This window comes from Taudactylus pleione, unplaced genomic scaffold, assembly GCF_031769625.1.
Source record: "Taudactylus pleione unplaced genomic scaffold, aTauple2 ptg000959l, whole genome shotgun sequence".
NCBI classification, from domain to species: domain Eukaryota; kingdom Metazoa; phylum Chordata; class Amphibia; order Anura; family Myobatrachidae; genus Taudactylus; species Taudactylus pleione.
This window is the reverse complement of record NW_028285360.1, coordinates 259,458-331,546: the sequence shown is the minus strand read 5'-3', so window position 1 is coordinate 331,546 and position 72,089 is coordinate 259,458. Positions and strand designations below refer to the sequence as shown.

At 44.0% G+C, this 72,089-nt stretch overlaps 1 protein-coding gene across 2 annotated transcripts; it reads left to right on the top strand.

The window, feature by feature from the left end:
* Window positions 1–13,937: 13,937 nt before the first annotated feature.
* LOC148473159 (membrane-bound glycerophospholipid O-acyltransferase 2-like) lies at window positions 13,938–67,714 on the top strand. Of its 2 annotated transcripts, XM_088459962.1 has the most exons (13): window positions 13,938–14,041; window positions 28,814–28,959; window positions 31,696–31,773; window positions 38,958–39,047; window positions 39,693–39,748; window positions 40,744–40,798; window positions 41,730–41,859; window positions 47,219–47,393; window positions 52,302–52,405; window positions 55,817–55,881; window positions 63,561–63,693; window positions 64,924–65,075; window positions 66,286–67,714. In XM_088459962.1, the coding sequence occupies exons 1-13, from the start codon at window positions 13,964–13,966 to the stop codon at window positions 66,413–66,415; spliced, it is 1,392 nt and encodes a 463-aa protein (XP_088316088.1). In that variant the 5' UTR covers window positions 13,938–13,963; the 3' UTR covers window positions 66,416–67,714. The 2 variants fall into 2 exon arrangements, with proteins under 2 accessions (XP_088316088.1, XP_088316089.1); XM_088459963.1 differs by lacking the exon at window positions 28,814–28,959 and having other exon boundaries at window positions 14,012–14,041.
* The last annotated feature ends 4,375 nt before the right edge of the window (window positions 67,715–72,089 follow it).

Sequence of the window (72,089 nt, the reverse complement as noted above, 5' to 3'; positions counted from 1 at the left end):
ATGTCCTGCCTATACCTTCTAAGGATGACGCTAATTTGCGTACGCAGTCATACCATAACTAAAGACTTAGACGTGGAATCTGTGGTTCCAAAGCACAAGTGTTATTCAGGTAAAAGTTCAGACAGTTACACGCAATTGATCTAGATACAATTTAGGCGCAAAAGGAAAATTATTCAGACCCAAGTACAGTATACATACGCAGGCGCTTCCGGACCCGGAGATAGGCATCAGCAAGAGACCCCTAGTCATACAGCGTTCAGCACGAAGACTGAGAATCAGCGTTCGTGCACACATATTTATATCCCCCCAGAATAAACAGGACAATAGGGAAGTTTGTTGCTGATGTCATTGGTTCCCAGGGGAGAAGCATCTGTTACAGCACAGTTAACAGGCTGGTTCAAATAGACTCTCCCTGCTTCTAACAGCTGGGGATCTTCCTCTTCACGCCCCCTGCAACATTCTAACAGTTATTCATGAAATATACATTTTGTTGCTTGTAGGCTCTGCGATCCATAACTTGAGTTTGCATGATGCGATCTCCCCACCGATGACACCGGAATACTGTAAAAAGAGTACACATCAGAACAAGACCAAACACGACTTGTTTAGCATGTATAATACCTTAGTTATCAAATACCTTTATTTCTCAGCATTTAAACTAACTGAACCAACTTAAATCATACACTTTAAAGCTTATTGAACCTTATGTGTGAATATGTAACGTGTGGGTATTGAGGGTTTGATATAAGGACGCTAGTTAACTTGGGGCAGATGCATGCGCATAAAGCTAATAAAACAGCGGTTTCATACAAAGTCCTATGCATTCGCTAATATGCGACTAGTTAACAGCGCAATTGTGTGTATTAATGTGTGTATGAGAAATGGTGAAAAATGCAATCGTATGGTGCTAATAGTATCATCGCCACATGTACTAAAATGTGAGTTTATCTAAAATGGCGCTTAGGCGGCCATTCGCAAAATGGCGTCTTGCGATCTCATTTTCAAGATGGCGTCTTGCAGCCATTCGCAAGATGGCATCGTCGCGATTAAATTTTAAACTGAACTTGTCACAGCCAATTATTCAGCTTCGACACCACAGAGGAATGCTGTAGCTCTGACAGAGTGACCATCGGGTTCTTGGTCACCTCCCTGACTAGGGTCCTTCTCCCATGATCGCTCAGTTTAGACGGCTGGCCAACTCTAGGAAGAGTCCTGGTGGTTTCCGAACTTCTTCCATTATTGGATAATGGAGGCCATTGTGCTCATTGGGACCTTCAAAGCAGCAGATATTTTTCTGTACCCTTCCCTAGATTTGTGCCTTGAGACAATCCTGTCTCGGAGGTCTACAGACAATTCCTTGGACTTCAAGTTTGTGCTCTGACATGCACTGTCAGTGAGGGACCTTATATAGACAGGTGTATGCCTTTCAAAATCATGTCCAATCAACTGAATTTATCACAGGTGGACTCCAACTAATCTGTAGGAACATCTCAATGATGATCAGTGGAAACAGGATGCATCTGAGCTCAATTTTGAGCTTCATGGTAAAGGCCGTGAATACTTATGTGCATGTGATTTCTTAGTGGTTTTTTTTTTTTAATTTGCAAAAATCTCAAAAAAACTACACGTTGTCATTATGGGGTATTGTGTGTAGAATTTTGAGGACACAAATGAATTTATTCCATTTTGGCATAAGGCTGTAACCAAACAAAATGTGGAAAAAGTGAAGCGTTGTGAATACTTTCCGGATGCACTGTATATCATTTGTATAATGCCACTGGGTGATGAATCAGCTGATAACCACATGAATAAGTCATCTCGCTCCTGTTCCTATATATAAACCTGCTAATAGTACCACTTTAGGAATGGCAATGTTCCTTATATAAAGGGCAATCCAGTTAAGGTATATAATTACCAGTAGTTCACAGAGGAAAGTTCTCCTGGAGAAGATGGTAGATCCAGTGGATAGCCCTCAGATAATACTTTATTACTGGTATAAACCGGTAAGCCCAAAATGTGGAGGAACTGTGCAATGAGGTGGTTAAAACGGAGGTTGGTCCGGGTAATCTGCGGTAACTCCAAAGTGCAGCCAGTGGATGTCTCACAAGCAGGTAGTCTAACGTATTTCACTGCACCATAGGGCAGCGTTTTCAAAGATCTTTTTCTTGATACTGCTCGATAAAGGAGGTCCAAAAAGAGTTAGGGGTCTATTTACTTAACCCTGGATGGAGATAAAGTGAACGATGATAAGGTACCAACCAACCAGCTCCTAACTGTCATTTTTCAAACACAGCCTGTGACAGGACAGTTAGGAGCTGATTGACTGGTACTTTATCTCCGTTCCCTTTATCTCCATCCAAGGCTTAGTAAATAGACCTCTTATTCTTCTCCATGGCCATTACTGCAAAAATGAATGTGAAAAAACTTGTTATACAAACTTTCTGAAAAGACAATTATAAACTTTGATATTCTGCACAAAATGGGGTTCCTGTTGGCTATTTGGATCAACAAATTCGTCAGTGATGCACTACCCGAGTGATAGGTGGGTTGGTGGGTGACTTACCACAAATGGGGATGTGCAATAAAATAATTTTGGACTACTGCTCACTGGCCATATTGGACATATTATGTGGCCCCCAAATCAACAAGGGCCTTGTTAAATAAATTATGGTTTTGTTTTTTTTATTGGAATTAAAATTAAAATATAATTTTATTTTTTATTTTTAAATTAATGTTGTTTTTTTATTGTTAAATGTTTACTTGTTAATGTTTTTTAAAATTGGTGGTTTTTAAATGTTCATTGGTGTGTTAAATTTTATAGGTATGCATTCATAATTGGACATCACTAGATAACATAGGCAGCAGCAATACACATGGGAGAATAGGTGTGCATAATACGCATGGACATCACTATGTAATAGGCAGCAGTACACATGGGAGAATAGGTGTGCATAATACGCATGGACATCACTATGTAATAGGCAGCAGTACACATGGGATAATAGGAGTGCATCACACGCATGCACATCACAGGGGCGGATCTAGACTGTTGTATTAGGGGGGCAAGTTAATGATTAATTCCGCCCCCCCACGCGGCAACCCCCCCTCACCCCCGTGACCCCCCCTCGCGGCAACCACCCTCCCGCTTGCGGCAACCCCCCCTTTACTTTCACTTACCTCCGCTGCTCCGGTGATATTCTCCCTCCGGGCTTCGGTCAGGTGCTCTCCCATCCTGCACTGTGACACGGTCAGCTGTTTAATGCAGCAGCTGACCAGGGTCACAGTGCAGGAGCCGGGAGACTGGAGGGAGGACATCACCGGAGCCCCGATCTTCGGTCCCTGGCCAGAGGTAAGTTGTTGTTTTTGTTTTTAGCAGTGATCAGCGTGTGGTCTATTTAGACCACACAGCTGATCACAGGGTGTGAGGAGCCGGCTGTGATCGCTCCTCCTCGGCTCCCGGGTCAGGTGACAGTCTGTCACTGACACATCCCCCTAACTGGGAGACGGGCGCTACGACCACAGCACAGCACAGTCTTTATCATCTCTCTCCTCTGAACTTAATGATGCAAAGTAGAGAGATAATAATGGTCGGATAAACTGTGCTAGGGGGGCGATCGCTCCAATCGCCCCCCCCTGGATCCACCACTGGCACATCACTAGGTAAAAACAATCACTAGGCAGCAACAGTACACATGGGAGAATAGGTGTACAGGCATGGACAGGGTTGCCTACCCTCCCGATTTGGCCGGGAGCCTCCCATAAATGGGCGCAGCTCCCGGCCCCTCCGGAAAGGCAGGCAAGCCTCCCGACTGCCGCAGGCCCCCCCCCGCGCGAATACCTGCTAATCCCCCATCCCGGGGGGGGGCGGTGACGCGATTCACGCTGAATCGTGTCATTTTGGCCCCGCCCCCTGCTTCACAATGCCTGTATTATTGGCATTGTGTTCCGGGGGCGGGGCCAAATTGACAAAATGTCCCCGCCCCCCATCACACGCGCAAATTACATCTGCCCACCCAGCCATGCCCAATTCTGCCAGCCACGCCTCCTGCCCTGCCAATCAGGCTGCTCCTTCCCGGAAGGAGCAGCCAGATAGTCGGGAAGTATGGGCATGGACATCACTATAATAAGATAACAGAGAAAAGCATAGTTCAGATCGGGACAGAACTACTGCTGATGCTCCAGATGCTGCCAAGATGTGTCCTCTCACAAGTGATGATCCAGTCACAAAAATGGAGGAGATGGGTGTCTTACGAGTGCCTGAGGTTACATGCACATCAGGTACGTCTGAACGACATATCGTTCATCGTCCGGTAGAGACTACACACTGCACGATTTGCGGGAAGTCGTGGATGAGATCCACCGAATGAGCAGCATGTACAGCAGAACTGAAGATGCAATGGACGACACCACGGCAGCGTGCATAGTGTGTACACACACACTGGATGATTTCAAAGATTTGTCATTCCAATCCGTTGGGAAACGATAATTCATGAAAAAAATCGTCTAGTCTGTACCCAGCTTAAAGGTTCTCCTTTGTTAGAATAAAATATACCACCCAGTTACTGTATTTGTTGGTATTCACTTCCATTATTAAATATTTGTTAGAATCTACATATGCTTCATTAACATTTTCTGCATATATTCTTTTTCTAAGTATATTGTATATAAAACAAGGAAGCATTGGATGTGCAGAGAGTCAGCACTCATTTGCTGTATAGCAGTTACTTGCGCCTGGTGCCTTCCCTAATTACCTTCCTAAGCTTGAAAAGGAATATTTAAAGGTGTGTAGGAGGGCGGCACACATCGGCGACTGTACATCTTGTTTCATCTTTTTTATCAACATTTCAGAACATTTAATGTACATTCTTTCCTCGGGATACTGAGTAAGTATCTGGGGAAAGAACATAAATTGAATGTTCTGAAATGTTGATAAACAAGACGGAGCTGTGATTGTTATGTACAGTCGCCGATGAGTGCCGCCCTCCTACACACACACACACACACATATACTGCATATATATATATATATACACATACATACAGTACCTTGCAAAAGTATTCATCCCCCTTGGCCTTTTAGCTTTTTTGTTACATTACAACCTGTAATTTATTTATTTTTTTTATCTGATTTTTATGTAAAGGATCTGCACAAAATAGTTTAAGTTGGTGAAGTGAAATGAGAAAAATATATATAAAAAAGAATCTTTATAAATAAAATTCAGAAAATTGGCATGTGCATACGTAATCACCCCCTTTGCTATGAAGCCCCTCAAAAGTTCTGGTGCAACCAATTACCTTCACAAGTCACATAATTAGTGAAATGAAGTCCACCTGTGTGAAATCTAAGTGTCACATGATCTGTCAGTATAAACAACCCTTTTTTGAAAGGCCCCAGAGGCTGCAACACCACTAAGCAAGAGGCATAACACCATAGAGCAGGGCTTTATGGAAGAGTGGCCAGAAAAAAGCCATTACTTAGTGATAAAAGTAAGAAGACATGACTTGAGTTTGCCAAAAGGCATGTGGGCGACTCCCCAAATGTATGGAGGAAGGTGCTCTGGTCAGATGAGACTAAAATGTAACTTTTCGGCCACCAAGTAAAACGCTATGTCTGGCGCAAACCCAACACATCCCATAACCCCAAAAACACCATCACCACAGTGAAACATGGTTGTGGCAGCATCATGCTGTGGGGATGTTTTTCAGCAGCAGGGACTGGGAAACTGATTCGAGTCGAGGGAAAGATGGATAGTGCTAAATACAGGGATATTCTTGAGCAAAACCTGGTTCAGTCTGCCTGTGATTTGAGACTGGGAAGGAGGTTCACCTTCCAGCAGGACAATGACCCGAAGCATACTGCTAAAGCAACACTTGAGTGGTTTAAGGGAAAACATTAAATGTGTTGGAATGGCCTAGTCAAAGCCCAGTTCCAATCCAATTGAGAATCTGTGGCCAGACTTGAAGATTGCTGTTCACAAGCGGAGACCATCCATCATGCAGCGCAGAGTTGACAACGCATGACCCTTAGCCTTAAAGTGCTTAGCCACGGGTTGATCAATATCCCTTCCTGACAATGATAAATTAATGGCTGACCTATGTAAAGCCATTCGATCACGGAATTTGCGAATCGTCTGGCCTACATAACACAGGCCACAAGGACACAATATAATGTACACTACATGAGAAGTCAAACATGTCAAAACATGACGGATCTCGTACAATTTGTCATTGTGATGATGTTTAAAGGATCTCCCCTGAATCAAGAATTTGCATGTAGCACAATTATGGCAACTATAGCAGCCAGTATATACGTTCGGGATCTTAGGGACACCTCTATCCGTGATGTCAGTCACCATCAGACAATCCTTAAGGTTACGCCCATGTCTGAACGCAGCCACAGGTCTCAGATCTTTAAAAACTGGTAAATCAGGATCAGATGACACTAATGGCCATAATGCCTTAGTGGCATATTTAATCACAGGACTAGCCACCGTAAAGCTACTGGGCCAAGGTAGCAATTTCTGATTTTTATTATATCTAGGTTGTAAAAGCTGAGACCTAGACATCAATAACACTTTGGATTTATGTTGTTGCAACAGTTTGTAATCATAACCTCTAGATAAAAATTTCCTGATAAGGTCATCTAGCCTAGCACCAATTTGTGATGATCACTCATAAGTCGCGCTACCGGCATCATCTGTGACAGCAGTAGCCCTTTCTTAAGGGCCAATGGATGATGACTCGAGGCTAGTAAAAAAGAATTACGATCCACATCCTTAGAATATACATCAGTCATTATCCGACCATCAATCACCTCCATATGTACATCCAAAAAATATGCCGATTCTGCACCACAAACATAAGTATATTTAATACTAGAGTTCATCGCAGTGATATCATTCATTATTTCAGCAAACAATTCAAGACCCCCCCCAGTCCAGATCATAAAGACATCATCAATATAACGTGTGTATAGTTTAATATGTTACTTAATCTCACTCCGATCGAGAAACATATAGTTCTCCTGGTCAAACATATACAAGTTTGCATAGGATGGCGCCACTGGTGACCCCATGGTACAGCCACGAAGCTGTAGATAGTACTTGCCATCATGTAGAAAGTAATTTCTTACCAATGTTAACTCCAACAGGGACAGGAATAGATCCTGATCAAACTCGGGCACAGAAGAATGCTTAGACAAAAAATTCTTCATGGCAATCAAACCCCCGTTATGGGGTATAGAAGTGTACAAATTGCACACGTCCAGGCAACACAATAGAGCACCCTTGGGCACCTCCCCAACTTCCAGGAGCAATTTAAAAAAACTATTGGTATCTTTCAAAAAGGAACTTTGTAATGGTAATAATGGTTGTAACACGCAATCCAGTAACTGGGCCACGGGCTGATATAATGAGTCTCATGCCGAAATAATCGGATGGCCAGGTGGCTTACATTTATCTTTGTGTAACTTAGGCAAGGTGTATAACACCGGGATCTTTGGAAAATCCAGCAACAAAGATTTAGCCAACTTAGGTGAAATAATGTTCTGTTCAACAGCATTATCCAGAATTAATTTTAACTCGTTGAGATATCTTTTGGTAGGATCACCACTGAGTTGTTCATAGACTTCAACATCCGCCAGCTGTCTAGCAATTTCCAGACGATAATCACTAATGTCCTGTATCACGATAGCTCCACCTTTATCTGCCAGCCTGATTATAATATCCTCATATGAGCACAGATTTTTCAAAGCCAATGTTTCAGCCCTAAATAAATTTTTATGGACCATCCCTGGAGCTGCCACAAACCTATCAACTGATTCACCAAGAAGTCTATTAAAATTTTTAAGAGACCAGTTGGTAGAAATTGGATCATATTTAGATCTAGAGCATTTTTTAAGAAACTGATCAGGGATGGAGGGGTCAGGCACCATCACTTTATTTTGAAAATGTTCTTTAAGGCACATATTCCTAGCTAGTCTATAATGATCTATCTTCCAAGTAAAGTCATCATGAAAGTTCATCGGGACGAAAGAAAGGCCCTTATTCAGAACTCTCAACTCCATCTCATCAAGTGTTCTCTTACGCAAATTAAAAATTACTGTTTCTTCCGAGATGGGTTCTTTCTGCTGCCTCTGCCTTTGCCCACCCCTACGGGTGGCACACCTTCTAAGGAACTGTTGGTTTCCAGAGGAGCTTGCCCTAAAGGGATGCCCCTACCCACAGATGTATCATCTGATTCAGAAATCACAAAATCCTTAGAAGATCTGCCACCCGTAGGCAGATCTACGCACTTGTCAAGAACCTCTTTAGTGCAACCCCACCCCCAGATCAACGCATGTGATTAGTAAATGTACAGTTGGATTGGGGTCACCTATGGCAGCGTTTCAGGATTTTTATTTAAATAAAGCTAGGCAGAAGACAGGAACACTCTGTGCACGATAGGTCCACAAGCACCCCAATGTGATAACATCATTTTTATCAACCTACAGTTTTATGTCAAGATACATATATAATTTATATACACTATTTAATATGTATATATATATATATATATATATATATATATATAGAATGTTGAATGCAATGTTGTCATTACTTTGCACTAGTTATAATATTTATATACAGTATATATCTGTTTTCTATTATTATATCTTAATATAGATTAACCCTGCGTCAGGCGCAGCTGGCCTGACAGGCACCACAAAGTTGTTCTCGCTCACCTCTCCGCCGCAAAGGGGCGCAGGGGCCTGCCCCTCCTAGTACTTTCCTATCTCTAGATGCTGTTTGAAACACCCCTAGTCAGTTTTCCCGCTGCCTGCGTGGAGTGCAATAGTGATCTTCCTGGCCTCTCAGGCTCATTGCGCCCTCTCAGGCTCATTGCGCCCGAACTCGTCCGACTTTTGAAGGCACGTATTTCTTTTTGTTTTCTCACAATTTTGTGTATTTTGCTCATTTTATGAATGAAAATTACACAGGTTGTGGGTATTTTATGGAAATATGTAGGTTTGTCCAGAGGGTATACAATCGTGAAACCAGCTGCCTTAATACCGGCAGCCGGCTTCCCGACTGTTATATTCCAGCGAGGGTGAAATGCCGGGCGTCTATATGTAGACGCCTGACATTTCCCTGACACCGGGAGACCGGCGCCCGGCATCCCGATCGAAGGGATACCGGGTGCCGCGAGCTGACAGCAGCAGGGGGGGAGGGTCAGGTTCAAGGCACCCGGGGGGGACTTAGGGTTAGGCACCCCACTGGGAGGGTTAGGGCTAGGCTAGGGGGAGGGAGAGTTAGGGTTAGGCACCCCCGGGGGGGACTTAGGGTTAGGCACTCCCCCGGGGGACTTAGGTTTAGGCAGCGGGGAAGGGGGGGTTAGGGTTAGGCACTTAGAGGGGGGATTAGGGTTAGGCACTTGGGGGGAAGGTTAGGGTTAGGCACCCCTAAGGAGGGTTAGGGTTAGGGGGTTAGGTTAGTTTATACTTACCTTAGGGACGATTGGGATTTCCAGCGCTGTCAGGCTTCCGCTGCCGGGCTCTGCTCATCTGTTGGCCAGGCGCTGCCAGGAATCATACCAATTCCGTCCAGAGTGGCCTCTTAAAATTTAGTATTTTTTGTTTTACTTGCTTTAAGGTTAATAAATGTGGTTTTGTGAATCAGATTCCATATATTCTCTCTTTGTACATCCTAATGAAGGTCACTGATCACTTCAAGAACGTTAAAATTGAGTTAATTAGGTGCTAATGACCATAGCCGGCCCTAGGCATAGGCATTCTAAGCAAATGCCTAGGGGCGACTGGAATGCCTAGGGGCATTCCAGGGCTCTGCCGATGCCCTCCACCCCCAGTGTTCGCAAATATGCGCTATAGCGCGTATTTTAAACGATATCGGGAAGGACTCACTTTTTTAAAGAACACGGGTCCCCGGGGACGTGCTGTGCTGTGGCTAATCCCTGACAGCTGGCTGCAGCACAGCGCATCCCCCTGCAGAGACAGACATAACGCTGTCTGATAGACTCTCATTGGCTGCTGCTGTGGAAAGCCGTGCTGGGATCAAGTGTCTGATCCCAGCATCGTCACAGCGTCCGTGCCCGGCGCTGGGACAGTGTTTGTTCCCAGCGTCGGGTAAGTTCCCGGCGGCGGGTACCTGGTGAAGGGACCGCCTGCTCCCTTCCACCAGTGGCGGTGGGAGAAGCTTGGCTCTGGGCGCGAGCTGAGCGGAGCTCGCTGCCTCTATGCCTAGTAGCGGCGGCGGTGGTTTGGCACTGGCCGCGAGCTTTTGGCTGGCGGTCCAGCAGCCAATAGGAGGCAGAAGCTATGAGCCAATCGCGGCTCGTCGCGTCATAGCCCCGCCCACTCGCGGCGTCTTGAATAGACACTGCTGAGCTGGAACGTTCAGTCCGTCGCCGGAGGGGAGGAGTGAAGACAAGTAAAGAGCGGCGCGGCAACAGTTCCGGCGGCCGCGCAAGAGGCCAGAAGACGGCTCAATCAAGAAGGAAGAGGTGGCGGCGCTGGCCTGGACGGGCCAGCGGCAGAAGACTGAAGCTGAGGACCAGAGAGGACTGCAGGGGTGGAAAGTAAAAGAGCTATCGAAGCTCCCCCCCCCCGCAACCTCTTCCACCGTGCGGGTAGGCGGCCTTGGGGCACCGTTATTTACCCCCCCCTAGACCACCAGGGATGTTGGTCACTAGGCCCGTGGCATAAATTCAGGCAATAGGCCTGTAGGTATATAGGCGGGCACAAGGCCTGGGCTACATAGGGGGCATTAGGCCCAATTGAAGAAATCTGCCCCCCCATTAGGCCCAGGTCACTAAAGGGCAAATAGGTGGGTCCCCAGTAGTTGACCCACCAATTTGCCCTTTAGTGATCTGGGCCAAATGTCCAGGTCACTCCTATTTGAGGGGCAGCTATCTCTACTGCATAGGTGGTGTGAGAGGCATATGGGGGAATCCTGGGGGCACTGCAGAGGGGGGCTACCACTGGGGGCATTGGAGAGGGGGTTACCACTGGGGGCACTGCAGAGGGGGGCTACCATTGGGGGCACTGCAGAGAGGGGCTACCACTGGGGGCACTGCAGAGGGGGACTACCACTGGGGGCACTGCAGAGGGGGACTACTACTGGGGGCACTGCAGAGGGGGACTACTACTGGGGGCACTGCATAGGGGGACTAAAGGGCATTAATGTGCGGCATCATGTGTAAAGGGCATTAATGTGCAGCATCATTTGTAAGGGGTATTACTGCATGGCATAATGTGTAAAGGCTGGGCATTAATGTGTGGCATAATGTGTAAAGGCTGGGCATTGCTGTGTGGCATAATGTGTAGAGACCGGGCATTAATGTGTGGCATATGTGAAGGCTGAGCATTGCTGTGTGGCAAAATGTGTATAGGGCATTAATGTGTGGCATAATGTGTAAAGACTGGGCATTTATCCTTTGATAAATATGCCTATTACCTAAAGCGTTATTCATAGGCTAACCATACTATCGCTTTAAAATGGGACAAATGAATTAATTACACAGGTTCTGTGACTGGCTGACTTCATGCCTGGATTTCAACTGGTTTTAATGAGCCACAGAACCTGTGTAATCCATTAGTGTCCCAGTTTAAAGTGATGATATGGTAAGCCTACTTATTCACTATGGGTTTTGTGAACAGACAAGTCATATTACCTGAAAGATCATGGAGGCATTAAAACATGCATTTAAGGGGCTTGTGGGGATATCTGATGCTGTTGGGGGTATCAGATGGGCATTTCAGAGGGAAGTGGGGAGGTCTGAGGGGCATATGGGGAGCTCTAAAGGAATACAATCGGGAAGCCGGCTGCCTTCATAACGGCAGCCGGCTTCCCGACTGTCATATCCCGGCGAGGGTGAAATGCCGGGCGTCTAGATGTAGACTCCTGACATTTCCCTGACGTCGGGCGCCGCGAGCGGACACCCATGGGGGGGAGGGTTAGGTTTAGGGCACCCGGGGGGGACTTAGGGTCAGGCACCCCCCCCCCGGGAGGGTTAGAGTTAGGCTAGGGGGAGGGAAGGTTAGGCACCCCTGGGGGGGACTAAGGGTTAGGCACCCCCCCCGGGGGACTTAGGTTTAGGCAGCGGGGAAGGGGGGGTTAGGCACTTAGAGGGGCGATTAGGGTTAGGCACTTGGGGGGAGGTTAGGGTTAGGCACCCCTAAGGAAGGTTAGGGTTAGGGGGCTAGGTTAGTCAGTACTTACCTATCGACGATCGGGATTTCCAGCGCTGTCAGGCTTCCGCTGCCGGGAACTCTGCTTTGGTCGGTCAGGCGCTGCCGGGAATCGAACCGCCGGCCATGATACCGATTCCGCTCTAAAGCATAAATTATGATGTGATCCAGAAATGGTCAGACAGGACCCCATTTTCTTAAAGTGGTGGGTCCCTGGGACCCACAAATTTTGTCACTCACCGTTACGCCTTCCCCAAGAGCTGGGGGAGCACTGGGGTTAAGTACCCCCGGGCCCCCCTGTGAGGGCCCCCGACAGAGATCGGATCTCTACAGTGATTCAACACCAGCGCTGCGCACACGTCGCGCAGCGCACCTGCCTGACAGTCACACCCGGCGGCGCCGCAGAGAGGTACTGGGCAACTGAGCGATGGCTCAGCTGTCCAATGGCTTGTGCAGCCTGCGGCTCAGTGACTGGCAGGCTGCAGGAAGAAGGGGGCGGGAGGAAGGAAGCTGTTTGTCCTCTGAAGAGAGGAACGTGGCCATGCAGTCTGCCGGCTAGAAAAAGTAAGTCAGGCAGTTTCTATTTTTTTTTACTAAGTAAATTTGAAGGCACTGAGACCTGTGTGTGTGTGTATGTATATGTATATATTTATATATAATATGTATGTATATTTATAGGATGTGTATGTATGTGTACAAATACATACAAATACATTTGTGTGTACATGTATATGTGTGTCTGTGTGTGTGTGTGTATATATATATATATATATATATATATGATCGGTATGTTATGCCGGCGGCTGAATAGATGGAAGCTCGATCACTGAAGATCCCGACTGAGGAGATAAGTACTCCCCCCCCCCCCCCCAAACCCTCCCTTAGTGGTGCCTAACCCTGACCTCCCCTTTCCTGCACCCTAAACCAACCCAACCCTCCAGGGGGTGCCTAACCCTAAACTCCCCCCAGTGGTGCCTAACCCCTCCTCCCCGTAGCCTAACCCTAATACACTCCAGGGGGTGCCTTTCCCTAATCTACCCTTCGGGAGTTCCTAAATCTAACCCCCCCATTCTGGCGAAACTTAACATACTTGCCCAGGTATGGACATTAGGGGTTCTTGCATCAGTATATGGACAGCTGGCATCCCATCCGCTAGCAATATAACTACATCCGCATATAAACACTTAGTTTGCTGGTGGGATTATCTGATAGGGGGCACCAGTCAAAAGTTTGCCTAGGGCACCAAATTACCTAGGGCCAGCTCTGCTAATGACGATTTTATAACAGGCGCCTGTCCCAGAGGTACGCTTGATGCAGGGCTAAGGCTGTCGGAGGGGGTTACTTTATGAAGTGTATATACAATCAATCTGATACTTTTGGAATACAAGCCAGTAGATATGACATCAGGAAGTGGAAGAGATTATTACACACAATTTCCTAAATTCTATATTTATCTGCCAGATGATGTATGCATGTATATATTCCTAATTTTACTTTTAGATTTCATTCTCTCAGAAAGTGATTCTCTAGATGCAACTGAATTCCATTTCCTTTACTGTTACAACAGACTTCACCACTCCTTCTTGTGTGCTTCATGTACCCTCCCTAAACTTCCTCCTTCTATTCAGGGCGTAAGGTGCCTATCCTCGCAGCATACTTTCTGTCTACAGTTTATTTTGTGGGTGTGGTGTGTGGGCGGCTGTCATAGTAGGTAAAGTGTCACTTATAGCTCAGAACGGGTGTGGATTGCCAATTGAGTAACACTCGGGCAGTAGAAACATGCATGTAGCAGGGGTGTATGAGGGTGCACCCCTGCATGTTGTGAGGCACATGATCACAAACCTTCCAACAGAACAGGTACATATAAAAATGCATATATGATATATCTATATACTGTAAATGTGTGTATGTGTATTCTGCATGGCTGCCTTTAGAAAAGTAAGTCTGGTGTGTTGTTATTGTAACAGTAATGCAGGATGCAGCTCTAAACTCTCTACGTAACTTACTGAAACTGAGACACAATCATCAGCAGGTTACTGCAGCAGACTTCCTGAAACAAATGAATGAAAGACGTGTATTGATTGTGGGGAAGAATGAGAGCAGCCTTGTATATAATCATCAGTTACCCTGGAGAGTATGAAAGTGAAACAAGCTGTACTTTGCACAAGTGATATTTATACTATTAATAGTGATAGCAGTATACAGATGTGCATTACCAATCACTTTTACTGATAAAGAAAAATAATGAAGCACAAAGGAATTCTCAGCATTTGTGATTCATTGTGCTTATGGCTGTATGATATTTAAAGGGCTGTTTGTGTGGACTATAGCAAGTTGTTGAAGTCCACGCAATAACTAAGATGACTTTGATGCTATTGAATTGTAATGCCTTAGGCTTATGCCATAAATGTTTTTTTGTATATTTTTTTAATTTTTAAATATGTTTTAATAATACATATTGAATATTGATTTTAATAGACTGAGGGCAGGATGCATGGCGCAGCACATTCGGGCTGTGATGCATCCCGCCGCTCTCCGCATGCCTGCGTTGGTAACGCCAGTATGCATGACGAACACTGTAAAGGATAGCTCTGTCGGTGAGAGCGGCCCTTTGCGAAGGAGGGACTTAAGGATCTATGACCCAGAAGCCCCTCTGGCGACCTTCTGCGCATGCTGCGGGGGGTGCTGGAGGAATCCAGTCGGATCCCTCTCTCAGCACTCTCCCGATAGAAGCCCATAGGCTTCTATAGGGTAACGCCATCAGGAAGATGGCGTTACCCACTGCAACCATCCCCGGAGTGCATCTCTTTCCAAGGCTTGGTGCATATGAGAAAAGATGTCAAACCCGCATTTTCGGGGTTTGACCACATTTCTACCTTTGCTGCATCCCGCCCTGAGTCACATTAGTACTGATGTTGATATTGTTTATGTTGATTGCTAGGCCATGATAAGGCTGATGTTGATAGACTGTAATTAATGTAGAGCACGTTTGGCCTGACTCAGTGATGTATTGTATGCCAATGCCATAGCAGCTGCGAATTTGTTCACAGTGGCTGTGTAACATAATGCAAATGTCGCAGCTCCTGGGAATTGTATCGAGATGCCCACCAGCGGCTTTGCAAATCCAAAATGACTGCGTGCAAGGACGCAACATCGGCCGCAGGTCATTCTGAGTTTCTCAATGGTTGTGCAGAATGGCTGTGGGAACTGAGACACTGGTGCCATTTTTACTGCGTACGCATACACCGTCACAGGCTCAGACATTTCTGAAAATGGTTGCCACCTCACCAACCTCCCATTGCCACTCACAAACGTCCCCACCTGCCAATCACCTTGCAAATAAATCCTCACTGCGAGCAAAAACGGTAATCAAACTCAAGACATGCCCAGTGCGACTCAGACACATGCGCAGGTCACAGATAATTGTTCACCTGCGTAAATATCGGCATTGCGTCCATCTCTGAATCAGGCATTTCTAAGTATGTTTTAGTGGGTCACTTGAAAATATCAAACTTAATATACTAGTATTAATAACTAATTAAACACTTTCTGGCCTGCGCTCTCTAGAGGTTATGGGTTATGTTTTTATCAGCTGCTGGACCTACATAGGGTACCCCATCCCTATTATTGGTAGTCAAATGAAGAAATTGGGAGGTCCGCGCTAATTGGTGATCCCATTTCTGCCAAGGAGCGCCTACAGCACACGTGGATGCCCGAACAGGACGTTGGAGAAGGAGGAGTGCGTTACCCGGTCAGGGTAACGCACAACTCACAAGACTATAAATCCCGGTCAGGGTAGTGATAACAATTTTAAAGCACAATAAATACAACCTTGATTTATGACTAAGATTGGAGCAGTGTGACTCCATAAAATAAGTAAGTACCTAACAAGCTAATAAAAATGAAAAATAAAAATAAACAATTGATTAACACATATATTGTGGAGTACACTAATTTTTTACAATACTCACCAAAAGGGATACCCAGACACGCATTTACCGTAAAATTAGCGCGGACCTCCCAATTTCTCCATAGTATTAATAACTATTTTGAATTATTTTGTACAACGCAGTACATATGTTTGCAATATAATTTTATAACTTACTAGCTGGAGTACCCAGCGTTGCCCAGGATTTTAAGAATGTTTGTTTACACATCATCCTCCAACAAACCTCTCCTTAGGCAGGCCTCACGAAAAGTGTGACAAACTTCCCCATCAACAGTCCTAAGGTCTTCGAAGGAAGTAGGACTTGTAATGGTGTAAAGCAAACTTCGCAGATAGAAGCATTCAAAATGTGTCGGATGTACAGTGTAAACACGGCCAAGAGCTTCTCTTGTTCTGATACCAGCCATCTACAGCGACTCCCTGTTTTCTGTGCATAAAAACTTTTCGAGAAGCATTCCATGTGTAATATTTTCAGCTCACAGTACAGCACGGTCCTTGCAAAGTCATCATTTTGACACAGTTCGAAGAAAGAAGTCAATGTTGTTGCGTAATTTGGTATAGTCAGAGAGCTGAGAATGCTGGGAAAGCCTGCTAAAGCTCTCTTCGATAATAAACATTAAGATCATGAAAATTAAAAACGCACGCTCCGAGGCCCTACCCATATGCCGTGAGGCCCCACAATGAGTGTACAGCAAAAATTGTGTTTTTTAATTAATTAAAAATGAACAGTAATTAATTTCAATGTCAAATTTTTTTTAGTTGCCTCAGCCGTGTTTTAATACACTTGTATGTAAAATTTCCCGATCTTGGCTTGTAAACTGTGGATTTGTATAGAAAGACAAAAGGAAACATTTTCGCTTTTATATAGTAAAATAGTAGAGATAAGAAAGTTTTTAAAAATCACCATTGGAGGCAGCAGACAGCAGTACTGTGTGCAAGGACCCACAATGAGCGTACAGCAAAAAATTTGTTTTTCTACTTCAGGGTCCATAGGGTATCCACAGGATACCTTGGGGTATAGGTGATGACGTCAGGCATCGGGCACCATAGAGTTAAGTTTCAGCCTCCCAGGATGCACTAGGGTCCCCCTCCTATACCCCGCCCCCGAGCCAAGGAATCTCAGTTTAGTTTGGTGCCCGGCCGGAGTCGGATGCACCTGTTAGAGGGGGGCCATGAAGAGCCCCTGAAGTTTCTTTAATGCAGCTGTGGCTGCACATCTGGAAGTACAGCATGGACAGTCAGTCCTGACGTCCATGCTGTCTTCCCTACACCCCCGCCGGTACCAGAACGCCGGTACTGATCCGGGGATGCTGGTAGGCATCTGGGGTCACAGCTAGCGGTGACCCCAGATGTTCAGGACCATGGCCGGAATCAAGGGGGACAGCAGGTAAGCAGCGGGGTCCCGCGGTGGGTCCCCGCTGATACATGGTCCAGAGTCCCCAGGCAGGGGGCTCCCTGGGGACTGGCTGCAGCGTGGAGCCAGGTTCTAACCTGCGCTTCCACTACCCCCTTGGGACAGCAGGACCGCGGCAGAGCGGTAGCGCTGCGGCGTCCCAGGGGTTAAATGCATGCCAGGGAAGCGTGCCTTCCCTGTCTCACAGCCGGCGCCTCCCCCGCTGCACACAGCCCTCTCTGCTCTGGCTGACTGGTCCTGTGTCAGCGCTCCTCCCCCAGGCCGGCCTCCTCTCTGCTCCTCGGTGGCCATCTTTGGAAGAAGCATGGTGAGCGCTGCTGGACGCTGAAGAACGGTGGCATCGCGGTCTGGGTCCCCCTGCATACCTCTCCTCCGTTGGATAAGGTCTGTGTATGCAGCGCTGTGTCCTACCAGGCTCTGAGTCTGCGTAGTTGAGGATCAGCGCTGATAGTGCAGGAATTGATTTCTTTGCATTGTATGTGACCTATGCTAGCGTCTGCTGCCTGTACTTTCATTTTCTATCTGTCAGCATTTAACTGTCCCTGTTCTTTCTGCTATAGCCCTTGCGGTGCGGTGCTTGCAGGGTGGTCTCACACTATACTAACGAGTTTCAGTGAGAGGGGTCACATACTTACCATTATGTCTGAAAGTGATTTTCCTTTCCAGCTTTTATGTACTACATGCAAGGTACCTATAGCGGAGGGGGACGGTAGTGCGGAGGGACTATGTCGACGGTGTTATTCGTTGACGCGACCGATTACGGTCACGGCTCCAGCACAGGAACCGCCCTGGGCTTGTTTTGCCAAAGCGCTTACAACCCTCGTGGGTCAGTTAGCTCCGCAGCCTGCCTTCACTCAGATGGGTTTGTCCCAGCAGTCAGTGGTGTCGTCACCCATGCAGGGGTTCCCGAGACAACTGATGGTACCCCACAGTCTCCCTATTTCCCCTCCTCAGGTCTCTCATGAGCCTGCGTGGGTTAATTCATTAACAAGCTCTGTACAGCAGTTGTCAGAAGTGTTGCAAGGGGAGTCTGTGATGCGACCTCACAAGCGGCTGGTGGCGTCTCTGTCTGCTCCTTATGAGGATGACGACGGGACGTCCGACGATGGGGAGATTCTGGATCTTTCTGACCAGGAACCTACCTGTCCTAAAGAGTCGGGCGCTAAGTCTAAGGTGTATATACCTGGCCTTATTCGTGCAGTCCGTACTGCTTTAGTTATTGAGGATGAGGAGCCTCCAGTATCGAAGTCCAAATACGCCTTTTTCAAGGATGTTAAAGGAGATATCACAGTGTTTCCTCTTTCTGGGCAATTAGTTGACCATCTAGAGGAAGCGTGGAAACAGCCAGGCAAACGATATCAGCCTCAACGGCGTTTAGCAGTGGCGTATCCATTTGCGGACAATTATTTTGCCAAGTGGGAGTCCCCTCCACAGGTGGATTCTCATGTGACACGCCTTGTCCGTAGTGCCACATTACCCATGCCATCCATGTCCTCCCTTAAGGATGCTACGGACCGCAAGGTGGAGATCTGCCTGAAGTCCGTCTATTCCCTTGCGGGGGGGGGCAGTGCGGCCAGCTATGGAGCGCTGGGCTGATACGTTGGAGGCGTCCTTCGATTCCGACTGTTCGGCTGAGCAGACGGAGTTGATCGGCAATCTCCGGGATTCGGTCACTTATATCAACGAAGCGGCCTTGGATATTAGTACCCTGGCGTCTCGAATTTCTTCGGCAGCTGTGGCTGCTCGTCGCACAGTGTGGTTGCGATCTTGGAAGGCGGACACGGATTCCAAAAAGGGTTTGGAAGCGTTGCCTTTTAACGGAGAAGTTCTCTTTGGTCCGGACCTGGACAAAATTGTAGCCACGCTGGCGGCAGCCAAATCGGCATGTCTCCTGTCTGCTGCAGTTCCTTCCGGTTCCGGTAAGTCGGCCTTATAGGGCCCAGGGTAGGCCTAAAGCACAGTCTTTTCCCCGACAGGCTGGCCCCAAGAAATCGGCCAAGCCCCGGAAGCAGGCCTGGAGTACCAGACGTCCGGCCCCTAAGCCAGATGACACACTATGCTCCAGGCTGGAGTTATAGTGCCTGTTCCATTCTCCCAGAGGGGCCAGGGTTTCTATTCCAATCTCTTTTTGGTGCAGAAACCCAATGGGTCGTTTCGTCCGATTCTCAACCTCAAGGCTCTCAACAAGTCTTTGCAGGTGCCGAAGTTTCGGATGGAGACTCTTCGGTCCATTATTCTGGCACTGGAATCTGGGGACTACATGGTGTCATTGGACATACAGGACGCTTACCTGCATGTCCCTATTCTTTTGTGCCATCAGCAGTTCCTCAGGTTTGCAATCCGCAGCGACCACTTTCAGTTCCGGGCGTTACCTTTTGGCCTGGCGACAGCACCACGTGTTTTCACCAAGGTGATGGTGGTCATGGCGGCTTCCCTGCGGCTGCAGGGAGTCCGCATGTTGCCGTACTTGGACGACCTTCTCTTAGTGGCAGGATCTCCGGAGCTCCTTCTGCGCCACTTGGACCTGACCATTGCGCTACTGCAACGGCACGGCTGGTTGATAAACTGGCAGAAGTCCACCCTGGTCCCGTCTCAGCGGATTCTGCATCTCAGAGCTTTATTGGACTCGGGACAGGAAAGGATCTTTGTGACGGGGGAAAAGATCTCTGCCTTACAGTCGAGGGTGCGCAGTTGTCTGTAAAGCCGCCGGGTGTCTCTGCACTCGGCAATGAGGTTACTGGGCTCCATGGTGTCGGTATTCGACGTGGTGGAATATGCCCAGTTTCACTCCAGACCTCTGCAGCACCTGATCCTGTCCAAATGGAATGGACTGCCTCAGAGTCTGAAGTCCCAGACGTTGGTACTCACTCCGGAGGTTCGCCTGTCTCTAGCCTGGTGGTTGCAGATGACCCATCTCAACAGGGGTCGTCCGTTCTGGGTGGCGAATTGGGTCCTGTTAACAACGGATGCCAGTCTTCGGGGCTGGGGAGCGGTCTCAGGTCCACACTTGTTCCAGGGCAGGTGGACTCCGGCAGAAGCAGAGCTTTCAATAAACATCTTGGAGCTCCGAGCGGTTTTCAATGCTCTCCAGCAGGCACATCGGGTTCTCCAAGGTCACCCAGTGCAGGTCCAGTCGGACAACGCTACCACCGTGGCCTACATAAACCGACAAGGAGGAACCCGAAGTCGGGCGGCTCTCGAAGAGGTGTCTCGGATACTGGTATGGGCGGAGCGCAATCTTCCAGCCATATCAGCTGTCTTCATCCCGGGAGTGCTAAACTGGGAGGCGGACTTTCTCAGTCGCCAGGACGTTCATGCAGGGGAATGGTCCCTGCACCCGGACGTTTTTCAACTGCTGGTGGACAGGTGGGGTCTTCCAGAGATCGACCTCATGGCGTCCCGGCACAACAACAAGTTGCCGGTGTACGGGTCTCGTACAAGAGATAAAGAGGCGTCTCTGGTGGATGCTCTGTCCGTCCGGGGGACGTTCCGGTTTGCTTACCTCTTTCCTCCGGTCTCCCTTCTTCCACGGGTAATCCGAAAATTCAAACAGGAAGGAGGGACGCTCCTGTTGATAGCTCCCGCATGGCCCAGACGGCACTGGTTCTCAGACCTTCAGGGTCTGTCCGTGGACAGTCCTCTGCGGTTACCGCTCCGACCGGACCTTCTGTTGTGCGGGCCTTAAGGACTTATGTTGACCGCACTTCTTCGTTTAGGAAGTCGGACGCCTTGTTTGTCCTCTATGGCTTCCGTAAAAAGGGTTGGCCTGCTTCAAAGCAAACTTTGGCAGCCTGGATCCGTATATGGCTATTTCTGAAGCTTATCTTCATGAAGGCCTGCCGGTTCCTCCTTCTGTGAAGGCTCATTCCACTAGGTCTGTGGGTCCTTTGTGGGCAGCTCGACGTGGTGCCTCTGCAGTCCAGATCTGCAAGGCTGCTACGTGGTCCTCTGTCCATACCTTTGTGAGGTATTATGCGTTTGACACCTTTGCCTCTCAGGATGCTTCCTTCAGGCAGCGGATTCTCCTTTCAGCACAGGAGCGTCCCCACCCTTAAAGGATACTGCTTTGGGACATCCCCAAGGTATCCTGTGGATACCCTATGGACCCTGAAGTAGAAAATATGAGATATGGTAAGAACTTACCCTTGTTATCTCTATTTCTACGAAGTCCATAGGGTTCCACAGGACTCCCGCCCTGTCGCACCTGTGCTGCAGATGGGCTTTACTCTGGTCACCGGTTTTTCCGTCTCCCTCTGGTGAGAATGTGATTCTTGTGTGTGTCCGGATCTTTCTTCTCTCTCTTCCTTCTCCTCCTCCGGCCTATGGCTTGGTACCTAACTGAGATGTCTTGGCTCAGGGGCGGGGTATAGGAGGGGACCCTAGTGCATCCTGGGGGGCTGAAACTTAACTCTATGGTGCCCGATGCCTGACGTCATCACCTATACCCCAAGGTATCCTGTGGAACCCTATGGACTTCGTAGAAATAGAGATAACAAGGGTAAGTTCTTACCATATCTCATATTTTTAATTCATTAAAAATTAACAGTAATTAATTTCAATTTCATATTTTTTTAGTTGCCTCGGCCATGTTTTAATACGCTCGTATGTAAAATTTCATAATCTTGGCTTGTGAACTGTGGATATGTATAGAAAGACAGAAGGACAAATTTTCGCTTTTATATAGTAGAATGATGCAAGGAGACATAGTGTTTCATGAAAAAACAAAAACAGACATTTCCAGTAAGTTTCAGATACCATTATTATATATTACTAGCTGAAGTACCCGGCCTTGTCCGGGTTTAAATCTTTTACATTTTATTATCAGTGGAAGGCCCAGAACAGGTTCCCCGAGTCAAAGTTCTGCCTGGCGCACTCCGCCGTGAGGTCCGACTGGGACCCCAACCACTATATTAGGCATCCTAGACCAATTGCCACACCTCTGAGATGTTTTTACCCAAAACCATCCAGTGGAAGGCCCAGAACAGGCTCCCCGGGTCACAGTTCTGCCCAGTGTACACCAGCGGGAGGTCCACGCAGACCCACTGCAAAATTATGCTAATGTTTGCAATCGCAATGCCGTCGCACCTCAAAATAAAGGTGCCCACTTCCCCTTACTCACATCCGTAATACTTTGCAAGTCTGCAAAAACATCGGTACCAACTAGTAACATGAGAGCATTACACAAAGTTAGACCTTGCTAACCCCGTCGCACGCAGTGAGAGCTCAAGCTGCATGTGCCACCCCAGTGGCTAATTTATGCACGCCCCTGTTATAGCGTTCAAATGGGCAGGCACGCCTGCGTTCCTTCTACCACTCCCCTGTCACCACCCCCACACACTCACTTCCTGTCAATCACTCTGCGATGGGTCTGTGTGCCATCACAGTGGAGCCATCGCACACGCACACTGCGATGCATGTGCAGTACGTAACAATCAGCCATCTGCCTGCGTAATTGCAATAGCGATTCGTAATGAATCAGGCCCTATGTACGATTTGGCAGCTTTAGCTTGAAGTCTGTGGAAGATATTCGCCAACAAACAAACTTCTTCTTTTATATATATATATATAGTAGTTAATTACTTTTATTTTCCATGCTATGCCTGTCATGTGTCTAGTGTGCTGCACTATCTCGGAACGGTGCTTTGCACAGCATGTATAGTATATTATTTCTGCTGTAATAGTTAATAGTGAATGCCACACTAATTTAAGTTAACAGGTACATTTTGTTGTATCCTGTGCCACATTTGCTTCACTGTGATTTTTTTTTATATGGTATTGTGTAGCGTATGAAATAAGTCATGTTAGAAGTGTGGATGTGTGGTTAGGGGCAGCTGTGCAAAATCTTTAACACTTATACACGTTTCAGTATAACTTTACAGGAACTTTGGAATTGGAATAGTAACTAATACCCTCAAAATTCCAGGTCTGATCCGGATAGGAACTTTGTTCCAACTCCAGGTCAGACCCGGAATTTAGGTGGAAAAGGGGTATTGATAGATGCAGAAACACATAGTGGGTCTTATCTGTTGGGTAATTAGCCACTTTATGTAATAGCACATGATAAGAGCTTATTAAGTCAATGATTACCTGTTAAGTGAGGATGTCTGCTGTCTTTATTTGAGGTTATTATCTTCCATGTGTAGTATTGCTATGTCATATTTTTACAGCCATGAAATACATATGTACTTTTTCCAGATTAATGCTCATATAGGGGCATATTTATTAATGATTAAGTCTTATGGAGCGTACACACGGTCAGATTTGTCAGATTTGTCAGATGAACGATTGAACGATTTGAACGATTTTACCAAAGTTTTGAACGATTTGAATGATTGAACGATTTTTGACTGCATTAAAATGAATGGAATCGTCCAAGTCTGACTGCAAACCCATCAGATGTCAGATATCGTTATCTGACAAACGGGAACGCGCATCGTTCATCGTCCATCGTTCAGGCATGTCAGATATGTCAGATTTTCCTTCAGATATGAACGACTGAACGATTTTTAAATCGTTATCGTTCATATCTGAAGGAAAAATCTGACCGTGTGTATGCACCATAAGACTGATAATTATCATTTCTATTTGCAGTAATTAAAAATTTAAATTTGCCTGAATTGATTAAATTTAAAATACACTTGCAGGATCAGGGGCCCATCCCAATTGCAATCCCTTCAATACATCTTTGTGAGCTATGTGCACTACTGCGCATGCTTTGTCCGCTGACCACGCATGCGCTAGTGGTGAGTGTCAGGAATGGATCCTACGGATCCCTCTCCCGGTACTTTTTGTGTAATGTAGCCCATGGTGTTAGCTATCGAGGCCAACTCTGGAATGCATCGCATTCTGGAGCTTGATAAAGTTGGCTAAAAAGCAATGCGATATTCAGAATTATTGCATGAATGTACTAAAATGAAGTTGCTGGGACAAAGCTTGTGCGAAAGCTCTGCCCTGGCAAATCACCTCTCAAACTTGTTCATTGCTGGCATCCAGTTTTCGCAATTACAAAACTCTTCTTATGCCGACAGTAGGTCTGCAGAGCACCCTGCTGTGCCCATTAGCCACCTCCATAGACTGTGGACTTCGGGTAAGATTTCCCCCACTCTGCCCACTTCACTAGGTAGTGAGTGGGATGCGGGAGAAGTGCCTACTCTTCCATGGGTGCGGGGCTACCCGAAAAATTGGGAGCCTCCTGCAGGTCCTGGGAGAGTAGACAAGTATGAAATAGGCCCCTTTTAAAAACCGGAGCCTCCATTCCAATTCACTGCTGGTAGCTGTCTCTCCCACTTGTGTCACTGCACTCCCTCCATCGTTACATCTCCGCTCTCTCACAGCCACCTCTTGCGTCACTTACTGCACACATATGCCCCTATATGCCTCTTCTCTGTCCCACTGTGTGATTACAGGCTCACCCTCTCACTAACCTGTGCTGCGCAGACCTCTGCAGCTCATAGCCACACAGGCTCAGATCCATCATCAGCTGTGGGCCTTATTCAGAGGTGATTGCAGTGTTGGTGTTTGCGCAGTTGAGCGATTATTTGCTATCACGCATGTGTGAAAAGTCTTGGAAACCCCTATGGCACATGTGTTCCACTGACTACACAGGGACTGCTGTTGCTTATAGACTCATTCCCATTTGAGCTGGCAATAGAAAGCCATGAGCATTGCTGGGAGGCTACTTGTTATGGCAGTGTCACAGGCGTGTTAGTGAACAAGGCTGCACTCTCAAATGCACTTTTTTTTTTCAGCAATAAAAAGGATTGATAAATATGTCCCATAGTAACAGATGGATGAATGAATACAACATGCTTTTAAATTCATTATAAAGCAATATAATCAAGTAGAGAAGTTCCACCAAGGGAGCGCCATTAGTATATCATTTTATTAAAACAAAAATAAGAAACAATAAATATAATAACATACAATGATCAAAAAATAATTGATTAATAAACTCCAGTTCAGCTGATTATTAAAACAGGGAAAAAAAAGTACATGAATAAAAATCAGACACTTGTGTCCTCATGTCCCCTTTAAAATAACATTGAAAGATCACACTGCCAAATTTACACAGTCACGGATAGTGGTGTCGATATTTAGTAGGTTCATGCAGGTAATTTTGTATCCAGTGGCAATTAAGCATAACAAGAGGGAGAGCACTTAGCTGTGTTTATTCCTTAGTCTTTAGCGCTATGCTTCAACCTTTATGGACAGCTTGTTATTTAATTCACTTCATGTGGAATATATATATGTAGTGGGTATGTCCTGCACTCTCATCTTTGTTTGTCCCGGCTACTGGGGTGCTCTTCAGGGATCTCCAAGGGATGTCCCACACATATGTTGCACTCTACTCCTGTAGAAAGAAGGCACTCTCCAGATTGTTTGAAGTATTTGAAAAAAAAAAAAATTTAAAGTTTTTTTAACATGCCATCAACTTTTCTATTTTTTTGCGAATCTTTCTCATGGCTGAGTTTTAGGCAGTATTAATAATGCACTTAATGGAACATCTGGTCAGTGTAGCACGTTTGCTTATTAATACTGCTTAAAACCCAGCCTTGAGAAAGATTTGCTATAGAATCGAAACGTTGACGGCTTGATGGCATGTTAAAAAACTTCAAACAATCTGGAGAGTGCCTTCTTTCTACAGGAGTAGAGTGCATATAGATATTGTGATAGAAGCACTGGAGAAGTCTGGGATGGCATATATGTGTGACCCAGATTCCTTTCATATGTGTTTTAAAAAACCCCAGGAAAAGTCTTTTATGCCAAACAGACCAGAATGTCGGCTTTTGGTAAAAGCCGGATAATGGGTCCTGGGGGTGTGGATGTGAGAAGAGAGGGAGGGTTCCATCCACAGGCCATTCCAGGTGTTGGGCCTTTCAGTCTGAGAGCAGGCTGATTAGTAGTTGCACCTGCACGTGGTTCATATAGCTGTATTAAGGTTTTGGTTGAGTGTCTCACATACCCTGGGGAGAGCAGGCACTGAGGTTTGTTCAGAGACACTGTGATATTTGAAAGTGCTGTGTTTGTGTTTGTGGTAAGGCAGTAGGCCCCTCCCACTTGCAGAGAGGGAATAACCTGTCTAGTTAGTGCCCAGACAGGCTAGGATTTATTTTTACGTTTTGTTTATTTTGTTGTTTATGTCGCACGATAAAACTGGCTCTGACCAGCTTGCACGAAAATCCTGGACTGGCGTGCTGTTTCCTGGCTGCTGTGTGTAAAGAGGTGTCCATCTACCCCAGGAGAGGGACCCCTACCCCGACTATATCACAAGTGGTGGAGAATGCAGGCAAATACACGGAAAACTGCAGCAAGAGGAAAAGTTTTGCATTGAAAATTTAAAGGGACAGACACCAATTTGTTGTTTGAATGTCAAACCTGTGTTTAATGGAGTCCACGAAGGTGGCATCGGTAGATGCTTTGAGAAGCCAGATTCCGCTTCCAACCTACACCTAAAGACAACATGGAGGACATTGTTAAGGCCTTGCTCCAAGCTACAGCAGCTCAGCAAAAAGCTACCAGAGCTCAGCAGGAAATTAAAAAAATTCAACAAGTCGCCATAGAGGAAACCCGCCAGGCCTTCAGAGAGGTGGTACAGCAGCTAGTAGTCCGGTCTGGAGATGCTTCCCCTGCTCTTCCAACTAACACTCACACCATACGGGTCTGTCACTTTCTGCAAAAGGTGACCCAGAATGATGATGTGGAAGCGTATCTAATGGCCTTTGAAAGAACCACAGAAAGCAAGAATTGGCCTAAAGAGCAGTGGGCAAGTCTTGTGGCAGCCTTCCTGTCTGGAGAACCACAGAAAGCCTACTATGACTTGTGCCTGACTGATGCGAAAGACTATGTTAAATTGAAACAGGAAATCTTAACTTGATTGGGAGTCACAGTATTTGTTTGCGCAACGGCGATCTCCCGTGATCACTGGTAAAGATTGTTCCAGGGGAGAAGGGTGCTGGGCGATGGAATGTACTTAAGACTGTGGGTTTGAAACCTGGAGATAGGCCAGCCAGGCCAGGGAGGTTCCTACCCCGTAATAGACTTGATAATAGTATGATTCAATGTTTCCAATGTGGTGGTTGGGCCATATTGCAGCTAATTGTTCACTCACCTCTGAACGTATGCAATGTGATACTGCTTACGTCAATCGCAGAATGTCTTTCTTTGCACAGCCAGCCTGTACTGCTGACCGACAGGCTGAGACAGATAATGCAAATGTGATACTGTAGAAGGCAACCGAGTAGAGGCTCTGTTAGATTCTAGTAGCCTGGTTACACTTGTGAAAGTTGAACTGGTGAACCCTTTGAAGCGTAAGGGAAAAACTGTTGGTGTGACCTGCATACATGGGGATACTCGCTATTATGTTACTGCAGAGGTGAACATAGAAACACAATGTGGTTCCGCGATAGTCTCTGTGGGTTTTGTGCATGGCTTGATGGATGATGCAATATTGGGGAGAGACTTTGCTCACTTCTGGAAGTTGTGTGAAAGCCGATTTGTTATAGAAGTAAAGAACCCCAACCCATTTGAGAAGGTTACTGATGCAGTAGCAGAGGGAGTTTCTTCAGAGTCTGAGGTGTTCCCCTTCTCTAGCATGATTGGCGAACCAGAGAGTGCTGAGAATGGTGGTGGCTCACCAAGTGATGTGCCTCCTACTGAGATGGGAAGTGTTATGGAGCCAGTTGATCGTCTGGTGTTGGGCCTTTCAGTCTGAGAGCAGGCTGATTAGTAGTTGCACCTGCAAGTGGTTCATATAGTTGTGTTAAGATTTTGGTTGAGTGTCTCACATACCCTGGGGAGAGCAGACGCTGAGGTTTGTTCAGAGACACTGTGATATTTGAAAGTGCTGTGTTTGTGGTAAGGCAGTAGGCCCCTGCCACTTGTAGAGAGGGAATAACCTGTCTAGTTAGTGCCCAGACAGGCTAGGATTTATTTTTAGTTTTAGTTTTGTTTATTTTGTAGTTTATGTTGCACAATAAAACTGGCTCTGACCAGCTTGCACGAAAACCCTGGACTGGCGTGCTGTTTCCTGGCTGCTGTGTGTAAAGAGGTGTCCATCTACCCCAGGAGAGGGACCCCTACCCCGACTATATCACAATATATACACACACACAAGGAAATATTTTTGCCAACCAATTCAGCATAATGAAAGAGGGCTACATGCTGCAAACTGAAGTAAAAATGTATTCTGTTTTATCATAGCTATGATTATTATGACATGATGTTATATTTCTGCTACATATTGTACATTCCTCTTTCTCATCTTTTTCAGCGTATCTTCCTCATTGGACAGCTCTCTGCGCTGATCCTGGCCTTCCTGTTTCGATATTGCCTCCCTCCCTCTCAATGTGGTGCAAGAGTCAGACATGGTGTTGCCTCCTTGCTGGGAATATTTTTGTCGGTCTACTGCTTTGGATGGTGAGAAAGAACATTACATCCTTCACAGTCAGAGCTATTATTCTCCAAAACATTAAACCACATTTTACCAGTAGATGCAACAATTTGGGGCAGATTCAATTAGCTGCGGTCTTTACCACGTGGGTAAAGCTCCGGGTTTAACACCCGGAGCTATTCAAGTATAATGAATTTTACCTGCGCCGCATTGGGAGCCCAGAATTTATCGATTACTCCATGCGTTGAGCCCCAGTGGGTGCATTTAACTCCTCCTGAGGCTGCGAGGAATAACCCACATTAAGTGCAACGTCTGGGGCATAGTGCACGGGGTATCAGCAGTCAATTGTAGCTCAGGGCAGAGTAATTAGCCGCAGGTTAACCTCATGGCTAACAGAATCTGCCCCATTGCATTTATATTTGGACACAAGTGCATTTGCACATTGCAACTTAGCATGTAACCACTTGCACTTTCGTACGCTTGCACTTTGAGAGGCAGATCAGTGGCATTCACATACAAGTGCAGGGCAGTAAAGGCTTGACTCATTTTAAACACAACCCAGAGCTGTGCTTGTATTTAGCCTAATTGTTTTCATATTTTTGTGCGTATCCTAGAAGTGGAAATATAGAAGTGGCAGTATGGTAAATGGAAGTCAGTGGAAGTGGCGATATGGCCATATGGCATTCTGCCCTATACAGGCCTGCTTTAAACTGTGTCATCCACCAATGGTAGCAAATCTTACATCATACTACAATCAGAAAGATACTACTACACCAATGTGATTATCCCAGGTCTGACTGAGTAATTTGAGAGGCAAAGAATATCAAGGAAATAAATCCTTGCAGTGAATTGTGTTACCATTTCCGTCTGTCAGCATACCGTAGTATTTCTGTGCCCTGAGGGTGCCTCACTGGTGACAGGTGCTCCAGGTGTTTAAGTGGCCCATTTTTTAATGTGCACATTTTTAATTAACATCTATTATCTTTACTATTCACAGCGAGAATAGATCTATGTAATAAATGGTTAGGTCCATCCTGTCTCTGACATGCTCAGTAGGTGTCGGAGCTCTCAGGATTATGACATAATGGTCACTGGTGGAAGGGAGGGGTCAGAGTTGAGACCAACTGTCAGTAACTGTTATGTAGCGGATACTTAGTAAATTGCTAATAGTAACCATGTTATTTCATTAGCACTAATCTACAGAGACAGTGCTAAGATGGTGAATATTCCGGGAGGCATTTTTCAGGAATGCTTTGTGAAACTGTATGGGCTCTTAATGACCTACATAAAGACTGACCAGAAAGTGAACACTAATCACCCATAAAGAGCTCAGAGAGAGAGTTAAAATTGAGAAAGAAAGTACCAACCAATCTTCTCCTAACTGTCACTTTACAGGCTGACAGTTAGGAGCTGTTTGTTTGGTACTTCTATCTTTTACAATGATTTTATTGACGTCAGTACATTGTAGGACCACCACGTGCAGTGATTACTGCAGACACCCTTCTTGCAAAACTGTCCACAAGTTCCTGGACAATAGCAGGGGGTATGTTTTGCCATTCTGCCTTAAGTACAGTGACCAACTGTGACACTGAATAAGGTTGAGTTGGCATAGAACGCACCCGTCGCTCCAATTCGTCCTAGAGGGTCTCAATTGGGTTAAGATCTGGACTCTGAGCTGGCCAGACCATCCGCGTTACCAAATTTTCTGTATACCACTTCATGCATCGCCATGGGAACATGACAGGTGGCATTGTCATCCTGATAAAAACATTTGTTGTTTCTGTACAACTGGAAGTGCATGGGCCTCCCCACATTAGTGGCCATGTGGAACTCGCATGCAATGGTATGCATTTCACTTGCGTGAGGGTGTCCAATCACTTTTGTCTACATAGTGTACTAGACATGTGAGATTGAAAATGTGAAGATTACAGGCTACAATGGCTAAGTGAAAAGCTAAACTCCTTGAAGCTTGGTAAAAAGCTCCAGACCATTGTCCACATTGCAAGTAATGGTGTCTGTGGTATCCTGTGTTGGTAAAATGCAGGGATACTTAAATTATGCATAAACTATCCAAATGATTCAAGGGGACAATAAGATTAATAAATAGGCCCCTAAGTAGTTTATCCTAATTAGAGATGATAAACTCTTACCTTTGACCCATTCCGTTACATTGCTATCACGCCTGGCCTGCTTAACTAATAAAATGATGGATTCTGCAAGATAAAGTAACAGGTCCGAGAGGACAGATACCCATCAAACTTCAATGGGGTGATGCCTTCCTAATGTGGCAAATACCAGTTTGAGTATAGAGTTCAGGTCTCTGACCATTTAGTTACATGTAGTCACCAGTAATTTAATTGGGATTACTATATATAAGCACTCTAGCTCGACTGTGGATTACAGCAATCATAGCATTCAATTGTCATTTATATTTCTCTGACTATACAATAAAAACACTACTACTTACATGAATAAGAGACAAGCATCACAAAACTACCAGTCTGTCTACTGTTTTAATGTCTGCATCAATGTACAGCTCTTTCCTGATCATCTGAGAGACATCTGAGAGCTGGCAATGCACAGCATCAGTGAGCAACGATGTAACTGAGCTGCACATAGCAATAGGTCTTTCCTGTCACTTATGTGCAGAGGTGTACCAGTATGTACTATTCTATTATTTTCTCTTCTTCCTCCTGTCTGAAATATATGAATCGCTCACTAGATAACTGGTAACCATATTTTCATGTTTTCTACACACCCAGGCTCACCGTATTTCTCATAGGAGAGGTCATCCTATGTTATCTCATGCTTCTTATGGCTGATCCTAGAAGAGTTCATATGTAAGTTTAAAGGGATTCATGGTGGGAATAACTACTTAGTCTACTTAGTCTATGGAACACTTTACTGGTAATACACTATCATCAAAATGATGTATAATAATTAATTAATGTATTTATTGATATAGTTTGGATTTCGCACAGAAGACTATTTTACCGTTTTATGATTCAAATGTTTCAATCTTGCAAAAATAATGGTACCTGTATTTGTAGATGTTTGCTATATTGTGGATGGCTGACATTACATTACTGCCATACACTTGTTATTCAGGATTGTGTGTGGGGCTTATGATGCAACTTATCAACTTATGCACTCTTCCTGCATGAAAATGGGGTAACTTTGTATCTGCTATACATATCTGCGTGCTACACGACCAGTCTATCAAAAGGGCCCAAGCATTTAAAGAAGTCTTGTATGAGACCTCCAGCATTACATTCACCAACTGGCACGCTGTGTGAATGTTATGGTTGCCATTCCTATGAGGGTTGCAGATGTCATGCATTCAATAAACACGGCAATGTTTGCATCAATTTGCACGCTGGTGCAGGTCTAAAGGGGAGATGTAGCAAGCCTTGGAGCGTGATAAAGTGGAGAAGTGACTGATTGGTTGCTTGTAAGAAGTTCAAGGGTTCATGAATTTAACCCTTCTGATGGCATCCTTCTGCATTTTTTGATTTCTTATGCTCTTCAAGGTTTCTATGCAAAGGCGTTCCATCAATGGTGTGAAGCCACCATATCTGTTTTGGCCTTCCACGGCTGCTGACATTGAGAGAGTTGTTTCTGCTTGTGCTCCCTGCAATGCTCTAAGGCAGGGGTTCCCAACCATGGTCCTCAAGGCACTCTAACAGTCCAGGCTTTAAAGATAGCCATACTTGAGCACAGGTGACTTAATTAGTACCTCAGTTATTTTGATGTAACCATCTGTGCTTTAGCATGGATATCACTAAAACTAGGACTGTTAGTGTGCCTTGAGGACCGAGGTTGGGAATCACTGCTCTAAGGGTTCATCATGCCAGGAACCACTCATGCTGCTTGAAGTACCTGACCTTCACTGGTCCATAGTTGCTGTTGACATTGATAGTAGGGGGAAGGAGCACTGGATGTTAGATTATTTAGACTCTGACTGGTTCAGAACCTCAACAAAAAATAGAGAGAAATAGATATACAATAGGGCACTTCACAAAAAAAGAATAATTATAGCCTACAATTAATACAATTAATACATTCCTTTTGTAGTTGTAGAAATCTTGTGCTGTAGTTTAAAAGGTTCACATATGTATCTTCTCCACTATATCAGTCACCAATCTTCTTATATGTAAAATTTGAAGAGTAGAAACAGGGTGTGTGGAGCAGAGTGTATAGAGCACCCCTCCACATAAACAGTGCGTACCCCACTAACAGAAAAGAGTGACTGTTGATTCCTCAAAAGGTATCTTTTAACTCTCCAATCACCCAAAAGTGTGGTTCACCAATAGTATAATCTGCGTACCATAACTCACTTCTAGTGATAAAAACGGAATCTTCAAAAGGTATCTTTGCATGCAACAATAGTGTACCCCAACTCACTCTAGCAACAGGCAGAGTCGTCACATCAAGGTTTCTTTTCCTAGTATGGAATATTTGCACTCTCTGTCCTCAGATTATAATGTAGTTTCCAAAAAAATGTATATCTCAACATCAGGAATCCAGAAAAGGATATGTTTATTCAAAAGGGAACAACAGCGTCCAATCACATAAAAAGGTACAAAACAACGAACAAACATACATCAGTCTCTTTTTACAGCAGCAAGACTGTTTGGTTAAAAAAGTTTTTTTGGATATACGATTTAAAAATACATACAAGGAAAAAATTATTTCAGCCTTGTGGAAAGTATAGTTCAAGCTCTCATCCACATACCATCAGTAGGTTGAATGCATAAAAATATGGTCACAGGAATCCTTCAAGTCAACGCGCGTTTCGGCTCAGCCTGGAGCCTTTGTCAAGAAATATGGATAATGTGACCTGGTAAATGATTTATACTGCCCGCCTCCTATCGGCATAGGGCATAAATCAAGACAAATGCTGACAGTTGTGAAAAAACCTCCTCCCTTTGAGTATACACCCGCCCGTCTGACCTCACATATCATCCTCACCGGGATTGGTTGCACAAGGACCCCCATAGTGTCTGTATCATCCGAAACCGGAAGTGTGTACCTAAAAACCCAGTGGCGCATCATATAGAGCTTACCGCATCTCTAACAATAGAGAGCGAACACGTGTTCCCTATACCGCCCCACGTGGTGTCTGCGTCATCTGGGCCCGGAAACATGCATCCGGAAGCCTGGCAGTGTGGCGTCTAAAGCTGTCCGCATCTCACATTGTTGAGGGCGGAAATTGATTCACTATCTCAGCACACATCGAGGCGAAGCTAACGGACAGTAGTCTATCAACCAACTGGATAACTACTTGGTTGTCCTGGTATCTGACGCTATGGCATGTAGTCATAGTAACCTGACCTGACATGTCACCTCCTATAAACCTCCATAATGAGATTATTCAAGCACAACAACATATATGCAAATATACATACATAAATATAAAAACAAAAATATACATACAAAAATATAAAGACAAAATTTAAACTAATGTGGTTTTCATAAGTGAATTCATTCTTGAATGGCAATCGATGTTTAAAAAGGATCGGAGACTTGTCTTTTTATACACATATATTCATCTTGTTATAGTCCATAGAAAACAGAAAGAATCCCAGGGTTTATCACTACAAAAGACATAATAAAATCAGCTCTACATATAGACAGTGATTATGATGTCAAATAATCATTCATTCCATGTTTATAAAAATGCAGTAATAATGTTGTCAATATTTCATAAGAACCATTTAAGTTCAAAATCTTTATTTAGCCCTATTGGCACCAGGGTTTTTAGGGTGTAAATCAGATTCATCTCGTTTTTTGCCAGAATGGTGGCCACATCCTTAGATCTTAAATTTGGTCTTATGGTCCTCAGTCCATAAAAACCTACTACTCCACTTAATGAGCACCCGTGAACTTCTTTAAAGTGCAAAGAAAGGGCATGAGTCTCTAAGCCCTTTTTTATATTCCGTAGATGCTCCGACACCCTTATTTTTAGGGGCCTTGATGTTCTTCCGATGTAAAATGTATTACAATGGCATTTAATGGCGTATACTACATTTTTACTTTGACACGTTATGAAATCTTTAATTTGAAAATCATTTCCATTAATGTGGATGTTCTCAATTTTATGATTTCCTTCGCTCTTAATACTTCTACAACCCTGACACCCCCCACATCTATAAAAACCCTTGGAGACAATAGTGGTTGGTCCCTTACATGATGGAAGAGCACTGGAAACCAACTTAGATTTTAAATTAGGGGCCTTTCTGTATATACATACGGGTTTGCTTGGAATCCTTGCACCTAAAAGGGGGTCCTTTTTTAATAGCCCCCAATGCTTTTGTAAGATCCTCTCTACCGATTTATATTTATCCGAAAATTCTGTGATGAAGGCCCATTGAAATTTATCTTCTACTCCCTCTGATGTTTTTCCCAGGTTATCCCTAAGGAGATCTCTTCGCTCAAAGTTTTTAACTTTGTTTAGGGCTTTACCAATGCTCGCTTCTTCATATCCACATGCCCTAAATCTATTGTTCATATTCTCTGCCTGGGCAAAAAATACTTGTGGTTCTGAGCAGTTTCTTTTTAGTCTGGTTAGTTGGCCTGCCGGTATTGCATCTAGCCAGTTTTTATGATGACAACTGGTTCTGTTTATGTATGCACCTGAATCTGTTGGCTTCATATACGTTTTAGTGTGTAAACGTCCCCCTTCAATATATACAGATACATCTAGAAAGTTTAAACTTACATCACTGACTTCAAAAGTCAGAACGATGTTCCTAGGATTACCATTCAGATGGTTACAGAAAGCATCCAAGCTTAGCCTATCCCCTCTCCATATAAAAAAGATGTAATCTGTGTATCTGCGATAAGACACCAAGCCCGCGCCAAGCTCGCCACACCGCCACACGGCTTCCTCCTCTCACTTGCCCATGAAGAGGTTGGCATAACTTGGCGTGAACTTGGTGCCCATCGCTGTGCCAGTCTTCTGAAGGTAGAATTCTTCCTTAAAAAGGAAAAAGTTGTCCCGAAGGATGAACTCAATACCTTCTAACAAAAATTTCTGTAGATTACTCGATAACTTGGACTCTACCAGAAAACATCTCACTGCCTCAATACCCACATCATGGTTAATGATGGTGTAAAGCGAGCTGACATCCGCTGTCACCATCAAAAAGTCTCACTCCAACTTAAATCTTCCACTAATTTTAAAAAATCCTTCGTATCTTTCAAATGAGATTTATTACCTATAACCAAAGGCTGCAAATGAAAGTCGATGAATTCTGACAAATTTGACGATATCGAATTAATCCCGGAGATTATTGGTCTCCCGGGTTCAGAACCTGATAAGTATCATAGTCATCAACAAAATTAAGAGAGACTTCTCGGTGCATGGCATTCCACGCAAATTACTCACTGACAATTCCATGCAATTCTTAAGTGTTGAGTTCCAGGCCTTGTACCAGTAGCAGTCTTCGCTATCAACAGTCCAACGGGTTGGCAGAAAGGGCAGTCTATTCTTCAAAGCATTTGCTAGAAAAATGTTTCAGGTATGGATCATGGTGCGGCTCATTTTGAGAAACACCCAGAGAGATGGGCTTCCTTATCCTATAGAATGCCTTTTATCTAGACGCACCTACAGAATGCAGGGCTGGCTTATAGGGGGGGGCGACAGGGGCGGTCATCCCAGGGCCCCCACACCTAAGGGGCCCCCACACAGCAGCAGCTGCTCATGAGCAGGCACAGTTATTAAGCCCCGCCCACCTCGCGGCAAAATGCCACGATTCGCGGGTCAATCGACTGGAGGCGGAGCCAGCATGATGCAATTCTATTACAATTGTGTCATTTGGCTCCGCCATTTTCCGACTGACCCGCAAATCGCGGCCAAAGCCGCGAGGGGGGCAGAGCTTAATAACTTTGTGCCTTCCTGCCAGATCCCCTCCCCATCCACAACATGCAGTGCAGATGGTGCAAGGTAAGTGTGTGTGTGAGAGAATGTATGTATGTTTGTTTGTAATGTATGTGTGACACATGCATGCGTGGTATATATATATATATATATGTGTGTTTTTCTGTGTGAATGTATGTGTGTGTGTGTAAATATATAAATATATGTGTGTGGTGTATGTGCATGTAGGTGTGTATACAGTATAATAAAACTGGTGGTCTTTGATAATAACAGCAGGAGCTGTAACCACAGGTAACTTGATAGTGGTAACTGCAAACAAATTACACTTTTCCAATATTAAGTAAGGTGATACTTAACAACAGTTGATGCAGAGAGTAGGAGACCATGGATCACACTAAAAAGCACACAGAGATTCAGGATACCAGCAGTACACAGTATTCACCAGCACTCAGATCAACATGCTTCCACCAAGGCATGAACCTATAACTGAGAAAGAAGTGAAAGCCTGGCTGCATTTTAAAACACACACATAGACCAATGATAAAACATCAATAAGACCAACCCCCTGCAAGTGAAATAAGTCATTGGTGTGCTGCTGCACATAGGAAATCAACTGGTGAGAATCTCAGCAATTAAACATCAGCTGCAGACATTCCTGTGCATTCTCTAATCACATACACTAGCCTCCCAGGCTCCTAGCAATAACTGGGACCAGCATGCAAAGTGGCTGGTGCTCAGATCTCCTAGCAACCAGCGGGACCTGAAGAGGTAGTAAAACGCCACTTGGCTTAAAACTAGTTAACAGCTGTGGCCTAAAACCAGTCGTGACAGCTCCTCCATTGGTTAAGCCAAATGTATCCTGTGCAGACTGGTTGCATCCAGACACCTGTCAGGTTTGCAGGGATCCTCTAACAGGGCCAACAGCTATGGGGGCCTTTTAGAGGATCCCTGCAAACCTGGAAGCAGACAGTGCTTTGTATAAGCATAACAAGCGCCACTATTTGGGGTGACTGAATCTCCACATCCACCTGTCTTAACACACACTGAAGGTGGCAAAAAACCCATTGTCATGCACAGAGACTCCCCTGAAGAAGCACCTGTTGAAGCTCTGGAATCTCATGCCCTTTCTCAATAGTGGGCCTATTCTGGTAGAGACTACCCCAGTTGCCCCTTTGTTTATCACCAGTTTGGGAGGATTTCCAGGCCTAATCCCAAGCTCCAGGACTTTCCAGGCTACTTAGGACTCTTGACCATTTATAGTGCATTATACAATGAAGGCACACTGGGCTTGATTCCGAGATGGACGTATTTCACAGCAGTGATGTGAAATTATGCTAATGCTGCAGGAGGGGTCTGAGGAGAAGAGATGCCTAACAGCATTGCAGATCCGAGTGCTGTGTCCTAAGGCGCAGCATCAGATCATATGCGAGACCATTGGCCATCTGAGTAACCCTGAGGTTACTCAGATTGCCCCTTGCAGCTTCATAACCAATGCCAGGAAGTCTGTACAGGGCCATCGGAAGACACAGACCTTGATCCTAGCACTACCAGAAAATGGGGGTGACACACCCTCATTTTCTCGAACAAAGACCGGCACTGTTCCCACCCTGCTCCCAAACGGGCACACCCTGTCAGTCAGACTGCAGCTCAGTGTGCGATGAATAGGTTTTGCACATGCGCAGACACCCCCACCATCGGAGACCATTGAATTTGCGTACATCTCTGAATGAGGCCCACTCTCCCTACATCCAACACTTGTCACATTTACTTGCAGACACATACTTGATGTATGTTTTTTATGTTTAAAAAGAGGTCTGTAGATGTGGATGGCAAGTTGCGTCACTGGCATCCACTTGCTATTCTGTAAGTCCCCTGGTGCCCATGTTGGTTATGTCTCTGATTAGTAAAGATAAGTTTCTGCAGTGCTCCAGCACTCTAACATAGATCAAGTTTAGAACTTTAATAACTTCTGACCATTGTGGAAAGATTGAAGCCCTTGTACATAGCAACCTACAGCTCCAGAAATGTAAAATCCATTTTACTGGAAAAATTACCTGAAGTTGAAATGTGTAAAATAAGTTACAGAACAGATCCCTGTATCTGAAGCACCTAAGAGCATTCCTTTGTTGTTTCTCTCTACAGGTACACATTGTTACTGACCATGTTCTATCTCACATTCTTCCACATCCGAAGATATGCAAACCCTCTAGTGGACAAGCTGGACTTCACTGTGTAAGTACTCTGGGCCTGATTCAGACCCGGTCGCTCTGACAGAGCGCTCGCTCTGAATCAGGGCGTCTTTTTTTTTTTTGGAGCGGCCTCTTGTCTGCTCGCATAGCTGTGGGTGACCACCCACAGCTATAGCAAGCAGCCATGATGATGGCCGCGATGGTCAAGACCATAGCGACCATCAGGCTTGCAACGAGACCCTTGTGGTAGGGTCTCATTTATCGCAAGCCCCAGAGAGCTTTCGGCTCTAACAGAGCCGGAAGCTCTCCACTGACATCACTAGTGATGTCAGTGGGGCCGCCCCCAAACGGCAGGCATTCTCGTGGGAACGCCTCCGTTTGGGCAGCCGGCCCGCCCACCAAAGGGGGTGAGTTGTCACTCAACATCGACAGCTCGCCCCCCTTTGGTGCGAGACCTGGAGCGACGGATTGCCCGTCGCTAGCCGGGTCTCGTGCATGTGCACGACGGACCCGGCTCCGTCGTGCGCATGCGCTGTGGGCCACCATCGACCCGATTGCGAGCGCTCAGCACTTGCGACGGGGTCTGAATCAGGCCCCCAGTGCACTTAATAAAGACAGATTTGTCATTTTGTTTACCCATATAATTTACATGTTCATAAAGTAGCTTGTTTACTTGTGCTTTTTTTAGGGCTTTAATGACACTGACCCAGAAATTAAGCAGGGTGGCATTTGAATACCATGATGGTAAGACAATATAAGCACTGCAATGGGGGGTAAGAGGTTCCACTTCACAAAACACTGTGGTATTATTGCTGTTTATGGAAGTCTGTAATGTGTAGCTCTTAGCCCTGGTGTATGGATCCCATATTTAATGCAGGAATGAAGGGCATTCAAGATGCAGTTTGTTATGCCCATTCATGTCACTTCTCACTAGATTCTAGATGCCAATTGCAAACCTATTGTGTGACTGCTAGTTTGTCCCTCCATACCCACCAGAGAAATGCTGGGACATGAAGTATTCTATATCAGCTGGAAAAGGTCATATTGATAAATGCCCCACCCACAGCTGGTCACAGGTTAGATGGAGTCGGTTAGTCTTACCCATAAAGGTCCTCTCATGTATTACAGTGTGTTACCAGACCCTCCTTCTTACCATTTGGTTTTCTTAGCCCCCCAACCAGCTCAAAAGAACTGAAATCTCTATGGAATGACAAGTGTCTGTAAAGTCAATAAATGCATCATGTCACTTGCAGCCCTTAGCAGCAGAATACATAGGCACACAGTTGTGATGTTTTGAAACATACAGTGGGAGCACCTGAGACAGTTCTTTTTTAAGCTGGGTACACACTATGCGATCCCTCGCACGACATATCGTTCTGACGTGGATCGAAATGAAATAAAGCGTGGATCTCATGTACGCCCGATTGCATGTGCCCACGGGTCTTTCATTGCATCGTCCCATATGCTGTGCAGCACATCAGGTGGGACGATGCGATGAACAGCCCCATGCTGCTGTCTGCAGCATGGAACCACACATTGCGCCATCATACACCACATTGTGCAGTGTGTAGGGTACGGAGAGCGCAATGTATCATTCCATGGCATCGTGCCATCGCTGGGTACACACATTGCATATTGCGAATCCAGCTTAAGTATTTAATGATGTTTTTGTGTAAGTACAGTAGTGTCAGTAAGTACAGTAGTGTCACATCTAAGATGTCCGCTATACCATGTTGCAGGTGCTGTGCGCAGTGATCAGTCCCTAAGCCCCTCACAGAGGTACCTTGCTATTCAGTAAGTTTTCTCCGTCTCCACCTTTATATTTTACTTTTCTTTTTTAACCTTTGTTATTTGGTTCAATATTATTTTAAACCTATTTGTTTCTTGCAAGCATAGTCTGCCCAACATACCATGTGTAGTTGGCACAGGCTTGTGAGTTGGCACAGGAATATGTCTGATGACAATGAATATTTTCTTCATACTAGTTAAACAGGAAAATCAGACACAGCATTGTCAACAATTGTTACAGCACACCATCATTTGTACCAGAGTGTGCAAAAGACATGCATTCAACTTAACCCCAACCCAAAAGCAAATAAAACTACTTTGTGGCTTAACTTGGAAACTCAGCTCTAATAAACAATGGACAAATGATTTTAAGGGCTGGTTTCAATTAGCGGTGCTAATTACCGCAGGCTTTTAGCAGTGCTAAAGCTTCCCGCAGCCTGGCCGGGTCCTGGCAACTTGCGACACGCCCCCGTTTCCGGGAACGCCCCCGCTCCGCCTCCCAAACGCCGCAGCCTGTCAATCAGGCTGCGACTGGGACACACTGCGAGGGGGCTCGCAGTCGGAGGGCTGCAAATGCGCAGTACACCTGCTGCGCATGCGCAGTCCTCCAAATATCGCAAATGTGCGCTAACCATCGGGCTAGCTTACATCTCTGAATCAGGCACTCAGTGTGCAGCTAGTGGTGTTTGTGAAGTGTAATGTAAGACAATGAAGGTTTTAATCATTTGCTTATGAAATATAATAGGAGCAGCTTGATCACTAAATGCTTAGTTTAAAAAAAGGATAATTTGACTGACATGTGTGGACTGTATATAATAAACAGTATTTGCACAAATAAGCCCAAGCAGCATTTTTTAAATAAATCATATACAATTTGTATTTCTGCATATTATTCTCTAGCACATTGTTTCACACACATTTCTTTCTTGCTGTCTAGCGCTCCCCCTGGAATCCTCCCATATTTTAGTTATACGGTGGGATTTTTAGGTCTTCTTGCAGGACCTCTCTGTTCTTTCAATGACTACCAGAAATTTATACATGGAGAGGAGAAAACAAGGAACCCAAATGTGAGTAGAAGAGTGTGGTGAGGGTAAATGACAGCTTCGGTTTAAGTTTCATTGTACAATATGAAAAGGTTGTTGTGTGAGTCGTCGCTATGCTATTTATAGAGCGATGTACCCTCTTATACTAGTGGTGGCCAGGGGTGATGTTCAGGGTGGTTGACGAAAGCCCTGACCGTCCATTAGAGTTTTACTGGTAATTCTATATAAATAAAGCAACCTAGTATATTTCAGATCAGAAATTCAACCCTTATAGGTAAATATTTGACATAGGGTTTGTTATACCTTTATAATAAAAGTATTAAAGGATGACCATCCTACCATTCAGAATAAACTGTTTTAATTCCTATTGTTTATGAGAAGTTAGTAATCCCTTTTCCCTAATGTTCCCTTAGCAACCCCTATGTATATTGATGAAAGCTAACTTTCTATAAAGCCATATTGGTCAGGATTAATCATGAAGGAGTTTATTAAGCTCAATATAGTGACTGACACTCAGGGACGGACTGGGTCGTGCTCCGAATCACGGGGGCATGACCTCGCGGCACGCCCCTGTCTGTCAGTATCCCCCGCGGAGCTGCTGGCCATCGGCCCTTCTGGCATTTGCCAGAAGTACCAGATGGGCAGTCCGGCCCTGCTGACATTCAAGCAACAATCTTAAAGTATATTGTAAAAAGTGGAAATGACTGAGGCTCTGATTCAGAGACGGATGCTAATGTGATCACACAGGTAATAGTTTCAAAGTTTACCAGAGCATAGGAACGCCCACCGCTGCCTTCTCATCTGCTTACGATGTTGCATATCTGTGTAAATATCGATAACATCGACCAGCATTGCAGGCCTTGTGGAAGGTAAGACCAGTCTGAAGTACACCGGCTCTCCTGACACGAAGAGATCGCTATGGCTAATATATGCACGCCAATGTAACGGCATTAAACCTGCGTTTTTCTAACCACCCCCCTGTTACCTCCCCCAAATGCTGACTACCTGTCACTCAGTTTGCGAATTAATCCTCTCTGCATGCATAATCGCAAACCAATCGCTATGCGTGCACAGCACGGCTTATACGCATGCGCAATGGCAAACAATAGCTCGATCTGCATAAGAATCTCTATTGCGTCCATCTCTGAATCAGGCCCTGAATCAATTACTAGAGGCTATGATTATCCGCTGGCATGTGGAATTCACCATAAGAAATAGCTTCATTACAGATATTTAAGGGACTGTAATACTCTTTATTTGACTTGTGTTCAGTAAAAACTGTGAAAATACTGTATGTGTTCTGTGTTTGGATAAAGACCTTTCTGCAGGGATGCGGTCCCTTCTGATCTCTCCCCTCCCTTCGCCTTGATAGTCTCCTTCCCTTTAAATACAAGGCTGATAATAAATCATAATTTATTAAGAATGGTATTAGTTTGCTTTTAGTCGAGGGATAATATAGTAATACACTTCTTATACATTTCAGTGGCTAACCTATCTAATCCAGGGTCTTTTTTGTTCAAAAAGTAGATAATTGCAATATGTAGATCTTCAACACATAGGGGTTCTAACTTCTTGTAGAGTTGGATATACATAGAACAGGGAAGTGCGAAATGTGATTTATCATACTGTGCATCACACAGTTAAAACTGTTAAAATAATGATTTCATTAATATTGACACCTGCAAAATGTCGACATTGACAGGAGGGTTAGGAGTAGCTCTAGGGTTACAGTTGCCGTTAAGGTTATGGGTTGTCATTAGGGTTAGGGACAGAATTGTAAGACAACTACTGTGTTGACATGCTAAATGTCGACATGGTCAATGCTGGCATTATAAACCTGTCAACATGATGAATTTGACCGTAGGACAGATATACCACACCCGTTGCAAGTTTTGTGTTGATGATCATCAGTACGGACTTTGCTCTAAAAAGATAATTAAATAAAAGAAAGTTACAGGCAGATGAGCTGGAAACCTCCCACCCAAAAGTAAGCATGGGTTCCCCGAAATTGCTGCTATCAGCGCTAGGCTATGTCAGCTGGTGATGCTATAGCAGAGAAACTGGAAGCATTAGATCTCCTTGCTATAATACCAACCTGTATTCTCAGCAGGCCCTGTGGGCCCCTTAATAAAACCAGCCCTGTGCTGGTAGAACTAGTGCTATTCACACACACTTGAGAGTTGGAACATGATACAATTATATTTTTCCCCTGTACTACAGGTCCCAGCATGCCTTTAAGTATTACAAGTTCCGGGACACCCATGGCTGCATGAGATGACCTGTATGCTCAAAGAAGCAATATAACAAAAACACAGATCTAAACACAGATCTAATTGAAAAATAATTGCATTATAAGTAAAAAATTCCCCACACAAGCCGCTATTCACCAATGTAGTGTTCATCTGTGTTCTGGGCAGGGAGAGGAACATCTTCTGTTCATGTACAGTATGCATTAACAGCTTGGAAATATAACAAACTATTGACAACAAGAATGTGCTCATTACAGAGCCGCGACCCAAATGGTAACAACAAGTGGCACATCAGTTTGATTTATACATTGTGGTATGTGGACACAGCGTTTGTAGTGTACAATGCATCCAACGGTACATGAGCCTCTCAGTGAATAAATGAAACATAATTCAGTTCAGGGAATTCACAACAGTCCTCTGTCCATCATTAGAACCTATGCCCAGTATAATAACATCAAACTTACCACATACAACCCAGTGCCCACTACTTAAGTTCCTGTGCCCAGCATAAAATAGTAGTCTTATTTCTCATCAGTTTCATAATTTTAGCCCTGGACCTATATTAAAAGCATCTTACTCACCACAATGTTCTGCCAATTCTTACACCAATTAGCATAACAGCTTTGTCCCAATGCCACCACATATTGGCCCTGATTCAGAGCCGGACGCTCTGACAGAGCGCTCGCTCTGAATCAGGGCCGTCCTTCTTGATTTTTAGAGCTGCCCCCTGGCCGTTCGTATAGCTGTGGGTAACCATCCACAGCTATAGCGAGCGGCCAGGAAGATGGTCGCGATGGTCAAGACCATCGCGACCATCGGGCTTGAGACGAGACCCTTGTGGTAGGGTCTCGTTGCCGCAAGCCCTGGAGTGCTTTCGGCTCAAACAGCCGAAAGCACTCCCACTGACATCACTTGTGATGTCAGTGGGGCCGGCCCCAGATGGTAGGCGTTCCCATGGGAACGCCTCCGTCTGGGCAGCCACGCCCCCGGCACGCCCACCAAAGGGGGCGTGCTGTCACTCAACATCGACAGCATGCCCCCTTTGGTACGAGACCCAGAGCGACGGTTTGCCCGTTGCTATCCGGGTCTCGCGCATGCGCACGACGGAGCCGGCTCCGTCGTGTGTGCATGCGCACTGGGCCAACATCGACGCGCTTGCGAGCGATCAGCGCTCGCGAGCGGGTCTGAATCAGGCCCATAGGCCCTGATTCAGAGGTGACGCTAATGCAGTCACAGCTGCAATTACTTTTGGTTTCACTGCTGTGATAATATGCAAATGCATAGTCTTCCCTTCTGTAATTGCGAGCGCCAGAGATTTCAAGCCCAGTGGACAGTGGAAATCCGCCAGTGTACTGGAACACTCCACCATTGGCGCACCATTGCTATGACCATCGTCACTTACAGTAGGATGCCCTTTTGCTGGTGCAGTGTCTCCTTCTAGACTTTCTCTAATCATGGCCTCTAGCTGCGGCTCTGAGAAAGTAGCCGCGTTCACGCCCTTGACACTCATATAACATGCCCATGAGACAGCATTTTTTGGGGGTTCACTTCAGGCCACCTCCCAGACATCTCCAAGGAACGCCTATGGCTGCCGCAGCCTGCTCTATTACAAGCATCTCCATTTGCAACAGAGATCTCTCAGTGGTACGCATGCACCGTAGGAGTTTCTCAGACTTTTTGCACATGCGCAGTAGCAAGTAAATGCTCAACTGCACAAACATCGACACTTCGTCCACCTCTGAATCAGGTCATTAGTTCTGTGTCCAGATTTAAGTCCTCATGTCCAATAGACTCAATAAGCATCATATGCTATCAAATGAGTACACACTTGCCGATGCCGGAACGACTGTGTGATAGCGGGGGCAATGCTGCATTCAGCAGCATGGCCCCTGTTGATGATATTGCCAATTGGACCTGCATGCAGGTCCAACTGGCGATGTTGCTGATGACATGCGGGAGTGCACATCGTCAGCGACATAGCGGATAAACACATATCGTCTGTACCCGACATATCGTGTGTACCCGGCTTTAGACACAAGCTCATCACATCACATACATTTGATTGTTTCCAGCCATCGGATGCAGCTTTCCGATGTCCATCCAATGATTGCCAGTCTATACAGCTGTGGACACCCAGAAGTGGTGTTTGCAGCTCAGAGCTCTGAATGCTTCTGCACATAATTGCCTAAAATCATTGAGATTTGAAAAAAAAAGCTCCAAACCCAGGATTTCGGGATTAGTTCAGCGCATGCACTATTTATTTTTTTTTAAGCGCTGAGAACCTGCATCAGGCAGCTCAGACACTGCCCAGCTGCCCCCGGCTGTGTGGCTGTGCGCCGCGTGACATGATGTCAGAGGTCACACTGTGCAGCTCGATGCCGGCTGCGCCCACCCACCCTCCTGCCCATACCATGCTTAAGCCTAAGCAGAGGAGGACTGTCTGCTGCTTGACGGGGTGGCCGCGGGTATCATCACAGAGGGAGCCAGCCCAGACAGCCACAAAAAGATGTGCCTACAAGCGGAGGCCAGTACACGGGGGGATGGGGAAGGGGACGAGAGAGATATAAGAACTGGCGAGGGGGAGAGAGATAAGGACTGAGGGACGAGGAGGAGATAGAGAGAGATAAGGACTGAGGGGGGGAGGGGGGGAGAGAGATAAGGACTGGTGAGGGGGAGAGAGATAAGGACTGAGTGACGAGGGGGACAGAGAGAGAGAGAGAGATAAAGACTGAGGGACGGGGGGGGGAGAGAGATAAGGACTGAGGGACAAGGGGGAGAGAGAGAGAGAGAGATAAGGACTGAGGGACAGAGGGGGGGGGGGAGAGAGATAAGGACTGAGGGACAGGAGGAGGATAGAGTGCAGCCACTGAGTCCTGCTGCTGCCTGCCAGTGCCACCACCAACTCAATCCCGTGATTGAGGTTTTTCAATCCTGAATCCTGGGATTGAAAAAACGGCCCAGGATTGGGCTCCCTATGCATAATCACAGTATAACCATTTATGGTTATACCATTGGATGGTTGCGATGGTAGTAGCCATCGTTGGATTTGATGTCGGAAGCCCAGCAACCATTCCATGCCGTGCTTTCCGATGTCCGTCCCTAGACAATACTGTAATGTTGTGTTGTTTTTTTAGGTAGCAGTGTGCAAGAAGTTATGCCTGTGCACTGTTCTGCTGGCTGCTCACATAATGCTGTCAGATCGATTTTCTATATCTAATGACCCACACCGCTCTCTGACTGGACATTTTGTGGAAATCTACCTCACTGCAGCTACCAGAAGGCCCAAGTACTATTTTGCCTGGACACTAGGTGAGATGTTAAGATATATTTTACATAGCACTGATATTCTAAAAAATAGAATGCCACTGGTATGCAGTTATCTGCTGTACTCTGTTTCACTTTTGTGAGTATACTTATAACTACAGATGTGCCCTCATACTGTACATCTAGCCTCCTTGCGCTATAAACAGCCCTTTTAGTCGTGTCATGCTGTGCAGTGACTTGGTTGCGCCGAGTGTCTTTTCATGCAACATTTTCCCTTCAATGTGTCTTGATATGCGGCATGCCTATATTCTGTGTGCAACTGCAGGTGCATCTGCATGCAAAATCCTATGTTACAGTATCACAGCCGCTGTAAACCCAACTTCAGCTACGTAGTATTGCAGGGTCTTCTCTGTAAAAATTGTGGCCACTATTGATAACAATATGTCACCTGTGCAGCTCTGCAGTAGCCAACAGGGACTCGTCTAAACACTCAGTACTATATGTGTTCTCACTCAGCCCCCACTCTGCGGACACTGTGGCTCAGTGAGCCAGTTGAGGTGATATCTACCTGAGGGGGGCGCCCTCGTGATCCAATCCTGGCTCTTACCTCTAGACCACAACAGCGGCGGGTGTACCGTCAGTAGTTGCAGCGCTGGGTGGGCAGTTACTCTACTTAGTGTCTGGGTCCGTCAGCCTCATTGGGGCAGTATTAAAAGTGTGAAAGTAGCGGCGGGTACACTGCTGAGGCTGCAGTACACACCAACCATTGTAGATTGGCGCCAGATATTCTGGGTGTGGGCAGGTACACCAGGGAAAGACAGAAAATATACACTTGAGCGCTCCTCCTCTGAAGTAAATAATCCCAATTAATTAAGTAATTAAAAGACAGTTCAAAAAAGTCCAAAATGATCTCTTCAAAAATTCTTCAGATGTAATATTCTTGTTAGTACATTTTCCTCCAATGAAAAAATGAAGTAAACACGACAATTTCTTTTTTCAACACACTAGTATACAACCCCTTCAGTGTCAAACAGCACCTCCAAACAAATCAAAACAAGGGATCTCCCATAGTGAAGTATTGTAAATTTATTTCACATAAAAATCAAGGTAAATAAAAATGGCAGCGTACCACATTCAACCTTTTCAGGTGACCTGTTGGAGCTTGCCATTATCTAGAACCTTTGAAGGGACCAGTCACCTAACAGGGAAAGGTGAACTGCTTTTAGGGAAGCAAAAAAACCCTCATTGCTTTTACACTGTGCCTTTCTGAAAAGGTTGAATGTGGTACGCTGCCATTTTTATTTACCTTGATTTTTATGTGAAATAAATTTACAATACTTCACTATGGGAGATCCCTTGTTTTGATTTGTTTGGAGGTGCTGTTTGACACTGAAGGGGTTGTATACTAGTGTGTTGAAAAAAGAAATTGTCGTGTTTACGTCATTTTTTCATTGGAGGAAAACATACTAACAAGAATATTACATCTGAAGAATTTTTGAAGAGATCATTTTGGACTTTTTTTAACTGTTTTTTAATTAATAAATTGGGATTATTTACTTCAGAGGAGGAGCGCTAAAGTGTATATTTTCTTTTCATGCTTATTTGGTGACGGGTGTAGGTCACAATTTCTTGAGCTGCACTCCTGATTCATTGGAGCGCGGGTGTTATATATTATTTCTTGTTTAGGTACACCAGGGAGGCTGCTGATTGCTCTGCCCCATTTCGGCCCTCGAGCTGGCCCTGCCCTTCACTACTGCAATGATTTACCAGGGAATGGTCCCTGGCAGTCTTGTTAACACCAGCAAGGGAATGCAAGGGATTACTAATTTGCGGACCGGCTGGCACCCTTAACAGGCTCTGGCGTCTGCTTGTAGGATTGTCATACTTTGATAAGGATAGGCAGTAAATAATAAATGTTGACAGTTGCACTACCTGTGTCCCAAAGGTTTTATCAATGTATGTGGTTTTATACCTTTACTACGCCTAGTACTTACTAAGTACTCTAGATCTGTTCCAACATTTTCATAAAAGTATTTTGTCCCCTTTTAGAAAATAAATACTATCTATGTAAATATCCTTTATAGAGCTATGAACATAAATAAATTCATGTGGCCTTATTTGTGAATAGATATAAAGTAGAGATGTGCTGTTCGGTCTTCCTGAAAACTGAACACACCCGAACATTGGGGTTCGGAGTAGAACCGAGTCCCAGCACGGGTCAGCTGTAAGTTTGGAACACGGATTTAAACAACAAATCTCGGGTTTTGGATTGCATGTAAGCAGGTTCAAATTACATGATTTTAGTTTTTTTTTTTTTTCAATTTTAAAGAAATCCAAAGCCGAATAGAACTAAAATACTTGAGGATGGTTTTGCCAAAACCATAACAAGTGAGGGAGGTTTTGCCAAAACCAAAACATGGGGATTAATACACATCTCTAATATAAAGTTTAAACTGTAAATTTTCATTTATTTTATTGCATGTAGGGCTGACATAAATCAGGAAAAAAATATGTTTTCCTGTATGTTGTATTGTGCCTTGTCATTGCTGCTATATAAAAATAAAAAATATAAAAATGGGAGCAGTTAGACTTGGCTGCTCATTTAAAATATTTTTTACTTAATAAAACCCGGTGCTGATTGTGCTTAAATACGGGGGACCCCTACGTCGTTTGTCCCCCGTATTTTGCACAACCAGCACTGGGTCACTAAAGCCCGGGGCTGGTTGCGCTTTTGGGGAGGGGGTCACGCCGTTTTCTTTTGGGGGGGGGGGGTTTACACAGGTTTTTATTTTTTAAACACAGCAGCACGGACGGGTCTCACTGATCCCGTCCATGCATCTGTGTTTATTTTTTTACAGACAGATGCATGCATCACGGATATCCCTGATCCGTGCAAGCTTCTGTCTGCTATCCTGCACAATCTAAAGATCAACAAATCTTTAGATCGTGCACAATAGATCTTGTGACACATTGTGCAGCTTTGCTGCACATCGTGTCCTGGTGTGCTGGGTAGAGTTCAAGGGAAATTGCTCATGATATCGCATTGTGAGCACATCACGTAGTGTGTAGGCACATTCACAAGTGGCTGTGCTGGCAAAGTGACTGCGTATAGGGGGCACACTGCACACTGATGTATGCTGCGCTATACTCTGCTGATTAAAGTGTCGAGACTTTCAAGTGGCTGTGTGTACAAAAAAAAAAAGTTTAAAAAAAGTAAAGAAAACTTTCAAGAAAGCTATAAGTTTAAAAAGAGAAAGAAAAACGTATTTTTTGGTGCTGTACCCCACTGTCTATACAAGCACCCTGACTCAGTTGAGCACTAGCCCTCTGTGTGTATAAGCACCCTGACTCCTTGAGCAATAGCCCTCTGTATGTATAAGCACCCTGACTCAGTTGAGCAATAGCCTTCTGTATGTATAAGCACCGTGACTCCTTGGGCAGTAGCCCTCTGTGTGTATAAGGCTATAAGCACCGTGACTCCTTGGGCAATAGCCCTCAGTGTGTATAAGCACCGTTACTCCTTGGGCAATAGCCCTCTGTGTGTATAAGCACCGTGACTCCTTGGGCAATTGCCATCTGTGTATACAAGCACCGTGACTCCTAGGGCAATAGCCATCTGTGTATACAAGCACCGTGACTCCTTGGGCCTTAGCCCTCTGTGTGTCCATAACTACTGTGACACAGTAGTGAGTGACAGTGAGTGGCAATGTTTCATAGATGTGCTTTAAACTGCGGTGTCTGTCGTTTAGTAACCAGCCAGCTAACTGCAGCCTTTGGCCAATAATCGTGAAAACAATATTGTGAGCTGTGAGGTGGTCTAAATTGACTATAAATAACTGGAAAATAATGTTATTGGGGTTAATAATACTCTAGGAACAAAAAAAAAGCCCAACTTATGTGATTTTTTTGTAAATTTTTGTAAAAAAAAATCCAAATCCAAAGCCAGTCACGGCAGGTTTGGCAAATCCAAATCCACAGCCGAACGACGAATCAAAACCAAATCCAGCAAAAATGGTCTGGCGCACATCCCTAATGGAGAGCTGCGGCAGTTGATGCAGTGGATTGTTGCTGTTTACCATATAGAAGCAGGAAAAAGTAGAGCATGTCCTATTTACCCCATCCCTTTCTTATCACTTGTGCAGATAGGAATCTATTGCAGAGTGAGTGACAGGCCGTGAGCGTTTGGGGGTGGTAATGGGGGAGTGGTTGGAGAAACGCAGGCGTGCCTGACTGAATGCCGTTGCATGGACATACATAAATTAGCCACTGCGATTGCATACGTAGCTTGAGAGCCCTCTGCGTGTGACGAGACTTACAATTTCTGCGACGGGTCAGACCTGCTGTAATCGTACATGATGGGCCAATGTGCCTCGATGTTACCGATATATACGCAGGACTGCGAGGTAGTACAGATGTGAGAAAGCAGCAGTGGGAGTCTCTATGCTGGCTGAGCTGTGGCAGACATTAGCATATTTTCGCAGCTGCATTGCGTGCGATTACGCAGCTGCGATCGCAATTGTGATCCGTGCTGAATCAGGCTCTATATTCCCTACCACATGTACACACACACATACAGACTAGGGTAATTTTTTGTCGGGAGCCAATTAACCTACCAGTATATTTTTGGATTATGAGAGGGAACTGGAGGAAACCCACGCAAGCATGTGGAGAATATACAAACTCCACGTGCAAGACTTCAATCACTATATTTCCTCTGTCCAGGAATACTGCATTTTTCAATTCAGCCTTTGTACATCTATCCCTAGCTGGAGGTGACTTCTATTGAAGAGCAAATATTAAAGTAACTGAAGTACACTACAGCATACTGGGTAACATACAGTATAAACAAATATACTGCATTTAAATATAGAATGTCTTTATTTTTGTTCTGATCGATCAAGTATTCTAGGCTATTAAACAATCTGTATGGAATGTTTACTCATTTGTGTTTAGCGGACGTCATAAATAATGCAGCTGGCTTTGGGTTTAATGGAATCTCTGAAGATGGAGTGGAGAGATGGGACCTGCTGTCCAACCTGAATATAATAGGAATCGAGGTGAGTGACTTACATACCATATACCTCCCAACTGTCCCATTCCAGGGGTCATCAACCTTGGCCCTCCAGCTGCTGTGGAACTACACATCCCAGCATGCACTGCCACCTTTTTGATATAACAGCATGCTAAAACTATGGAAGTGCATGCTGGGATGTGTAGTTCCACAGCAGCTGGAGGGCCAAGGTTGAAGACCCTTCATTAGGCGGTAAAGTCCATATTTTAGGTTACTATCCTGGCAGTCAGAAATGTTGGGAGTAGGAAAGGAGGAGGATTATCTCATTGGCACACCAGCTGCATAGGTTTAGTAAATTTTCCAATATGAATATCACCGCAATTCAACAAATACAGCAAATAAACAAAGAGTAGGAAAAGACACAACCAACGGCGCTCAAGACAAACACACAAATATAATACTAATACGTCCCTTGATGTTGTTGGATATGGAGAGACGTCCTGATGTTAGGTAAACAGCATGTGTCCTTTTTTTATTTTTCTCTAGGAAGTCCTTAAGTGTTATTTGCTGAGCGGATATGAAAAATAAAAAGCATAGAAACAGGTGTTATATGTTCATATGATGGCTCTTAGGTTAGTCTATAAATGACGGGGAAAAATTCTTCAATCAATCAAATAATCTTTAATAGCCTAGTCTGGAGAACACATGTAAAAGACTTTTCACTCTCTTAAATGTTAACAATAAGCGTACCCCAAACTCACAGTGTGTGGATAAAGAAAACTCCAATAAATGGTATCTTTTTAAGCTAGCTTTGATGGCGTACCCGAACTCACACTCAGGGCCAAATGAGAATATTTATTTGGGGAGAACAGCAACATATCCAATATAACCTGGGGCACAACAATCTAAACCATCTTGAAAGATACCTTTATGGGATCAACCCCTTGAAACTGAGTGTGAGTTCGGGTATGCCATCAAAGTTACCTTAAAAAGATACTTTTATAGGAGTTTTCTTTATGGACATGCTGTGAGTTTGGGGTACGCCCATCAGGGCCGTAGCTAGGGTAGTGTGGCCGGTGCCATCGCACAGAGCACCACAGGTCAGGGGGCGCTGTTTGGGCCTGTCAAATTTCTGTTTATTCTCATTCTCACTTGTAGCTTCCTCTTATTTCATCTCCAGCACCTCCTGGCCTCCCCTATCTCTTCCCTGACCCTTTCCCGTGAAGCCACGGCCCTTTTTTGGGTGCATTATGTCCCTTTGAAAAAAGAAGGGGGCGCCAATGCTCATTCTGGCACAGGGCACCAAAAAGTCTAGTTACGGCTCTGACGTCCATCGTTAACATTTGAGAGAGTGAATAGTCTTTTACATGTGGGACGTATTAGTATTATATTTGTGTGTTTGTCTTGAGCGCCATTGGTTGTGTCTTTTTCTACTCCAGGAATGTTGGGAGGTCCTTATGTACTGGTACATGTACAGTGCTGAGGTCTTTTTGGGGGTGTGGTATTTTATGTCGACATTCAGAATGTTCATGTTCTGAATGTCAACATGGACATATGTGACATATCGTTTCCCATCCCACTATTTAAGCCCTAACTCTACCATAAACCTAACACTAAATTGTACTGACAACATGCACAGTGTTGAAAAATAGAGCAGCTGCAGAATCTGTTAAACACAATTAAGGGTCACTCAAACCAACGCAGGAAATATAAAATTAAAAATAATTATATGTTTATTATAATTAATAGACCAATACAAATGTCAATCAATGAGGCAATCAGAAAACATGTAGCAGCTGTATTAGTTGTAAAAATCATGCAAATGAGCAATCTAGAATTTTTATTAAAAAACATGCACAGTGTTGACATTATGACCATGTCAGTATTGTGTATGTTGACATGTCACAAATCTACATTTTGACTGTCGACGTTCTATATGTCAACGTTATGACTAGTTTTAGAGTGTGGTTGGGACATCCTGGCATTTCGAAAAGCATTAGCCAAACTTCTACATTATGTAGCCATGCCTTTTTTGTTTGCATGAGCATGTCACACGCACACTTTTTCCAGATTTGCCATGGGAATAATGTTATGAAGTATGCCTACGGGGCTGTACAGAGGAGAAATCAATGCTGTGCCCATCTTTAGGGTGAATGACCAAAGCCACGGGAAATTGAGACATTTCTCCCATTTGGTATGTGTCACAGACAGGGTTACAAGCAGGCAAGGGCCCAGGCTTTGTATCCACCCCCCACTTCCCTTCCTTGGCATCCCTGCTCAGAGCTGTAACTAGACATTTGGAGCCCTGTGTCAGAAAGAGCATTGGTGCCCCCTCCGATATTGTAAACAGGGACAGGCACACCGTAGGTGCTTGCCCCCAAAATGGGACGTGGTCTCGTGGGGCCACACTATAGTACCCCCAGTTTACATTATGCCACACACTAGTGCCCCATATTCACATTACACTACATAGTAGTGTCCTTTATACATGGTAGTAGGCCACACAGTAGTAATGCCCCTTTCACATTATGCACACTCAGTAGTAATTGACCCTACACATTATGACCACAGTAGTAATGCTCCATACACATTATGCCACACAGTAGTAATTAACCTTACACATTATAACCACAGTAGTAATGCTCCATACACATTATGCCACATAGTAGAAATCCCCTGCACCACACTAGTTACGGCCCTGTCCCTGCTCACATATACTAATATGCTTAACTTGTGTTGTCTTATTGAAGTCTATTAAATGAAGGAAATCTATGATAAATTGCTACAACGCCTATTAGATCTGGGAAATTAATTTTTGCAAATCCGAACAGGTAATGAGTGTAAAAAAATTACATATGTTATACTGGAAAAATGGTGCATGAAATATAAATGTTATTCTTGTATTTTCCAAGGTTACAGTAACCTTCTTTACAAATGTATTATATTACCTATGTTAGAGGGGAGTACGCTCCTGTGCTGTCTCCACCGCTCTGTAGCAGTGACCCTGGTGGGATGACGTTACTGCGCATGTGCGACCTGGCACACGCCATTGTGTTAGAGTGCCACAGTACTGCACACGGACAGTACTTAGCTCGTCAGGTGAGACAACTATTGCCTGTACTACTGCTGCCACTAGCATCAGTAGTGATCACAGCTGTATTCCTGCATTACCGCTGTTAACGCTGTTTAACCCTGTGTGTTACCGCTATTAGCAATAAACCTGCAAGCTTGGTTAAGAACCTTCTATGTGGACTAACCTCCATTTTACACCCGCTAACACCTATTGTAATTGTAATCACCCAGGTACCACCAATAGATCATATCAATAACAGTAGCTGTGGTCCTCACTTATGATATGACATTAGATATTCGGAACACAACATAGAAGTAAAACTAGGCATACTTGTGTAGATCTCATTATTGTATTTTGCAAATGTCTCTATTTTGTTTCTTTTAGACCGCTACCAGCTTCAAGATGTTTATTGATAACTGGAACATACAGACAGCAGTGTGGCTAAAAGAGTTAAGTATCAATTTTACAATATAAGTCCATCTGTATACTCTATTCCAGAGTAGTTGTAGTTCACCTATCTCTGGAGATCATGTGGTATCTTCCTCTTATTCTGCTCCAAATCTTTTTGAGGCCTATTCATGATCCCTTATGGGCCACTTACACAGTAAAGAGCGCGGGGTACTGTTCGGCCAACGTAATAACATATGTAATGATGTTGTAAAGTTTGTTACTAGGTATGGTCTAAGGATCTAAATGGAGCAGTGCCCTTGTTTCCTTGTACTGTGAATATGTGTTTTTACCACTCTTAAATCTTTCCCCTTTCCCCGAGAATGTCATGTAAGGCAGTACAGAGGCATGTAGTACATGACCACAGCATGTAGCCCCATGCTGCTCAGGACAGGACTCATTGACATGCTAGAATTCAGAAGCCAGCCAATTCCTGCACTTGACTGTAGAGATAAAAAGAGGCAAAACCAGAGACTCAGGTTAGCTGTTGAATAATTTTTTCTGTTCCTGGCCTTCGTCGCAGGACGGATGTGAAGCTAATTCAGGAGTCTGCGGATCTTGCCAGCCTCCCTGGAATCTCTCTACGGAGAAGGTCCAGTAAAAGATACGCAGCAAAAACATACAGTCGGGTGCATAAATATTGGGACATTGACAGAGTTTTCATATTTTGGACTCTATTCACCACCACAATGGCTTTGAAATGAAAAACAAACAAGATGTGCTTTAACTGCAGACTTTCAGATTTAATTTGAGGGTAATTACATCCAAATCAGGTGAACGGTGTAGGAATTACAACGGTTTCTATATGTGCCTCCCACTTTTTAAGGGGCCAAAAGTAATGGGACTATCAACTCAAAAGCTATTTCATGGACAGGTGTGGGCTATTCCCTTGTTATTTCATTATCAATTAAGCAGGTAAAAGGTCTGGAGTTGATTCTAGGTGTGACATTTGCATTTGGAATCAGTTGCTGTCGACTCTCAATATGAGATCCAAAGAGCTGTCACTATCAGTGAAGCAAGCCATCATTAGGCTGAAAAATCAAAACAAACCCATCAGAGAGATAGCAAAAACATTAGGTGTGGCCATGTCAACTGTTTGGAACATTCTTAAAAGAAAGAACGCACCGGAGAACCTATGGGCTTCTACCGCATCTCGCTGCTAGGAGGGATCCAATCGGATCCCTCCCAGCATGCCCCGCGGCCGTCACGTCACTCTGCGCATGCGCAGATGGACTCCCGGGTCATAAACCCGGAAGTCCACTGTGCAGCAGAGATCGCAAAGGACAGCTCTTATCGGAAGAGCTGTCCTTTGCTTTACTGATCGCGTATGTTAGTGCATATGCGATCAGTACCAATGCGATGTCCGGCGGTGTTAGACGGTAAGTGTTACTGCATCCCGCCCCTGACCACTAAAGCCACATAACTGACTTCAAATCTGTGTCCCCGACTGATACAATTGAAAATAATCAGGAATTCTGATATTCCATTCTAAAAATGACTATTTTTGGCCTGGTTGTTTAGTCATCTGCTGACCACATCAGGGGCCTGATTCAGAGCCACACGTAGTTGCATGAAAATTCCTAAAACTCCTACGCATCCGTTACACAGAGTGTACGCACAAAGGCGCTGTTGAGACCGAGAAGCACAGTATCAGAAATATTGTGGAAAAGTGATCAGTGTTCCTGGCCGGAGACTGGGAGGTGGCTAGAAATGCAGACAAAAATGGTCTGCTTATTAGGCGTGTTATGGGAGTGTCGTGGGTCTGTCAGTGAAGCAGCAGCCTCCTGTATCCATCTGTCTATAGCTGTGAGTCACACTCACAGCTATAGACAGATGGATACAGGAGGCATGCATCGAATCAGTTGGATGCCATTTGATACTTCTTTATTATTTTATAAGTGGTGGACCACATTTCTGATATATCTATAAACCTTTATGTGGTGCACTTACTCAACTTTCTAAGATATACCCCTGAGGAAGTCTCGTAATGAGACAAAACGCGTAGGGTTGAAAGAGCTGATAGGCACACTATTACAAACCCACACCCCCAACATAAGGGGTACGGGAGATTGGGATGATTACCCTCATGTGTGGACCTTAACAGCGCTTTAGAACATTGTGTAAGCAATATTTATGTCTATTCTGCGAAATTATTGGTTTTAATAAAATGCATATAATTCTATTAATGTTGGCTATTGGCCTGATTTTTTTGAGTGTTTTTGGTGTGAGGGTGTAAATTATAGAGCCCTGAAAGATTTAGCAGACAAGCTCAGACATTTTATTGGATATTGTTAAGACGGGTTGGGTATGGGATGCCGGCCGCTCAGGATGCAGGCGGTCAGAATCCCGACGCCGGCATCTTGACCAGGTTAGACTGCAGATGCCCCCAGCTAAGTAGTCCTAACCTAACCCCCAACTCTCCCTTCCCAGTGCCTAAACGTAACACCCCCCCCATAGTGCCTAAACCTAACCCTTCCTCTCTGCAGCCTAAACCTAACCCCCCCTTCCCCCCCCTCTGCAGCCTAACCCTTGTGCCTAACCCCTAACCCTTACCTTCGGGATTATGGCAGTGGGGATGCTGGCACTCTGACTGCCAGAATCCCAGGTGTCGGCATTCTGACCGCATCCTGTTAAGACATATCATTTGTACATTGAACAGTGGTTCTCAAAAAAATTGAACATTTGGGTCAGCAAGTTCAAGCCTGGAACCTTAAGCCTAAAAAGGATTATTCATTTCACTTCTGCAAAACTTTGTCTTTGAACTGCATTTTTAATAATTTCATAATTATTTATATATATATATATATATATATATATATATATATATATATTTATTTAGGTATTATGGACTTTACCCAGTTCTCAGCGCTGGGCTTTGCTAACATTACGGCTGTTCATTTACACTTCATTACATTTACCACAGCAGCCGCTGGACTTGATCCAGCCTGCGGTGCACTTGTTCCCATATCAGCACTGGGAGCTGGCTCTTTGTATACAATCCCCATCACACAAACCAACAGAATACATTGACTCAGGTGCTGTCACATTGCTGAATTCTTTCGGCGTTGGGACTTTAACCATCATCTCGCTGCAGTGTACATTACACAGTGCCTGCGACCTGCATTTGGTTTGAAAGTGGCGCCTAGTGCCGATTTGTCCATTTAAAGATGGCGCCGCGGCACGAGGGTTAACCCCTTCAGTGCAGCTGCCATCATCTTGGCCAAATAGGGGAAACGGTAACGGGACTGGGAACTGGGCGCACTGCGTGTACAGATGCAGAAAGTGGGCACCGCAGACCTTATCATTCAGCCGCACGGATGTACACAAGGAAAGGAGTTTGTAGCGGCATTTGCATAAAGTCGCAGATGGGCAACCACCATCCATTTCTGAATCGGACCCTAAGGGTCTGATCAGACTTGCGCGCAAGTCCATTTTGTGGACAGATCTTTTGATTTTTTTTTAAAAAAACTGCGCATTCTCTGTAGTTGAGCATACACAATTTTTAGTAACTATAGGCTATTCAGATCGTACACATTTCAGCTGTATCAATTGCAGCTAAGTGTGTGAAACTGGTTGGCAACTGGGGCATTCATACGTAGGTTGAGTGATCCAAGGGTGTGTAATCGGAATTGCAGATTATTCAGAGGTGAATGTATGCAACTGTGAAATAGGCCCTAAGTGTGATCTGTACATTCAGTCTGACTGCCAAATGACTGTACATATGCAGTTTGGCCACGGACTTTGGTGTATACCAGAGCTTTTTATTTCTTCTCTATTACACCTATAAACCATATTTGTTTTTAAATCAATTACTTTTTATTTAAAGTTTTGAAAATAAACCCAATAAAATATAGTAATATTAATAAAAGCAAGTGCAGCAAGTATGAAAAGTAAATTTTGTGACATATACATACAGACAAAGCAAAGTATAAGGTACAGTCATATTATTTAGGGTACACATACATGTATTTGGTTCCCGAAGCAGGAGCTGGAAACCAAAAACAACAAGCACAGGAGGTACATAAAAAAAAAAAACAAGGAGATCCTATATAAATGTCCCACCATAAGACTGACCACATCCGCAAAAATAATAAAAATAATAACTAAACAAATCCAAAATACACCCAAAACAAACCTACCCTATAACCCCCCAGCCTGTGTAGCCTATCCCCAACTCAGGTATACCTGGATCCCACATTTCCCTCCCCCCAAACTAAACTAACCTACTACTAACAGTCCCCCCCTCCCTCCCCCAGATTGAAAGGAAAGATATTCAGATAACTGACTGGGGCAAAAATACAAAAATGGCCATATCCAGGACGATGCAGGCAGCCGTCTCCTCCCATAAACTACTTTCCCGCACTTCCGTAAAATGACTAGAAATATATACAGAAATACTGAAATGTAATAGGCTAAAAAACAAACAGATTACGTATATCTAAGGTGCTTTGACAGAGAAACTACCTTTACCAGGAAAGCAGGGTGATCCCATAAAATAGACAGAAGCTTAAAAATAGCTACAGCAAAATACAGTGGTGGCCAAAATTGCAGACACTTTTTGAAATTTGAATGTTTTTCAACTTGGAATGCTTATAAAAACTGTTACACTTCATGCAGTGCAATGATTCATATATCAAATGAAAGGAAATTTAATGCCGAATTCAACACAATAAACAGAGGTCAAATATTTGCATTACAAGGGAAGTTATGTAGTGAAATCAACACTTAGGGTGAAAATCCCTGTGTACTTATGATGTTACTGTCCTATCAGTATTTCGTTGGGTATCCTTTATTTTTCAAGACAGAAGCACAGCTATGTGTCATTGAGCCAACCAATGTTTGGAGCTCTTCTTTCTTTTTTATGTGGCGCCATGAGACAATTATAGCCTCAATTAATTGTCTTATATTGGATGGACGCCTCAGATGTACCAGTTTTTTCAAACAGAACCACAAATGTTCTATGGTGTTCAGGTCTGGCCTGTTTCCTGGCCATCCCAGCACCTGTATGTCATTCTCCGTGAACCACTGTTTGCATGTCCATGCAGTGTGGCAGGGAGCTGAATCCTGCTGGAAAAAAAATGGGGCATTATCTGGAAAAAGATCCCTGATAGAAGGTAGAAGTTTTGGTTGTAGGATGGTGTCAATGTAGTTTCTGCTGTTCAGTGTGCCATCTATGACATAAAGGCGGCCTACAGCATCTGCTGTCATACATGCCCAGATCATAACACTTGTAGGATTCTTTGTTGTCGCTTGAATAAAATCTGGATGTACCTCTTCTCCGATGCGACGTCTCACACATTTTCTCCCATCACTAATAAATATCGATATCTTAGTTTCATCACTCCATACAACTTGTTTCCACTGACCTTCTGTCCATACAATGTGTTATTTTGCCCACTGTATTCGTTTCTGCCGCTGCTTTTTATTCAGCAATGGCTTTTTTCGGGGAATCCTACCTTTTAGGCCAACCTCCGTTAGTCTTCTCCGTTCCGTTCTTGCACTGACAAACACACCAGTTGCACTGAGTTTACTGCTAATGGCCGCAGATGACATCCATCTGTCCCTGACGCAAATTTGTTTTATTCTCCTATCATCAACAGCTGTTTTTCCGGCCTTTTCCTTCTTTGTTTTGTATAGATTGTGTTTCCTGATAGCGTAAACAAAACTTTCGTACTCCTGATGTTGTCACATTCCCACCAATTTCTCTCTCAATTGCTGCATAAGAAAGACCATTTTCACTTAACACCACAATCCTGGATCACATCGCTGTGCTGCGGTCTTGAAAAATAAAGGATACCCAACGAAATACTGATAGGACAGTAACATCATAAGTACACAGGGATTTTCACACTAAGTGTAGTTTTCATGGCATAACTTCCCTTGTAATGCAAATATTTGACCTCTGTTTATTGTGTTGAATTCAGCATTACATTTCCTTTCATTTGATATATGAATCATTGCACTGTGTGAAGTGAAACAGTTTTTATAAGCATTCGAAGTTGATAAACATTCAAATTTCAAAATGTGTCCGCAATTTTGGCCACCAGTGTACAGTATATATAAAACAGAATATCTAGATATAACAGGAGTCTCATATAACAAACATATAACCAAATAAAATATAATAATCACAAATTATATTAAATGACATACAAATATGTGATAAAAAGGATATCTATATAAGAATACTATAAAGTACTAGGCAATTACAGAAGAATCTTCAAATATACTATGGCAGGTCATATCTTACTAACAACTTGCATATAACAACTGGTAAGGCAAACTAATAGATTGATGCAAATCAGTCCGGCCAAGCTTAGGCCCACTGTGAAAATCCACCATAATGAGCAGTCCTGTTCCAGCATGTCCGAAAACCGACAGGGAAGTACATAAAATATAACAGCAGTAAGTCCTGGAACCACGGCAGACCCCACAGGGCTAAACATCTGAATTTGGCCAATGCAGAGAGAACCACAGTCATATGGAAGGAGAAATACATGAACTGATTTTCCTCAAATGGAGTGTGAACTGCAGGATAAATAAAAATGGAGATTCAGACATCTCAGTCTCCTCCCGGGGTTGCCAAGGGATTCAGCAGGAAGCAAGAATATTCATTTGTAAATCCCCAACTTTGCTGATAAGTCTCTGAGCAGAGGCATTGATAGCTTGCAGGATCTGTTGTAGAGAGGCCTCCGTGTTTGTTTTTTTTACAGGTGTGATAATAGCAGAAATCAGCAAGGACTGGGTATAGGAGCTGTGTAATGGAGGCTGGGGTGGGGCCCAAACAAGAATTATACGACCAAGGATTACAGTGTGGGCAATCTTGCAGAGAAACTGCCCCTCCACATGTACCCAGGATGCAGCAACCTTAAAGAAGCAGGTCAGGGACTGTAAACAGCCTCCTCACCTAAAATGACCGCAGGACAGACTGACAGCTTGGTACATCAGTAAAGGAGCCAGAGCATCCACATGCAGCCACGACCTTTCGAAACGCACACATCAAACACCAGACAGTGAGGTCCGCCGCGGACCGGACTGCACAGGAGTGCCGGGAATAGCACAAAGAGAGACACTGCCGGGACCTCAGCTAGGCCAGGATACTGTCTTCAGCGTCGGAGCCAGTAAGTATAATTAGCAGGCACGCAGGGGGACAAAACTACCACCGGAGGTGCAGTGATATGTAATGCACCTGTGGTTCAAGTTTCAGCCCAGTACTGTCAGGGGAACAGGATAAAACACGGATATTTAGCAGGAGCTCATGCAACCAGCTACCTGCTCCGACCAGAGCCAAGCCACGCCCCTCCTATAAACCATATTTGTGCACATTGAATTGGTCTAATTTAGCTAAGTATCGATTATTCCACTTTCCACAACTATTGATTATTCACAGAGAGAAATTAATAAATGATGGTAGGGATGCGAAACTGTTGTGTAGGTATCACTAAATCAGTGGTTCTCAACTCCAGTCCACAAGTACCCCCAACTGGTCATGTGTTCAGGATTTCTATCTGTGCAAACAGGTGGGATAATCACCGACCCAGTAAAATGGATGAACTCACCTGTGCACATTTAGGACTGGAGTTGACAACCACTGTACTAGATCAAAGGTGCATCTCTTTAAGCCATATCTTGGATTATGATTACTATACTTATACCGGACTTACACTACTTTCTTATGCAGGGTTTGTTATGATCGAAGTCCATTTTACCCACTGCTTTCTACTTTCCTGCTCTCAGCGGCCTGGCATGGTGTAAATCCAGGGTATTACCTGACCTTTCTCACTGCTGTGCCTATCACACTTGCAGCTCGCAGGGTAAGTCACCTAATTTGTAGTTATATGCACACACACTCTGCCCACAGACACGCATAAACGCACTCTGGGCCTAATTCCAAGATTTACTCTAATGCAATCGCAGCTGCGATCACTTACGGACCACAATAGCGAAAATATGCTGTCTCCAAAAGCTTACTCGGGCATAGGGACGACCACTGCTGCATTCTCATATCAATCTGACAATGTGCAACAGCGTAAACATCTGTAACATCGGCGCAGATCGGGCAGTCACACAGCTTGTAAGTCAAGTCTGACCTGCCTCAAACACTGCGGCTCTCCTGACACGCTAAAAGCTATCATGCTATGAAGGAGATCGCAAAGGCTAATTTAACAGTCAGACACGCCTGAGTTTTTCCAGCCACTCCCACCTCCCCCAAATGTTGATTAACTATCACTCACTTTGCGAGTGCATCCTCTGTACGAGCGGAATCAGAATACAATTGTTGCATGTGCGCACTGTGGCATTCATACATGTGCAATGGCTGAAAATCGCTCGATCTGCGTAAATATCATCATTGTGTGAATCTTGGAATCAGGCCCTCTGTCTCCAGGCACACGTGTACGCACTCTGAATGCATGCAATTTGCTCCCAGGTTCATGCATGTGTATCCAGCCCCAGACACACTTCTCCATATATACACACATGCATGCTTACAGCTTGGTCCGATTTCACTTTATCTAGCCTCCTCTACAACAGCTCTCCCTAATCAAGTTATTCACAGGTGCGAGGAAGCTGTCATATAGGGAAGTGGAGGTGGGGTATCTTACGATCTTAATGCAGTTATTCCCAAACTGGGTGCCACAGGGTACTTGCAGGGGTGCCATGGGTTGGTGGGCCAGGACCAAAATAAATTATTTATGGTCAATGTGATAGGAAAAGCCATTGCTATTGGTTGCCATTAATAAAATATGTGGACAAACAGAAGCGCAACCACCACATAACTGAACTTAAGGATGACAGATGAGCACAATTTACTTTAATACTTTTACTGAATATCTCAATAAAAACATTTTGGCCTAGGGGCGCAGTGGAAACAATGCGGAGACTCCAGGGTGATGTGATTCAAGTCCTATTTGTATCTTCCATACATTAAGCTGAACGAATATTCTGTACAATATAGGTTACATGAAATCAAAGTAATGGGACAAGAAATATATTTTATGGATGTTTTGCCTACAGTGCTAATTGTTTTCTATACTTTTAATTAGGTGAGGCAAACAGTACGTCCATGGTTCCAGCATACATTATGGAGTAAATCAGTGTATAGCGTGACCACTTGGGCTTGTACACAGATAGCAATGAGCTACACTGTGGCACCATTCATACTGCTAGAACTTGGACCATCGCTGCAACTATACAGGTAAAGGGGAGGTGTTGGAGACTGATTATTGAAATCTATAATACTTACGATGAACAGAATCTGAAAATAGAGAATGTACTAAATGGTGGCATCCATATAAAGCTGGAGAGTGATAAAGATTATGGAGGAGAAGTATCAATGCTTGGAGAGAGATAAAGTGGAAAGAGATAACGGGGCCTATTCATGAAGTAGTGAAAAGCCCTGTTTAACTGAAAACAGGGCTTTTCACTGCTTCATTCTATTCATGAAACGGGTTGCTGTGGAGAAGCTCATGACTCTGAATCTGTATATGTTCTACAATGTAGCAGCCGCAGCTTTTTTCATTCCAAGGTATATAAGGGCTCAAGTCATTTCAATGCAAACTGAATAGTGCCGGGAAGAAGCTCCCGGAGCTGTAAAAAAAAGTCAGACTGAAGGATTTCTTCTCGCACCCCTTCCGCCAAAACTGCTGACGTGATGCTGTTTTCTGCCCTTAGTGCGGCGGAAACAGCCTCGCACCAGGCACTTAAGTTGGAGAATGCCGGTTCTCATGACTATACACCATGTTTAAGGTGTGAGAGCGAGCATTCTTCGATATAAAAGCGTGCTGAATTACAATACCTCTGGGAGCTCCTTCCCGGCGCTATTCAATTCGTGTTGAATTGACTTGAGCCCTTATATACCTTGGAATGAAAAGACATGTTGAATTGAATTGAGCCCATAAAAACTTAGGTGCACTCAGATATACAAGTGTCACACATCAAATGAATCAGCACAGTCTGCTGGTGCCTCCTAGTCATATTTCAACTTTTTGTTGAAAAAAGAGTAGCACGGGACCTGGTTGCTCACTCATGCTAGGCAAGTTGCACTGCATGGCGTATTGAGCTTAGATGTATGAAGTCACAGCTGTATGAACACTCTTCAATATAGAACAGTCATCTGTATAATTATGGTATACTGTATGTGATGTAGAGCTGTCTGTACTTTGAGAACATAATGAATCCCAGACTATTCAAACACTGTCCTTAAATAGAATAATTACTCCCCATACCACTAAAATGCTTTACATATGCCTTACCCACTTGAAATAAATGCCCTTTAAAAGTAGTTACATGTTAGTTAAGATGTGATATATAAAGTTTAGAAATTCAGTGGCTCATTTATTAAACTTAGAGAATATAAATGAGTGATCTAATCAGCACAAATAACACTTTCGCTTACATTGTTGCAGATCTTTGAGCTTCTTCTTACACATTCTCCCTTTGCTGCTGCTCCTTATTCTCCCCCAGCAAAAAAGACTTCAGCCTGTAAAATCAAGTCATACAGAGCCAACCGACCAACCCCTAAAGAAGGAAATGTAAAGAAGATGACCAACTATTTTTTTTTACAAATGTGCATGTGAGCCTCAGATTAATATTTTTATTATTACATGTCAGTAACTTATTTTAAGGAACAACATTTATTTGTACAGTATGTGTTAAGTACCTAACTAGGTTGTCCAGGATCTAGAAGTCTACTGAGGTGTGATTCTGCAATAGCGATAAACAAACTAATATTATGGCAGTACATGGACTGCTGTGATCATTGTTAGCACCTATTGCCCCAATGATGCCTCTGACTGGGAGGGATAAGTGCATCTCACACATATAAGCAAAGGTCTAGCAGCAAAGTATTATTTGAATTATACTCAGGTGTTGGCTATGGAACTGAATGCTTGAATGCAAACATTGTGCCTTATTCTATGTTATTTATGTTTTCCCTGTGCATAAGAGTGGAAAAGAGTTGAAGGCAAAACCCTGTTATAACGAACAGTGATTATAATGCCGAACACGTATAGGAAGGAAGCATTGCTCAATCTCTAGGTTCCATACATTGCTATGCAGTTTCCATGTGTTTCTTCGCATAGGAAATGCAGGAAACCTGACTAAAGAATTAACTCCATTATTTCATTAAGTGTTGACTGTGTTTACTGCATGATACCTAGTGCACATGTAGCAAACGCATGTAAATTCAATAAGTAATTACCTATGTTTCAGTGCATTACAGAAAATATATCAAAACTCATAGAGCAACATGTATAATGCCAATGAAAAAAGTTGAGCTGTAATTTTTGAAGAAGAAAGAACATGAGGAGCTTATGCAATAAGTAAACATATACCAGATATCACATATATATTCAAAGCTTATCTGGGAGATTAATGTTACAATCTGTATCGCTACATATCGCAGTGATACAGAATGGTTTGCCAGATTGGACAGATATCTGACAGACAATTGCATAGTGTATGCCCAGCATTAGTCACCATCCCCATAGAGGTCTATGGGGACAGTCTTTAGCTGTGGTAAGTATGGTAATGGCAGAGAAATATCTGATTTCTCCAGCATTAACCCTCTGTTAAATAGACAAAAGCAGAGATGGCGCTCTTTATCAATGTGTATAACGCTCTTCAACACTTTTTAAATATACCTCATACTGATCACCTTCTGTTAGCACAATCATCTTTCCCTCTTATAAATAACACTATATTTAGGAATACTCCAAAAGAGGTGCTTACTGTGGCCTGCCAAAGCAGATGCAAAAGACTGAGCTATATTTTTGAGTTTGTATGTTTTATTTTCCGATTTTGCATCTTGCTCTTAAGAAGAGATGTGCAGGCTCGGATAGGTTCAAATTTTCCCGCCAAGTTCTGATTTTTCCCGCCAAAAAGTCGGGTCTCAGAAAGAGGCAAATTATCATCTTTCATGGACAAACATCATCATTCCTGGACAAAAGTCCATGGAAGATGATGTTTGTCCATGAAAGATGACGTTTTGCCTCTTTCTGAGACCCGATTTTTGCCGGGAAAAATCCAAACTTGGCGGGAAAATTCAAACCTATACGAGCCTGCACATCTCTACTCTTAAGTAATCACAGTGATTTAAAAACTGGATATGGCTTAAACAGCACTTTATTTAAAATGTAATAGTGTTTGCCTGGAACAGAGAAATCAATTTGAAAAAATAGCACCTGCTTCCCATTTATATAGTATATTAAGTAACTTTTATTAAACCACTGTTTCTTATGAAATTGCATGTGATCTTTGATCTTTATAGGGAAATGTGTGCTAATTATTTAACTTCTTAAAAACAATACAGTGCACTCTGTAAAATTGATGGAAACATGTAAAACACTTGTAGTACACAATAGGTGGAACAGGTGGTGATTTTACCTATATATTCTGTTGAAATATGGTCTGCTGTTTAAATCACATCCACTTTTAATGCCACGGAGATCACTCCCCACGTAAGATCACAAAACTGGAAATAGACATGCCAACGCAATAAGAAATATTATGCTATTTTTTAAAAAAACTATGGGATCTTTTATTATTTTATCTCTTTACTGGGTTCATTAATGTCAATGTGTTTATAAGAATGATAAGCTAAATTGCAGTTTTCCCTTATATTGCAGAACACGTTCAATTTCATTAAGTGGATTTATACATGTTGCTCATTGGTAGGAATAGACAATACACATTAATGTAGTTTCACAAGCCTACCACCATTGCTTAAAAGCTCATTTACTTGACAAGTCTTATATATGATCATGGCTTGTTGGCTGTGGTAGACTACAGCACACAGTAGGAACAGACAAATATATAGGACCAGGAAACATATATGACTTAAAAGTTTGGTTTGCCTGACAGAATGAAACATAAATTGTTAGTGTAGGAACGCCATGAGTTGTCTGGCATACACTTGCACTTACATGGTTTTGTGTACGGTAGGTATGGAGCTTTGTTTTAGGCATCTGCAGTGTACTGTGTTTCAGTACAACACCCTGGTACACACAAATGTATTTCAATGTAAATAGTCTCACAGTGACACATATAGTAACATACTAAAGTGTATACAAGGTCCATTGAAACATGCAATTTAGACTAATATGACGCAGTAGAGATAGTTGAGTTTTAGGCTAGTAATGCTGAATGGTTCTAATTGTGTAACTAACATGACCTTGTATACAGAAATGCAGCTTAAACCAGAAAAGCCTGCTGGTATTTTAATTATGTAGTATTTAATGTGTCATGTGTTATTTATGTGTTGCACAGCTATTGTCCTTGTGGTTTATGACATTAACAAGGGCTGAGCAAAATTATAATTTTAGTTAGTACTTTAGCATTTCTGTATCTTTTCCTTAATGGTATGTAGTCAGGATCCCGATGGTCAGAATGCCGACAGTCATCATACCGACAGCGTAATCCTGTCGGTCACAAAACCAACAGTGAGTATTAGGGTTAGGGTTAAGCACTAAAGGGAGGGTTAATGTTAGGGTGGGGGAGGGGTGGAGTTAGGGTTAGGAATGGGGTTAGTATACTTATCAAAATCTGTCAGGATTTTGACCGTCGTGATGCCCCTGTCGGTACTGTGACCGTCGGCATTGTGACCGTCTGGATCCCATACCCAACACTCCTTAATATACTGAATACCTTTGGTAACAAAGTCACTTTTTTAAAAGGCAGAACAAAAGCATGTACAGTAGATGTGATATTAAAAATAATTGTACTTTATGGCCTAGAATACGATCTGTCTGTATATGGGCTAATATGGGTAAGGCAAGAGACATTCACAGAGTCCCAGAACCTTTACAAATGCTGTTTTTGTGTTGAGAAGTTGTGTGTGAGGTACTGGGGTCTCATTCCCTGTAGAAATAAATGATCTTTGTTGTCTGATCCCTTTATCACTGAACAAACTATACCACGTCACTTATCTTTACAATGCAGATTGTTTTTATTCTGAACTGTTGCTCATGTATTTAATACCTATTTTAATATTGTTGTTTTTGATTTCTATTTACAGATTTATTTTATATATTTACATTATTAATAAAAAATAAATGTCTTGATGCATGGTGCATATTTAATTGTAATACTATATTCCTCTTTGTTCTATGTGTGTTTTCACTTGCTTTGTTTTTTAGTCTTGCATTTATTATTGCATAATGTTCTGAATGTTGGTGAATTCTGTGTATTAAATGCTGTCATGTTACATATTTACGTGGGCCGATCAATATCCTGATAAAGTAGTTAATATGGAAACAAGCCACTAAGCGAGGTCATTCCATGGTAACTCACGTTACAAAGTGACATAGCAATTATATGCATGGCTATCAACTGCAAAAGGAATGTATGTGAAATTTATTTTATTTACTGAGAAAATAATAAGACAGGTCAGGCTTTAAAAAAACTGTATACAGGAATTGCTAATTGTTTGCTATGTCACTATAACGTAAGTTACCATAGAATGGCACCGCATCTCTTGATATGTTATAACGGAGTGTAAGCTCAGCTGTGCTGTCATACTTAACTCTGCTTACTCAAAATCATTTGAAGTTGCTAGTGACACACTACCATATACATATATATGTAAAATCCATTCCATTCCACACCCTAAGTAACTTGACTTAATCAATAATATAACCTTGTGCTACGGCATAGGATATTCTTTTTTCACATTAGCGAATCACACTTATTAAAAACTGAGCAAAGCATTTCAGTTATCAAACAATATTTGCGTGATTTACATTAGAAATTAATGCATCATTTGATTACATTTATTTTATATCTCTATCACTGTGATATTATGGGAATGCAATGCTTTAATCTAGCTAGTTACAGCGTATGCCATCAAAAGCATTTGCCCAGAGGATACAGTAAGTGTCTTCCAGACATGCCAGCATGACCCATTTCATGAAGTAGCCATTTGTCTGGCTTGGGATTTCCTACATACAAAGTGACTGAACTGACCTGGCTACAATCAATTAATTAATGCAAAATACATGTTTGGTATTGAGCTATCCTAGGAATTCTGTATAATATATACTCACTATAGCTTTTATTTTAACTATAGAGCATTACTGGTTTTAATTATCTGCTGCATGTTTTTTTTTTATTTTTGCAAGGGGACAGAATTATTTACTATTATGTACGTACTAGTATTTTAACCCATGATTCGCCAGTTCAGTAGCTAATGTGGGACCACCATATAGCCTGATTCCCCCTGTGTCTCTCCAGCCTCATGCTCCGCCCATTTCTCTCCAGCCTCATGCCTCCCCCAGTGTCTGTCCAGTCTCATGCTCCCCCCCAGTGTCTCTCCAGCCTCATGCCTCCCCCCAGTGTGTCTCCAGCCTCATGCCACCCCCTTGTTCTCTTTGGTGTGCCAGCTCCAAGCGCTGACAAGTGTCTTCCCACACCATCTCTGTCTCTCCTTTCTCCCCTCCTTCTGTCTGTCTCTCTCTTTCATCTATGTCCCCATGCAACCATTTTCTTTTATCTCTGTTCTGCTCCCCTCTTTCATCTCAGCTCTCCGCCCTTCTCTCATCCCACTCCCCGCCCACCTCTTCTCTCTCGGCTTGCGTGCACGACTGCACATTAATGTGCACAGCGCATGCAGTGGGAGCTGGGGTATGCACCGTGTACATTAGGTGTGACGTGCACGAGCCACAACTGCGATTAAGGCAGCATGCAAACGTGCATGATGACCAAATTAAGATCCGGCTCCAATTTAAGAAAACTAATGCTCTTAACCAGAGGTTAAATGCATTAGAGGGGGTATGTACTAAGACTTGAAAAGTGATAAAGTACCAATCAATCAGCTTCTAACTGCCACGACAATTAGGAGCTGATTGGTTGATACTTTATCACTCTCCACTTCTTCACTTTTCAAAACTTAGTACATCTCCCAGTATCTTTATTACAAGTTATCAGCTATTTCTCTGGTGCGGTGGAGCCTGATTCACCTCTTTGTGGAAGCAGTTCACTGAGATGTCACAATGAGGTTGCTAGGTCTCTATAGCAACTTCAATGCAGAAGTTTAACTAAAACAGTTCTCATGCTTTCTGTATTTTAATGATCGCATGCCATGGAGAAGGAACAAATGGCTTTAAGGCATGATTACTGGAACTATATAAATACAATTACATTTAGTCAAAAGGCAGTAATAGGATACAGGAAACATGGTTACTTATTAACATTTATATAGTGCTAGAATATTCTG

Bases quoted from the DNA above. Each gene is read 5' to 3' on its own strand.
- LOC148473159 (XM_088459962.1), top strand. From the start codon at position 13,964: ATGCATGTAGCAGGGGTGTATGAGGGTGCACCCCTGCATGTTGTGAGG. The intron at 31,774-38,957 runs GTAAGTTTAAAG...TTCTCTCTACAG, and splicing joins GATCCTAGAAGAGTTCATAT to GTACACATTGTTACTGACCA. The intron at 39,749-40,743 runs GTAAGACAATAT...ACCATGTTGCAG, and splicing joins GGCATTTGAATACCATGATG to GTGCTGTGCGCAGTGATCAG.